General features: G+C 43.2%; 4 protein-coding genes and 1 long non-coding RNA gene across 17 annotated transcripts in view; 1 reads left to right on the forward strand and 4 right to left on the reverse strand.

The window, feature by feature from the left end:
- Positions 1-2,421: 2,421 nt before the first annotated feature.
- On the reverse strand, positions 2,422-10,265 carry LOC135237660 (high affinity immunoglobulin gamma Fc receptor I-like). Of its 2 annotated transcripts, none has more exons than XM_064304987.1 (6): positions 10,184-10,265; positions 9,788-9,823; positions 9,392-9,679; positions 6,626-6,904; positions 6,083-6,382; positions 2,422-3,620 (listed from the first exon to the last, which is right to left on the reverse strand). In XM_064304987.1, the coding sequence occupies exons 1-6, from the start codon at positions 10,230-10,232 to the stop codon at positions 3,508-3,510; spliced, it is 1,065 nt and encodes a 354-aa protein (XP_064161057.1). In that variant the 5' UTR covers positions 10,233-10,265; the 3' UTR covers positions 2,422-3,507. The 2 variants fall into 2 exon arrangements, with proteins under 2 accessions (XP_064161057.1, XP_064161056.1); XM_064304986.1 differs by having other exon boundaries at positions 2,422-3,632.
- A 1,341-nt stretch (positions 10,266-11,606) lies between these two features.
- LOC135237661 (CMRF-35-like molecule 4) lies at positions 11,607-17,040 on the reverse strand. The gene is made up of 6 exons (XM_064304988.1): positions 16,823-17,040; positions 15,928-16,251; positions 15,294-15,450; positions 13,492-13,607; positions 13,022-13,059; positions 11,607-12,678 (listed from the first exon to the last, which is right to left on the reverse strand). The coding sequence occupies exons 1-6, from the start codon at positions 16,854-16,856 to the stop codon at positions 12,517-12,519; spliced, it is 831 nt and encodes a 276-aa protein (XP_064161058.1). The 5' UTR covers positions 16,857-17,040; the 3' UTR covers positions 11,607-12,516.
- A 1,061-nt stretch (positions 17,041-18,101) lies between these two features.
- LOC135237270 (transcriptional enhancer factor TEF-5-like) lies at positions 18,102-54,192 on the reverse strand. 11 transcript variants are annotated; one of them, XM_064304209.1, is made up of 14 exons: positions 54,002-54,192; positions 42,539-42,815; positions 31,990-32,054; positions 31,004-31,066; positions 30,798-30,860; positions 28,740-28,751; positions 25,294-25,422; positions 24,383-24,426; positions 24,132-24,196; positions 23,494-23,630; positions 22,752-22,925; positions 22,185-22,328; positions 21,443-21,595; positions 18,102-20,901 (listed from the first exon to the last, which is right to left on the reverse strand). In XM_064304209.1, the coding sequence occupies exons 2-14, from the start codon at positions 42,660-42,662 to the stop codon at positions 20,788-20,790; spliced, it is 1,287 nt and encodes a 428-aa protein (XP_064160279.1). In that variant the 5' UTR covers positions 42,663-42,815; positions 54,002-54,192; the 3' UTR covers positions 18,102-20,787. The 11 variants fall into 11 exon arrangements, with proteins under 11 accessions (XP_064160279.1, XP_064160276.1, XP_064160277.1 ...); XM_064304206.1 differs by having other exon boundaries at positions 24,132-24,247; XM_064304207.1 differs by lacking the exon at positions 54,002-54,192 and adding an exon at positions 52,213-52,497 and having other exon boundaries at positions 24,132-24,247.
- Positions 54,193-57,096: 2,904 nt separating this feature from the next.
- Positions 57,097-71,281, reverse strand: part of LOC135237269 (tubby-related protein 1-like) — a 15,861-nt gene continuing 1,676 nt past the window's right edge. Inside the window, exons 1-13 of one of the 2 annotated variants that reach the window (XM_064304205.1) lie at positions 71,050-71,244; positions 66,628-66,754; positions 66,130-66,234; positions 65,713-65,835; positions 64,099-64,212; positions 63,416-63,616; positions 62,995-63,077; positions 62,350-62,517; positions 60,965-61,077; positions 60,338-60,446; positions 59,638-59,736; positions 58,783-58,954; positions 57,097-58,259 (exon numbers count right to left, since the gene is read on the reverse strand). In XM_064304205.1, coding sequence (XP_064160275.1) covers positions 58,126-58,259; positions 58,783-58,954; positions 59,638-59,736; positions 60,338-60,446; positions 60,965-61,077; positions 62,350-62,517; positions 62,995-63,077; positions 63,416-63,616; positions 64,099-64,212; positions 65,713-65,835; positions 66,130-66,234; positions 66,628-66,754; positions 71,050-71,064 — 1,563 coding nt within the window. In that variant the 5' untranslated portion in view covers positions 71,065-71,244 and the 3' untranslated portion in view covers positions 57,097-58,125. Of the gene's footprint in view, positions 58,260-58,782; positions 58,955-59,637; positions 59,737-60,337; positions 60,447-60,964; positions 61,078-62,349; positions 62,518-62,994; positions 63,078-63,415; positions 63,617-64,098; positions 64,213-65,712; positions 65,836-66,129; positions 66,235-66,627; positions 66,755-71,049; positions 71,245-71,281 lie in introns of those variants that run through there. The other variant, XM_064304204.1, reaches the window with a different exon arrangement.
- Positions 61,073-63,319, forward strand: LOC135237271 (uncharacterized). Its single transcript, XR_010324789.1, has 2 exons — positions 61,073-61,196; positions 61,799-63,319. It is a non-coding gene; the product is annotated as an uncharacterized LOC135237271 (long non-coding RNA).

Here is a 71,281-nt window from a genome sequence, read left to right on the forward strand (position 1 = left end):
TATGTACACACATCCACACATGCAGGTCTGTCTGGAAAAGCATTACAACAAGTAATACACTGTGTACTACAGCAAAATTACTGAAGGCTAGTAAATGCCACATTATGTTTGGGTTGCAATTAATATGAATACAGACTATGCAACCTGGGTGCCATGGGGGCAGCAGTGTAGCATAATGGGTAAGGAGCTGGTCACAGGTCACAGGTTTGATTCCTGGGTCGGACACTGCCGTTGTACCCTTGAGCAAGGTACTTAACCTGCATTGCTTCAGTATATATCCTGCTGTGTAAATGGATGCAGTGTAAAAATGCTATGTAAAAAGTTGTGTAAGTTGCCCTGGGTAAGAGCGTCTGCTAAATGCCTGTAATGTAATGTAATGGGTGCCAGAACACTCAACTCTGTTGCCCTTACAGCAGTTCCATTTGGCATGTATGTGGTCTTCTTCCATCATTCAGACCTAATGGGTATTGCCATTGAGATTCAGCGGCCAATGTTATATCCTGTTGAAATGTCACCGTTGGGGTGGAGCTAAGGGATTGCAAGCTGCTGTGTGCAGTTCTGAGGAAACGGTGGGTTTCCACCTCCACGGCAGTGCTGGGCTTTACACCAAGTGTACACCTCTCTAGGCGCACAAAGGCGTGTTAAAGTGTTGGGACTTGCAGCAGCGTGATGAGCCAAAACGCTGTCATTCCCTGAGCTTGGCTAACAGAAATTCACAAAAAGATTTCTCTCCTCCCTTTTTCCAATTTACATGCCTGTTTCATGTTAACACACTGGCATTAATACCAGACTAATTCCCCGCCTTTAAAGGGTAAGGGATTCTTATTTCCTGTGTAGAATCGCACTGCAATAGTCAGTTTAGCCAGATGATTATGCTGTATGTTCTATTTAAATCTTGGATTACCTGGAGAAAAAAAACAAAACATTTGAAATATTTGTGAGCTGTGAATGTGGGCATGCCTCTTTAATAACAAGAACTTGATGACAAAAGAAATTGCGATCACACCAAGTACTATCTGAACTATCACTGAACGTGCCAACAGCACAATAAAGCTTGTAAAGGAATAATGCCTAAATCAAAACTGCGGGAAGCATAAAATTATGGAAACTCACAAGTCTTCCACAACAGACTTGCAAATTCACCTACACTGTAGTGTGCTGCAAGGGTAACACCTTGTGGTGTGTATTGGGGTTACATTTCTAAAGTGGGAAACCCAATATTGATTACTAGATCACCTGTTTTCCGTGCTTATGTTTCCCAAGCAATCATTATAATTATTGTCCAATTTGTAAATTATTATGCTTAGAGAAATTTTTTGAATCAACAGCTCAGTGCTTTCCTTGCTAGACACCGTTTTAAACACCAACCAATCTGGTTTTAGGGCTGAACATAGTATCGTCTCTGCTGCCTCCCTGATTGTGAAAAACTTTGTGTCTGCACTGATCTAATCATCAACACTGTGCCTCTCTTTTTGTAGACCTTTCCAAAGCCTTTGACACGGTTGATCATTCAATGCTGGCAACAGAGACTCTTGATTATTGGTTTTTATTCTGCTGCCTGTAGATACTTTATAAATTACCTCCCAGATAGATCTCAAAGTGTTGTACTTGGTGATTCATAATCAGAGTTTCTTGGCATAAATAAAGAGGTTCCCCAAGGTTCAATTTTAGGGCCGTTCTTGTTCACCATTTACATTAATGACATTGTTTCATCCATAGGTACTGGTAATATTCATCTGTATGCTGATGGCACAGTTGTCTGTTGTTCTGCTGAAAACCTGCAGATTGTCTTAATTAGCCTGCAAAATACATTCATCAATCTAAAACTGACTAAATGAATGCTGTTCACCAAAGAAATATTGATCATAGCGACTTGAAAATGGACAAATTAAATGATTTTCATATTGAGAGAGTAAATAAATACAAATATCTTGGAATTTGGATTGATAATGAATTTACTTTTAAGGCACTCTTGAAAAAAGAGGGCTTATTTATTTAAAATGTAACTTTTATTTTACCATGTAAAAGTGACTGAGAACCAAGTCAAGACGGTATGTGTCAAAAATGTTTTTTCATGCAATACATACAAAGGTGTTTTAAAACTAGCATTAGCAAGGATAATAGATAGGACGAAACGAGGGACACATAGAAAAAAAATTGTGTTGCGTCAGAATTTTAGACAAGCAGCATTTACAAAGAGGTGGGGAGCTAACAGGTGCAACGATGAGTAAATGTGTTCTGTAAAATTCTTGTTATGTTTCCAAATACTAAACAAAAGTATGCAATATCCCACCTTGGTTTTTTCCCCTTTTCCTTCCAGATCAAACGAACACAGTCTCATCTGTAAGTTTTACAACACCTGAATGCAAGATTTAATCCCATATAAAAGTTTAAAAAATGGGCAATGTTTTAAAAAAAGAAAAAAGTACCCATTAATGATCTTTAGTTCAAAGGGTGAAATGTAGTATGAAGCACACATAGGCAATACCCACAAAGGAAGGCCTACAAAGACCTTCACCTACAGCAATACCTGAGAGACCGACACCTTCGGAATTTGGAATGTTTGCATCATTAAACTTGTTTTGAAGATTTAAATACAGTGTGTGCATATATCTTACCCCATGTGATATAATTTCTATAAGCTAATGACTTTATATAAACAAATAACAATAACTGATACATCAATGAAATACACAAAGAAGGCTGTAAAAATATGGGAATGGAAAATTGGCTCGACATGTGAGACGGAACAGAAGGCCATACGTGTTCAGGAGGTTAAGCCCAACAGGAGATTCTCAGATTTGGTCCTGAAGACAAACTGGTTTTCGAGCTCATTTACGCAGCAACACTCCCAGACCTTAGGAAGAGTAATGATTCAGTCGTGACAGTAAGTAGTACCTGAGTCATAAGGTTGAGTGCCAGCTCGAATTAATACTTTCCGACATGGTGGCACTAGGACTAAACCACCCTGAACAACATTAAGAAACAGTGAAAGAGTGAATTTGTATCGAAATATATTTGACCAAACGTTGGAATCCATCACCTTTTCACCCAGGACAGTACTATAAAAAATCCAGGGAACAAAATTTATATTGGATGTACAATGCCCCTTAAAAATCCATAAAAATTGTATTTGTGTAAGCTTAGAAAAATAGAAATATTTTCTAGATTTACTTACAAGCACATACAAGCATTCATTTTTTTAAATTACAATACATTTCCAGATGAAAGTACAAGCATTTATTGCAAGCTACACAGTAAACGTTATAGTGTTAATTCAACTCTTACTGTGTTAATTCAACTCTTAACAGATAACATTTGGTCCCACTCTGGAATGTCAAATGTTATCTGTTAAGAGTTGAGTTAACACTGGAACTTATACTGTGTACAAATAATTTCTCTGAGAGTATTTCTGGGTGCTCTTTTAAAATAATCTCTGCACAATAACCGGCTAATTTGCTGTTTTGCAGCCAGGTTTTTTTCTCCATGACAGGGACAATCGTTGGCTCAAATGCAGCACCTCCTCATCTTCCTCGCCCTCCTCCAAAAGCCTTCGTTCACAATGACGGACAGGAAGAGCAAGATGGCCGCCCCCACAGCGACCCGTGCTAGATTCTCCACTGTGCAGGAAACTGGGGGGAAATTTAAAAAAAACCCACAGAGGTGAGACTCAGAGTTAAGGGACTTTCTAAGACTTGCAGCCTGTGAAGCTGTGGCCACCACCAGCCACTGTTAACGGCAACCCGTCGGCTTTTAGTTTAGTTTAGTTTAGTTTAGTTTATTTGACAATTATTAAAATATTATAAACAAACTTATTTCCACTGTGGTCCTTCCTCTCAGCACATAATAGATACATAAACATTATTATCATTAGCCTACATAATTAAAAGTAAAACTAAACAAAATACAACATTGTTAATAAAATATCTTAAAAAATGTACAGATCTTATATACACTAAAACAGGAACCCTCCCTCCGCTATCAGTCTCCTGAATTTAGCTAACTGAGACTGGGGGAGGGGGGTGGTGTGTTTGAGGACCCCTTTGGTGCCTGCCTGCGCCCACCCCCCCCCCCCTCATGGATGGAACCCTAAACATCCACCTACATCACCTACACCTGTTGGAGATTGTGGACCGTGCAGTGCTGGTGCTTGTGGGCATAACCGTGGAAATTGCAAATGTAACCAAAACCAACCGTCCCTGGATGGTTTCATTTGATATGAATCACCTCACGTGAGCCCTGGCTACAGTCATCGCTTCTCTGTTTTTTCGTTTTGGTTTTTCCCCTGGTGTCTGTTTGTCTATTACCATGGTATGTGGTAGCCATGGAGATGAGGGTGTGTCAGTCGATTGGCCCGATCAGAACTGCATTACATTGCCAGCAGACAATATTCAAGGCTTCAACTTGGTCACAAAGGACAGTCGCAACAATCGAACACACAATGATTGTGCTCTCGTTTTTATGCTTTCATAATGAGTTATTTGGATACTCCAACTCCAACTGTATGTGGGGGGAGGGCTCAAAAGTCCTGGACTAAGAACAGTTTGCTTTCATCCACACAGAGACTGCATATGCACAAAGTCCAGAATTGTGTGCATCACCCCTGCCAGCGTGTCATTGCAGACGTGCAAACATACTTCCACATGAAGCATCAGCGCTATCCTGAGAAACTTACAAAACTTTTGCATTTTACATTGAATTCATACAGCAGGATAAGTACCTTGCCCAAAGGGTACAACAGCTTTGGACCACCCCGGGTATCAAACCTGCAACTTGTAAATCACAGGCCCTATTCCCATACCCAATATGCTACACTGCTACCTTTGGAATGTGTACAGCAGCACACTGGTGTTAAAAAAAGCCCCTATACCCCGCCCCCGGAGGAGGACACTAAGACATATGCAATTTGTTCTATTATTTGCAGAGGTGGAAAGTCCAAGGTTCAGAAGGTAAAAGTCCCGCCACATGTTTCTTCCACCCATGGACTCAGCCAGCTGATTTCACTTAGTTCTACCTCCTGGCTGAAGAATTATCCTAATGATCAAATCCAGGTGATTGGGGAGGAAGTTTACTTTCTAAACCTGGATTTTACACCTGTGATGATTTGTTGACAACTTTTAGTTCAGCCTTTTGGTTTCACTGTTTTTGAAATTGTTACTACAATATTTTGTTTCATTACATTATCTTTGATTACATTGTATTTCATAATCTATCGTTATCTACAGACCTGGGTCAAATATGTATTTTTTTTGATTCAAATACTATTTTTCTACACTTTACTGATTTTGCCTGGTGTATTGGAACCAATAAAATACTCTCAAAAAGTGCAAACCCCACTTTCTGGTCATATTGGCATCTGATCAATTACACCAGGCAAGATCAATAGAGCACAGAAAAGTATTTGAATCCAAAACAAGTACGTATTTGACCCAGGTGTGATTATCTACCATCACACATTTCCTTTTATCACATTATCTCATTACCTCTGGGGTGAGTTGAGTATGTGGGTGTAGCTTCTGTCAGTGTAGCTGCGTAGGATGTGGTTGGTAAAAATAAGCTTCACAGCATGGTGCAGACCTAGCTAGGTCTTTCATACCTGCCCTGACCCAGAAGTTTCCTTGTTGTGTAGATGTTGTGTATTTTTTGTATTAAAGGTTGAGATTAATTTTTTTATTTGTGTGATGTGGCATTTATATGCTGTTATTTTTGCTTCCTGGTTGTAATAATTCAGGGGTATTGTTGCTATTGGCTGTAACAACACCACTAAACCTGTCCTCAGCCAAACACACCACACAAGAGCCTTTAGCGTAGTGTGCCGTTTTCAGCAAGGCTGTGTTGTGACAGAAAATCACTTACTTTTGCGTGTGGGCTGCATTAGCTGCATGGATTGGCTTCAACTGCTTATCCTTAAGCTCAAAATAACATGGTGCACTGTGGAGTACTGACTGCGTCTATTGCAAACAAGATAGTGTGATTTCCTTTCACACGCTGTGCTCACCACGAGGGCTTGGAGGATGGTGGAGGAAGTGGTCTTGGGTGAGGCACATTTCATTAATAGCCTGACAAAAGGAGTGGAACTCACCAATGTTGTGTGCTCTAAATCCTTCGCTGAACTCTGTGTAAGACGGTTGGCCTGTTCTGTTTCCTCTGCATTTATATTCACTGCTGTAAGAGTCGTTTCCAGCGGTGAGTGTGAGTCTGTCCCCGCTGGGGTCCAGTGGAAGATGCCGTCCATCTCTGTACCACGTGTAGTTCCACTCAGCAGAGCTCCCCTCAACCTGACACCTCAGAGTCAGACTGTCTGACCTGAAGATCTCTATCCATGCAGTCTCCAAAGTCAGCACAGCCTGAGGACGAGTTAATACGCCAGACAGCTGGGGTCCTAAAAATAAAATAATAATTAAATAAAAAAATTAAAGAATGCAGTGAAAGTAAAAATTAGGTTAAATTAACAAGCAAAAGCAATAAGTAATAAAAGTAAAATCTGAATTATCATTTTGATGGAATCCACATCTTAAAAACTCCATGAAATGGTTGTGATTAAATTCAAATAGTTCAAATAAATTTTTACATTTTTTGCCAGATTTGACTGCATTAATTATCAAAAGTAATAACGAGTAATTACCAGAAACCATGAGTATGACAGAGTTGCTGCTGGCTGTGTACATTGGTTTGATTTTATTTTTTCCCCTGCAGATATATGTTCCGGAGTCTGACTGAACAACAGACTGAATGGTGTATGTGTCCGTAGCCTTGTCCAGAGGAAGTTCCTGTCCGTCTTTGTACCATAGATATCTCCAGCCGGTCCGATTGCTGCGAATCCCACAGCTCAGAGTCACTTGTTCTGTGGTGTAGAATGTCCTCCTGCCACCAGGCTCCATGGTTAGCACCACTAATGCGTGAACTGCAGAAAGTCCAAATCAAACAGAATCGCTCTGAGAGGAATTCATTAAAGTGATTTCACAAGAACAAAACAAATAAGTGGTCCAGTAAACTGTTAAGAGTAAAGACTGTGAAGTGTGTTACCATTATGAAAACATTGAAATTGACCTGGGTGACCCTCTGTAAGCAAATGAAACAACTATTGGCCAAATTCTGTAACCAATAGTTCCTGTAATCTCTGAAGCATTAGGAATTTGATTTCTAATGTTCATCAATTATTCTTAAATGTCTTTGTGCTTTAATTTAAATCCCTCGTTTACCTGGAGCTTACAATTTTCATCTTCGTGACTGCAACATAAATGTTATACATACTGTATATGAAAAATAGTTTACTATGCTGGTGAATGGATGGTTCAAAACACTGTGGAGAGTCGGTCAGAACTCTGGCTTTGCTTCTTGGTGGGGTTCCAATGACCAGGCCGTAGTTGCAATGAAGGGTTTTATTGGCATTGATCAAGGTGAAATAGCTTTGTATATGGGTGTGTGTGGGTGTTTATGTGTGTGTGGTCTCTACAAATATAAACAAAATATAAAATACAGAATTAGTTGTACATAATAGACTCTTTCCAATATACATGTTGCCAATAATATCTACCTAAACATAACATGTATATTCACTATTAATCTACTTAACCTACAGTCTGTAAGATAACCTATAAAATACACTCCCCAGAACCCTCTCTGCCTAGGAAGCGATATTCGCATACGGTACACGAGACTAAAGTATGCACCTCCGCGTGCAAGGCACATGGGCACTAAATGCGCATGCGCAAGTGACCGAAAGTAGGTCAACTCCCCAGATTAACGTACCTTACTTAATTGCACTAGCGATAAACTAACTAATAATACTAATTTCGCTTCCATTATGCATCCACAAACATAAATACCTCACAAAAAGGCGATCCATTTACTATATAAAATCCTAAGCATTATTAATAATCTTTACGCCATCTAGCATTAGTCAATGCACACGGTAAACAGGCTCAAACCGATTACAACGGCACAATGCTTAGTTCCAGAACAGTAAATGCAACGGTCGGGAAACCCGGAAGGCAACTTACGGTTTCATGAACGCACAAAACACCTTAACTAGCCTTATTACAAAAAACAGAACAGAGAACGTTAAGCTAAAGCTAAAAGTTCTTGTGAACTTGCGTTCGGCTATGCTGTACCGGAGCTCCCGTGTTTTCTCCTCTAATTTTCTTCTCGCGCGATTCAGGAGGCACTCCCGCTTCCGGCCAGTGATTGGCTAATCAGTTCCCACCTCTTAAAGGAACAGGACAGCCTTTTTAACAACAGCCTTTTTAACAGTATATGCTGTATATATGTAACTGTTTAACAAATATCTGATTATTAATTATGTGTTTGTTATGATATTGTTCCTATAGTAGCACCCGTGTGCAGAAATATCTCTGATATATTCAACTGAGGGCTGAAAGGAAACTAAATAAAACATTTTTGGAGCGTCCTAGTGAAAGTCCCGACTTGACTTCAAAGGAAATGCTGTGGCAGCGCCTGAAATGAGCAGCTCATGCTCGAAAATGTTTTTTTCTCAAAGCAGTTCCACAGAGCAGAGTGGGCCACAATTACTCAGCAGCAATGTGAAAGACTGATATCAAATTATAGGAAGCTTGTGGCTATTGCTGCTTCAGGTGGTGCAGCCAGTTAAGTTAAAGGGGGTCGTTCTCACACGTTGTGATAAAGGTTATAACTTCTCCATTATATAAATGAAGTAATAATTTTTAAAAAAACAGATTAAAAAAAAAAAAAGTGTTTTGTGTTTACTCAGGTCCCCTTTGTCTTTTTTTACATTTTATCTATAGATCTGAAATCATTCGATGTGACAAACATGCAATACTAGAGGAAAGCAGGAAGAGGGCAAATGCTCATTCACATTCAAATGTTCTACTGTGCTTCCACCAGTCCTCCAATGTCTAATGTGCCTCTTGTTACATGTACAAAAAAAAAAAAAAACGAATAAACTAAAAACAATCCTTGATACAAATGCCATTTTGTGCCCCAAAACACTGATACCTCTGCCATCCTTTAAGCCTCAGCTTTTACCCGTGCTTTAAACTGCCTATGGCTCGGGCATGAAGAGTGAAACAATGTACATGCGTAAATACTGGATCTGCACTCTTCAAAGAATTGTGAATCTGGAACACACTACAGCGAAGCTTAATAAAGCGAGACCCTCCACTGTGCAGGCATGGACAAACCCGTGTTCTGCCATCTCAGACTTTATTTTAAAATAGCTTATTTTAATTGTTTACTATATACTGTACTTTATATATTATTTTGTCCAGAGTATGAAACATGTATTTCAATGTGTGCTGGCGTTGCCCCTCCCCCCAACATTGTTTGTTGTAGTTATTTTTGAAAAAAAAAAAACTATATGTATATATATCAATATAAAAAAAGAGCGAAGCAGAGCTTCGTGCTGACATACCGATGACCGCGCGCGTTGCGCTGACAGCTGAGTGGTTTCCAGCCTTGGCTTCGCACCAGTACTGGGCGCTGTCATCCTCCCGCACATGGCTCAGGGTGTAAGCAGACGACCCTTCTCCCGGAGAGGAGGACAGCGTGGTTCCTTCTGTTCCTCTCAGCTTCTTCCAGCTGTATTCCCATCGGACGGACGGCTCGGAATCCTTCACCTCACAGGTGAGATGCACGGTCTCTTCAGCCGACACGCGTGACCAGGGCGGGTCCGCGGTCAGCACCACCCGGACCCCTGACGCTAGAGCGGAAACAACGAAATCGGTTACCGCGAAAAAAGCACAGCAGGGATTAACAATCACTCTCGTGAAGCAGAAACCAAAAGTACGAAAAAGTATTTTAGGATTACCGGCGTTTTGTGTGAAGCTAATCAGGGTGGGTAGAACTGTGAAGTAAAATGATAAATATAAAGATTAAGCAATCTTTCTTTCAAAATAATGTCCAAAGAGAGCTAAACTGTCACCACAGATCCAAAACAACTATACAATCCAGATAAAAGTATACATATGGTATCCATCGTAAGATTTGATACCTCTGTACTAGTTGCAGAAGTAGTACTACTACTAATACTACTGCTATTACTACTGCTGCTGCTACTACTAATACTACTACTGCTGCTACTGCTACTGCTACTACTGCTACTACTCCTACTACTACTACTACTACTAATAATAATAATAATAATAAATCCATAACCAAAATAAAAAAATAATGCACATAAATGTATTATTTATTTGTTACTTACGGACTGTGTAGAAAAATTTCCAATTGTCCATTGCATTTTTGGTGACCATCTCTCTCAAAGGAAGGCTTGCATATTGTGGTCATCAGTGCTGAGTAGCACTTTATTTTTGAAACCCTCATTGTGAAATCATTGTTTCCGAATTGTGTATTCATAAACTCTCCATAGGCGACAGTGACCTCTTATGCCCACACAGAGCATACATGATGTGGGGATTTTGTGCTGCAGTTTGATTCAATTTTATTTGTATTGCGCTTTTTACAGAGAAAAACCAGACATGAACCCCCAAAACCAGACACGAACCCCCAAAAAGCAAGCAAATGAGGTAAAATAAATTAATAAAAACTCCCCAGTGGGAAGAAAAACACTGAAACGGCTGTGAGAAAACAACTCTGCAATGGAAAGAAATCTCCGGAAGAACCCGGCTGTAGAGGGGGAGCCCATCCTCTGCAGGCCAGCCTGGTGTAATGGCAAATATTCTATGAATAGTAACAGCCAGGCAGGTGTTCATTATAAGCTGCACCTGTTGCAGCACAGAAAATTTTCAGTTGCAAGGTATTTTGAACAAGTGATTTTTCCCATAGATCACAGATCAGCGACTACAGGCGTTGCTGATTGGCTTACAAATATTCACTCTCACACATTCCTCTACATTCATATTTCCGACATGGATCTGGGAGGTTGTGTCATTTCTGTGAGATGAAAGCCTGTCTTCAGTCATTAAAAATTAATATTTTTTAAAATGTTTTTATAGTCTTAATTTAGTGTTTATCTTAGTTGACTTAGTTATTGCACTTGTGCCTACTCAACTATTGCTTGTTTTATTTGCATAGACTGCTTTGTTGCTGTTTTTGTTGTGTTAATCAGATTAACCTACAGGGTTCAAGTTAAACTACGCGGTCGTTCCCTGCACTTGGTACTGTACTTCCCTCTAGGGTTTTCAACACACTTGTTCCTGGTTTTGGTTATACACTTTGTTGTACGTCGCTCTGGATAAGAGCGTCTGCTAAATGCCTGTAATGTAATGTAATGTAATTTACTAAAGGCATCTACTGCATGGACGGCGTCCAACCGAAGGACACAGGCAATGGAAGGAAAGGGAGATTAGAGAAGTTAGCCATGCTCTGGATAATTATAAACACGGGAAACCACACAGGAAGTGCTGCTGCCGACAGCCCTGGAGTTCCTGCAAAAAACCGTTTTGACCTGAAGATCAAATGTCCTAATACAAGGTACAAGCATCAAAGTCGTGCGACAGTTAAATTAACCTCTGCAGATTCCAGCTAAATAAAGGAAATATAGGCAATAAGTGCCAATATAGATAAAGAGGGAGAATCGACGAACTGTTACTTGTATACTCAACAGGAAATTAAAATTCACGGATGAAAACTTGTTCTTCTGTGGCAAAGGACTGGTTCTACAGAGATTCACAGGCTAAATATTTATTTTAGCATTCCACTGAAGATTTCAATCACTCCAAGCAGTAAAGGCTAGTCCTACACAGTTTTTGGACTGATGCAAATGGAGACATGACAAAAAGTAACAATACCGACTTGGAAGAAGTGAAATTGGGTCCAGTGCACTTAACTTGATCATCATTTTACACTTGAGTCAAAGAAGTGTAAGACTACCCAAACGGGCAAAACCAAAGGAGATCATTATCTGCTACTGTATACAGTCTGCTGCTATACACTTTTAAAACAGACAAGGAAGCTTTGATAAAACCATACCATTTAAAAAAAAACACAAACATGAAAACTCTGACCATTGCTTTCCAAACCAAACAAACAGGTTTTGAAACAACTGAGACAGAATCTTAGACATTAAGACAAAAAAGTAAAAAAGAAAAAAGAACAGGAAAAACGAAGGAAGGGCTGGCAGAACCGTTGTGTGACTTCATTTCTAAAGAAACTCAAAAACACGCCCAAAGTCCCGTCAAATTGGCACTGTGCCAAAGCTGATCACACCTGCTTTAAGAGAAACATTTAAAAGTTCATTAGACTGGACTCTAATCAACTGTACTTGGTGAAGATGAGGCCCCCCATCTTCAAACAGAATAAAAATAAATATCAGATATCAGCACCTGTGCCTTCAGTCCTCGGGGCTGTATAATACAGAATAAATATTTTACAAATATAAAAAATACATTTGAAAGATCACATCACTTTTTTTTTCTTGCAGCAAATAAAGGTTATATACATTTTTTAAATGCCACACATTTATGCTTGAAGAACATCACTCCCTCTTTTAGAGAAAATGAAGCATCTTTTCAGCGCTGGAGAAGATTATTCCAGATTCTCTTGCGCTCTTCCTCTTCCACTTATACCGGAGATTCTTCAGCGTTTGACCGCAGCGTACTCAACACTGCCCTCTTGTGACCGATCTTCAGCAATTGTGTGAAAATACAAATTGCCATATATGACGAAGTCACTCAGGGGCTGACTTCTCGTATTGACAGTTACTTCAGCGTACTGTATCTCGGTGGCCTCGGCAAATGACTACAGGAGAGGGAAAAATTAAGTTGGGAAATGTAGTCTTTGCACCCATTTCCTTAGTAATGTCAAATGTGGTGTCTCATGGGGGCTATTGTTGGCGTCGTCTGCTAAAGTTCCCATAGATTGGCATAAACTATGGCTTTATACTCTTATTATTATTGTTATTGTTATTATTATTAATAATAATAATTAAGTAATTGTGGGAAAAATCTGTATTTCCAGGTTTGACAAGCAAACCTGGATTCATAAGCACTCAGCCTTAATCCAGTCAACGGTCAGTCAGTTAATTCAGCAAGTTTTGGCAGCTCAGACAGCAGTTGGACTGAGGAGGGCAGAGAGTGCTTACCTTTGAACTGTCCCCTTTCCCCTCCAGCTCGCCTCTGCCTATGTTCAGAACAAACAGCACTAATAAATAAATATCCCCTTCTCTTTTGCACTTTTACTTTTTTCAGTGCATTTTCAGTGGTGTTCGCGCTGGCGTCGCCCGATTGGACATACTTAATAAAGGGTAAAACAGCGCGTAATAGCAGTAATAATATCAACATAAATTAATAAATGAATGTAATTATGCCACACAGATTGTTCAAAAAGACAGTGATTGAGGAACGGAAAAATCCCATGTTTTTACAAAACCAATGGCACAGTACATGGTGGTTGCTCAAACAGAAGTAGCACATGCTCTACGAGACGGCATAAAGTCAAACTGCAACTCAATAGTTTGAGCAGAGCTTGGTGCTTTGGTACATTTCCTTCTTCTGAGGCTATTGCAGGCACCAAGCACGCTTGTGCAAGAACACACTTTCCGAACACACTCACTTCCAGTACGTCTCCAGACGGTGGCCATGACGCAGGCCAGACACAGGAAGAGGAGCAGGAGACCTGTAGAAATGCTCAGGATGGTTAATGTGCTGGGCTCCTCTGGCCTCTTTGAGCTGAAACACAAGCAGTGTCTTTCGGTCAGCAAACGTCCAGTACCACAGCTCAAACACAGTGTGGTTCTGCTGAGCAAACATCCAGTACCACAGCTCAAACACAGTGTGGTTCCGGTCAGCAAACATCCAGTACCACAGTTCAAACCAGTGACCACAAAACCACAGAGCAGAGTGAAAGTTTTAAAGATGGCGGTGCTGAGCCAAATGCGGTCAATCCAGATGGCTGAAGATTAAGTGGTAGCCATCAAGCCTGAGGTAGTGTACAGTTATGAGTAACAGTTCAGTAATTAGGCACATGCTTTTCGATTTACCAAAGGTGTGTTTCACAAAGATGCCAAAACATTTCTCATTATTATTGTTTTGCTGAAACCTGACAAATTATGCCATACCTGAAACACTGAGGAAGAATCTGGGATCGGTAAAGCAATTAATGAATTAAAAGAAATCAGGCGATCATTGTCATGGTGTTTCTGTCATCAGAACATGGTGTTTTATGAATCATCTAACACAATCAAATTTCTTAGCAGAACAAGCCTATCTATTCAAGGCTTGAATCTGGAAAGTACATTTAATCCCTCCTTTGTTGTGAAGTGAACACTTTCACCCTGAGGAACGGCGTAGGGAACTGGGCTGGCACCTCCAAGGTGGCGTCTTCAGTTCCCAGGTGGGGCCCTGCTGATGCATCTCATATTCAATGAAACATCCAGCTGCACTAATGAACTGTAAACATACACTAAAAACCCATCTATTCAGTCTGGCTTTTATGTAGTGTTTTATAATTTTATGGTCTTAGTATTTACACTTATTTATTATCATCATTATTATTTATTTTATTCTATTTTGTTTTGTCAACACTTTACTGTTGATCATGCATTTTATTTTATTATTAAAAAAAAAAATTATTAACATTTCACTGTTTTTTAATAAGATTTACTTTGTGTAATATCTCATTATTTTATTTCTTGTTATTTTTATTGTTTGTATTATATTTTATGTATCTTTTATTATCTTAACTATCCACCTTTTATTGTTGTCTTATTCCACTGGGTGTGCATTAGTCTCTAAATCCATTTTAACATTTTATGTTTTGTTAATCGCTTGTAAAGCACTTTGAATTGCAATTTGATTTGTCTGAAAGGTGTTATATAAATAAAGTTTGATTGATTGATTGATTGAACTGTCTGTCAATGCAAGCTGTATTGCTTTGAGGGAAAAAAACACCATCTAAATGTCTAAAATGTGAACATAAAATGCAACCTTGGAACTGCTTATAATGTAGTAACTGATTGATAATGTAATAACTGACCAATAATATAATAAAATGTTGCTCTTAGTGCCAACAAAAGTGTAATGAAGTCCAGTAATGTAATAATATCGACCAATAATGTAATAATTACTCAGAACAAGCAGTAACCTTTATCCAACGTTTTTTTTAACCCACAAGCTAATGTAATAAATGACCAATAAATGTAATAATTTGTCTAGTTTTTACAGTATTGATCAAATTATTACATTTAAAAAAATGTATATTACATTTTCATTGGCACTTAGAGCAACAGTTATTACATTATCGGTCAGTTATTCCACTGTTAGCAAACCCCCGTGTGCTGTAACAGGGTATCTTCCCCGATGTAGCTCACATGAGGACTATAGAGTGCGACACAGGAAACAGGCTTAGTACTTCACCCGGTTTCGTTTCTCCGTGACGGCGGGGTGGTTGGGGGCTCCAGAGTCGCCGCGCTAGTCGCCGCGGGGGGGCCCGCAGAGGGGCTGGGTGCGATTGTGGTCGCTGGTTTAGTCGTGGGGCTCGCTGTGCTTGGTTTCGATGGGGTCACTGGTCTCGCTGTTAGGGGACAGAAGGGGGCAGTTTAAATCCCTGAATCTCACGACTGCTGAGATGCGCTTGTCCAGAAAGCACGCGTGAGCGTCACTAAACCCCCCCACCCCCCCCCCCCCCCCCACATTAGCAATAAAGCCAAATACTTTATTTGTGCCTCAGGAATATGTTACGGTGTTTGAAAGTAACAATAATCAGGAACAGACAACTAATGTTTAACCCACTATGGAAATACCTCATCAATCTTTGCATTATCATTGAACTGTCACCTCCTAGCATGCCAAAAACAAAATAATTCAATCTTTGCAGTTTGTGGACTGAAAACCAGGTGTCAGTGCCAGTGGTGGGTCTGAAGAAATGATTCTTCAAATATTGCCAATGTACATCAAAAAAAAAAAAAAGCAATAAAACTGGGCTCTCGTATAATACCGATGACTGTACTACACTTCATCAATACCACAGGTGTGGTGAGCCAGTACTAACCTGCATCGACGCTGAGAGCAACAGCCACGTGACTGTCGGCTATCCATAAGTCCATGGCACACCAGTACGCCCCACTGTCCTGCACTGTGAGGTCTTTTATGGTGACGCAAAACTTTCTGCTACCTCTGTGGTCCTCGAGAGAGGTGCGTCCACTTCGCGGGCCTAAGCTCGTCACCACGGTGCGGCACGAACTAAAGCTCTCCCCTCGGCACCAGTACTTTTCCTTGCGGGTGTAGACTTCGTCGTACCCGCAGCAGAAAGACAGAGACTCGCCCTTGCGGCCCGTGACGACCGCGGGACCCCAGATGTCTTTTCCCTGGATGCCTGAAGGACAGCGTAGCACAGAAAGAAACAGCGCACTGGGGTTCAGTAGGCGACGACAGGGAAGACGCAGAATCACCAAAAAGTAGTCAATAAATACAGTTCCTGTTTGTCTCGTGAGACCCAACGGTCACCTTCCAGGCGGCAATATCCTGCTTCCTTTTAAAATCTTAAAATTTGTTAGTAGACCTGACAAGATACAGTCGCATGACATTTTGGCTTTTCTCTTATCCATAGCAATTTGCACAGCACTGCACTTTCACATGCATCAACCAAAGCATCCTCTGATCGGGAATCAAGCTGACAGCATTTAAATTACCGGCCCAGTTCCCGACCCTTTCTACTGGACTGCCACCTCAAGCAGCATAACATACTGGATAAAAAGGTATTTACATTTTAAGCTTTTAGCACAACAAACTTTAATTTTACGATTTGTTTGACATGTTAGGCATTATCATTATAATCTGTATAACGTTCCAACCTATTGGCACTTTAAAAACTGCAACAGACACTGATATATATCCCCAAACCTGCACAGAGAGTAAATAAAATGAGTTGAAAAGTCCCTCTGTACCTGAAAGAAGAGCCAGAAACAGAATGCGCTCCATTACTGAGGTAAATATTGAAGCTGAATGAAACCTACGAGCGGAATAACTTCTCTCTTTAACACAGGGTCTGTATCTTTTTTTTTTTCAGTGAAAGCTTCCTATTTCTGGTGTTTGTTCTCATCTTCAGATAGTGTATTACTCACAGCCAGCTATTACCATTTCCTCCAGAAATGACAATAGCTGGGTGTGAGAATGCAGAGATCTTCAGCTACTGCTGTGCCTCTCTACTGCACAACACAACACCACACACACACACACACACACAAACACACACAAACATATATGCATGCACAAAAAAAAAAAACTCATCCCCTGATTCAATTGGCTAAAAAAATGTCCTCTCCCTCCAGTGGAGCTGCTCAGTGGCCAACAATAGAGGACTGAAGTTGTACTGGGCAGCTCCCAGGTGTGAATGTGTCTGAGTGTGAAGCAGGGCTTCCTGCAAAACAGCATCAGTGCTCAGCGAACCTACCCTGGGTAAATAAATGTTAAATAAACACACACATACCACAGAGTTGCACACACATACACATTACCTACTTACGGCTGCAAACTCTTATCAAGACTTACACAACTTTACATAGCTTCATGTACCATTAACAGTGGATATATACTACATGCATAAGTACTGCCAAGGTACAACGCAGTCCTACCCGGACACCTACAACTCGTTACAACGATCCTACCACTGTGCACATCCGTCTCCGTCACTACGGGCACAATCACAGACCAGCACACGCACACACAAACATAGCATGCACACACTACCACAAGTGCACAACACACCCACAAGCACATAACACACACACACGCATATGCACGCACACACGCATGTCTCTTAGCTGCTCCTCTTAGCTGTCGATAAAAAAACGATAAAAAACTAAATGTAAAAGGCCGTGCTTTCTGAAAAGCAACAAATAAGATTGTGTAATTTTGTTGTGAACCTACAGTGTAAAGGATGACTTCATTTCAAAAGCCCATTGCTGCAAAAGTAACATTCCATACCCACAATGCATTGCAGACAGGAGAGAAGTGAGAGCTGGTTGGCATGGCAACGGCACGGGAAGTGCTGTGTTAATTCTACATGAGTGAGAACTTTTCACACAAGAAGTGCGTGTTCATATTCTGTCTAAGATGATAATGCAATGGACACATTACACACAACCTGTGAGGTGATAAAACATCCACACTGAGGGTAACACACAGTAAAATTTGAATGAATGAATGCAGTCCATAGGCAGTTGGTGTGTTTTCTGAAAAGTAAAATGGGTTTTAGGGACCCACAGTTTTTTAATGGAAAGATTACACACAGTACACAGGTCATATGATGCAGCCAATCGGATTTTCGGACAACAGACTTTACAAGAGTGCAAAACCCCACAGGAAAACAAGGACTCAACACCCCCTCCCCCCCCCAACCCCCACTCCATTTGATCAGAGTAACACACATGAAACACATCTCACGATTGTCAACGTTAACAAACATGATTTTCAACCGAGATACGTACCTCCAGTTGAGATTCCAAGAAAGGAAAAAATATAAAAAGTGTTTTTTTTTTTTTTTTTTAAATAGACAAATAACAAAGTCAGTAAAGGCCACTGCTGTTACAAGACCGGAAGTACATTGGATGCAGTGCATTCCAAGGGTCATGTGACTACCGGCGTTCTTCTACCCATCATTCCAACTTCAAACCCTCAAACCCAGCTGGATTCTTCCCACATCAAACCCAAGGGATGAGTGTGTTATGTATGTTACTGCTTGTCTCCGAGGGTTTGATCGTAATGAAGACACACAGTAACAGTTTCCCTCCAGTTCTCAGTCTGAAACATTTTATCCCTCGGTTTCCAGAACTCACATTTCCATTAATAAAAACAAAAAACAAACAAACAAAAAAAAAAAAGATTTATTTCATCCTGTCTTCAACTGCAACCCCCCCCCCCCCCCCATTCTCCCATGCAGGTGCAGAAAGGTTTATGCTATGCAGATTTGCAACCGCAGCCGATACAGGACGTGCTGTGAGTGCAGGCTGTCTCTGGCGAACAGCTTGTTCACGGCTTTCTAACGACAAACATTAAAATCGCGAATCCCCGCGAGTTAGAGGTATTCCCCCTCCACTTCAAAGAAATCACCTGGCCAAGGATAATAAATCAAACCGACGAGCACACGGATTCAAACGCACAGCATCACCATGTAAAGAAGAGAGAAACCTTTCTCCCTCTAAACGTTTCTCCCTGCCTAAAAACGGCGCTTCGAGGACTCATACCGTAGAAAAATACCAATTGTAGCTTCAGTCCACAGTTGTACTACTGCTCCCTGTTTTAATTGTGCTCACGCAAGACCGGAGGTAGTCATCAGCAATAAGGCACAGCACAGAGACAAACCCAGTGGCTTGTAGCTACACAATAACCATAGGCCTGGATTCAATCAACATTCGCCCTTAACTTTGACTAAAAATGAATGCCATGTACTCGTACTTCCTTCCCAAACTCAGTTTGACATTTTAGTGATTGCTGAACTCAGCAAACTGTGTTTGTGTAGGAAAACAGAATTATTGCTTTTGGCTGTTAGCAAGAATTAACCGATTTTAGGAACGTTGATTGAATCCCAGCCTCGGACCTGTCAGATGCCTAAAGCCATACAGTAAGTCACATGTCAGGAGCACATGACCAGGCTACTCTTTCCCATTGGCTGGGGCAGGGATATTGAACATTCTCTCTCTCCACTCCTCTCGCTTTACCACCAGAACGATAAAGTTAAAATATTACTTTAAAAAATTGCTATCCCCTAAAAAACAGAAAACCACATTATCCCTGAAAAAACATATTCAAAATATAATGTATGTACATTTGTATGTATGTATATATATATATAAATATATTTGGGCTGTAATGGAATACATTGGTGTCATAGACGAACATTATTTATGCTGAGTTGGCGGATGTAAATGGAGAAGGTAAAGGGGTTTTGGGAGGGGACACTGAGGTGACGGCTAGCAGTGCTACACACCCATGGCTAGCTCTCCTTCAGGGACACGCAGATATTCTGAGCAACATTTTTGGCGAAAAGAACGCGACACACCTATCCACAATAAGGAACCGCAGATTAACAGTCACATCCTCCATTTGGTTTTCATCCATACGAATGCATAGACAGCATTTTTTTCCATTAATCAACGTGCGTGTGGGACTGCTGTACTACCCAGTGAACAGTAGGTGGCGCACCCACGCAAAACACACAGATTCTGTTTTACTGCATGACTGTCCATAGATGCTGAAAGCCAATGTCTGTACGCCACAGTCAAAACTACATGATTGGGAACATGCTAGAACTCCAGCTAACCTGTCAACAGTAACGCTGACAGAAATGAAGACTACCGTACCTCCCATTGTCATGATCCAAAGATTTCTAAAAGCTAAATTCTGTAAAACTATTTAAGGAAAATTTATTTCCGTTTCTCAAGCTATTTACATTCATATGTTTCAATAGCACTGTGATCTAAATGAACCGCACTTCATAAAGTTCAAATTTCGACATGTTTTCAGTTTTTAACTGCAATTTTTATACAGTGTACTGACACGTACCAAACAGTGAATAAGCCATGAACCATAATGCCCCTAATATATAAAAAATAATATATATCTCCAAATGCAATGAATGCAACCTGCTTTGTTTTACACATATACATATGTGGAAAAACTATCGTTAAACAAAGAAGTGCACCATTGTTTCAATCTTTTTAAAACTTCATATATTTCCCATTTTACAAACATGAAAGTAGAGACACTCCACCTTCATATCATAGATATTTGCTATTTTTGCTTTGTTCAACATTTTGGGATCGTGTGTGTGTGCGCGTGTGTGTGTTTTTTCATTTGTAGTCAGGCAGTCCGAGGACAGCTTGTGCTCCAGTCCGCCTTCCCAGTAGGACCCTCAGTCATTGACCAGCCGATAGACGTGATATTGTGTCCCGTGGTCGCTTGTCGACACTTCAAAGACAAATGCAATGCACATCAGAGTCTCCTGAGTCTCCTTATTGGTCACAACCTGAAAGGTGGGAAAGGAAAAAAAAAAAAGTAACAAATTATGATTATAATTATGATTCTTATGACTCTGTTGCTCCACCTACAGGTTGGAAGCTACAAACACCACGCAACAGGTCAAAAAGTTTGAAACTTGACCAAGTTTGAGTTAAACCAGCATTAAATCTGTAATTTTCTGGTTTATTTTAAAACTCCAATACTTCACACTGAAATAGTGAAATTCTTTTCTTTTTTTTGAGGAAATTTGAACTGCTGCTTCCATCGTAGAACAGAAAACGACCTGCAGTTATAATTTCACATGCACACCTCACAGGAATTCCATAGTTCTCATATTCATGAGCAGCTGAGACAGACTACTTAACTGGACCTCACTACAGAGATAAATGAACTATTTATACTGCACATCCATTCTGACACTTTCCTCGTTGTTCATTAAAAAAATAATAATAATTGTTTAAAGAATCACCCATATTGTTCTCTAACCGCTAGGAAAAGTGCTTTAAAGCGCACTGGTGCTGTTGTGATTATTATGCAGGGCCGCTCACCTGCAGGATGGTGAAGTTCTCCAGCACGCTGTTCATCATGTACTTCTCCGGGAGGTGCTTCAGCTTGTGGATGAAGTTGATCATGTACTCGCACATGGGAGAGCGCTGGATTCGGTAAACGTACCGCCCCCCCTCCGACCGAGCGTACTCCGTCTGGGACGGCAAAGATCAGGCGAAACTACACTTTAAAAACGGCCTGAGGTGCCACATGTCTGACTAAAGACCTCTTCGGCTTTAAATCAGTGCTCCTCGCTTATTTAAATCTATGATTCTGTTGAGTATGCATGTTCAGTGTACTTTACACCAGTGGTTCCAAACCCTGTTCCTGGAGATCTAGGTTTTGATTTCAACCATAATTTGGTGCACCTGACTCTACTAATTAACAGCTCAGCAAGATCTCTTGCTGTTGACTGACGTGTACTTTGTGCTTTGTTAAGGTTGGAGTGAAAACCTACAGGACGGTAGATCTCAACCTGTTGAATGAGGTGTGTTTGCTAGGGTTGGAGTGAAATCCTACAGGACGGTAGATCTCTAGCTGTTGTATGAGGTGTGCTTTGTTAGGGTTGGAGTGGAATCCTACAGAAACATGGTTAGGAACCACTGCTTAATACTATAACAAGGAGGACTCTAGATAAAACATCATAATTCATAGTTCATATACTCTTTATAGTCAGTAAGAATGAGGCCATGGGCAATGCCTAAGAGGAGGAAGCAGGAAACAGGAAGGAGGAAGTGAGCTCACCTCAACTTTCTCCACCACCTGCTTGCCAAAGGAGCAGACCTTGGTGGAGACGGTGATGGTCATGTTCTCGTTGCTGCTGTAGAGGCTGTTCACTCCATAGAAGGAGCCAGGACCGTCCTGCAGACCACTGCTGTTCAGGTCAGCCTGAGAGGAGACACAGTGTTAGGCCCAGTGCCCTCCTCTATGTTAGTCACCCAGTGCCCTCCAATGTTAGTCACTAAGCAGCTTATCAACAACTTTTACACAGCTCACATTTCTGCATTCAATTCATTCACATAGCACTGTTTTTAGTGAAGCAATTCAAGTTAAGTACCTTGCTGAAAAGGAATATTGCTGTGCCCCTCCAGCAATTTGAACCCGCAACCTCTATTCTATAAGCACAGTTCCTTTGCCATGGCTCCACATTTTGGAGCGGGACCTGACATACTTTTAGGCAGTTTAGTTAATTCACATGACACATTCCACCAGGACCTGTAATTTCACCTCATATGAGCTGTGAGTTAAGACTGACATGCGAGTTGACTAACCTGTACAGCTTGTCTCTGGTGTTAGAAAGGTAGGACTCACCCAGAACTTGACCAGGAAGAAGGCGTTCTTGGGGCCCTTCTCGTACAGGTCCCTCAGCCCGCCCTTCTTGTCGGGGAACTTGTCGTAGATCTGCCGGATTTCCACGGCCTCCAGGAGAGCCTCGCTGTAGGACGGGCTCGACGGCCCGATGTGCACAAAAAGGTGCTTGCTGTACTGTAGCATGGAGGACAGGGTGAGAGGGGGAGAGGGGGAGAGGGGGAGAGGAGGAGAGGGAGAGGAAAAGAGGGACGGACGGGGGACAGGAAGTCTGCAGTCAGAACAGCCGGCCAAAAATATCTCCGATGTGTTGAGAAGCCGCTTCTAATGTCTGCAAGTCGCTGCTACAGAGAGAAACTGGTTTCTTTGTACAAAGTGTCTTTATTCCTAAATAACAGTTGGCACAAGGTGATGCTCCAGGGAATCCTTTGCTATCACGGTCACACGTGCATCCAGCAACATTCAAAAACGGCTGAATTTAGACTCGCTGCCACATGCGGGACATTCGGAGGAAGTCAGGCATTTGTTTGTCACTGAATGTTATGGTATTGAAACACAGGTACATCACTGTTCTGAGCCATAGAATTTCCCCCATACTATGTACATGGCTGGTACACATCAGATTTCTAAAAGCTACAGTATTTATAAAAATAATACTATTCAAAGTTGGGCATGCCAAAACTAACCCTAAGCCAGGGTTTGGCTCTTTCAGGCAGGCAGTCTGGGTGCCGTTTTAAAAGCTCACCGTGTCCGCGTCCTTGGGGACCTCCAGGAAGGCGCTATACTCCAGCATCCTGAGTTTGGACGAGGCGATGGCCCGGTCCTGCCACATGGGCACCGCCATGGCGGACGGGGCGAGAGGGGGCGCCAGGTGCTCGTATGCTGCCGGAGAAACAAGGATGCATACAACTGAATAAGACATCATTTAAACAACAGAATAAGACGGCATTTAAACAATTGAATAAGACATAATTTAAACAACTGAATAAGACATCATTTAAACAACAGAATAAGACAGCATTTAAACAACTGAATAAGACATAATTTAAACAACTGAATAAGACATCATTTAAACAACAGAATAAGACAGCATTTAAACAACTGAATAAGACATAATTTAAACAACTGAATAAGACATCATTTAAACAACTGAATAAGACATCATTTAAACAACTGAATAAGACATCATTTAAACAACTGAAGAAATGCGCATCGATGTCATGAAATACTCCCAGTGACTATCAGCCAAATTTGATACAACTGAATAAGAAACTATTTAAACAAAGAAAGAAATAAGCATCAATGTTTGCAGTGATTAGCTGCTGTACTGACTAGGAAGCCAAGAATGAATGCAGTTCTTACAGTTTCACATCTGATACTCACATGACATAGAGGAGGGCACTGGGCCTTGCAGATTAGGGTAGTGGGTTTGTGCAAACGGTTTGATGCTAGAAAAGAAGGTTTTGGGTGAGAAGCTTTCAGGTGTGGCCTCAAGCTTTCTGTGTGGGGAATGAATAAGATCTACGGTTAAGCTTTCTTTCACCTGAAATTACACAGAAACTTTGCAATCAGACACTGATTTCCCCAACATTAACCAGGGCCCACTGGAACTGAGCCAAAAACAAGGAACTTACTCCTGAGAGGGTCCAGGCTGTCCTGGGATGTGGGTCGGCCAAAACTGTGGAGGAATACGATTGGACAACGGTCAGAAAAATTCCACCAAACACATCAATCAAAACCTCTTACACAAGCAGCTGTGACCTGCTAAAGATAAAGACAAAATAAATTATTTTGTCTTTATTTTTTGACTAGAGTCAAAACAAATCTTCTAGAGATGAATTTGCACGCATCTACATTTCTCTATCCAATAATCTTCTGAGATTGGTGCGCTAAAATAATACTGCTTTACAATAATGGTACAGCATAATCTGAAAAGATGACATAAGTTGTTGATTACTACAGGTTGTTGATTACTACACGATAGATAAAGATTCTATATTTTCGCATCATGATTACATTTATTAGGCAGATGCTCTTATCCAAGGCGAATTCCTGCCTGATTCTTCCTGCTGTGGACCATGGCAGCTGTGGGACTGGGGCTTAACCTGGTATGGATGTGGCTTAACCAGACAAGGGCGGGGCTTAGCCTGGCAGGGGTGTGGCTTATCCTGACAAGGGCAGGGCTTAAACGTGGAGGGGCAGGGCTTACCCTGGCAGGGGTGGAGCTTATCCTGACAAGGGCATGGCTTACACAGGCAGGGGTGTGGCTTACCCTGGCAGGGGCGGGGCTTATCCTGATTGGGGCAGGGCTTACACTGGTAGGGGCAGGGTTTGCCCTGAAAGGGGTGTGGCTTATCCTGACAGGGGCAGAGCTTACACAGGCAGGGGTGTGCCTTACCCTGGCAGGGGCGGGGCTTATCCTGATTGGGGCAGGGCTTACACTGGTAGGGGCAGGGTTTGCCCTGAAAGGGGTGTGGCTTATCCTGACAGGGGCAGGGCTTAAACGTGGAGGGGCGGGGTGTGCCCTGGCAGGGGTGTGGCTTACCCTGGCAGAGGCGGGGTAGGTTGGCTGGGGCAGCGAGGGCGGGGGGCTCTTCATTAGGCTGGGAGACACGATCTGAGCTGAAGACAGCGCCGCCATGTTCTGCAGAGCCTTGTCTTTGGAGGCCTGATCCTGTGACGAAATGGACAGAACGAGAAAGAGAGAGAGAGGACGAGTCTGGCTGGAGAACAGCCAATCACGCGCTCCAGAGACACAGCCAGTGCTACGGTCTCACCTACGCACACACATACGCTATTCCTGTTTTATAATCCACCACAGATCCACCGGCTAATCTACCACAATCCCACTTTGCTCCTTCAAAACTCTGCCTGCTCATCTCCATAAATGCTTCAGATCAGCTGACGCTAGTATGACATTCCATTAGTGGCATGGACCCAAACATCTGCTGGGAATGGCTTCTGAAATGCCGCACTCAGCAAATATCTCTAACTTGGAATTCATTTTTGCAGATTCGGCAGAAAACACTGCAGGTGGTAACAGGTGTTATCAGCATTAATTAAGTATTAAATATCCAGTCACCTCAAGAGGCACAGCCTTCTGATGGACTTTTTCAATGAAAGGTTTGCAAGGATAGCCATTAGTGGCAATGCTAGTTGCCTGAAGACAGTCTTAGACAAGATGACTTCGCTTTCTGGTAAAATATTTAAAAGCAATAAATGAATGGAATGGCAACAATGAGTTTTGAGCTGCAGGCCATGAGATAAAGGAGGCATTTACAGAGTCATCATCTCTTGCTACAGCGGACAAATATTATTTTTCCTTACATTCTATGACAGAAGTTGGCTTGTGTAGCATGTGGTGATGTTTTAGCATTCGGGCCTGAGTATGATGCCACCAGCCCAAACCTCAGGCCTGAACTCCTGTAATCTCATCTGCGGTTTCCATTGGAAGTGGTTAACCCTCAGATCCCAGATCAGAATGGTGTGGTGACTAAACAAGAGTGCATGCCCACACAGTGTGAACTCTGGCCAAGGCCAGACTTCTGAGAGACATCCACCAATGCCACTGTAGCTCTACACCAGAGCTGCCCAACCCTGTTCCTGGAGATGTACTGTCCTTTTTTAACCCCAACCCTAAACAGAGCACACCTGACTCAACCAGCTAGAGATCCTGTTCAGCTGCTGGTTAGTAGAATCAGGTGTGCCAAATTAGGGTTGAAATGAAAACCTACAGGACGGTACATCTCCAGGAACAGGGTTGGGCGGCCCTGCTCTAAAAGCATATTTTGTGCTTTTCTGACCAGCCTAATACTCAAAGGTTGAACAACAGGTCACAAAATAAAGAAACGGAACACAGGTACCAGGTCAAGTTGGGTCATTGAGGTGGATTTACAGAGTTATTTCAGTCGTTGGCAAACTCCAACTGCACTGATTTTGAAACCGCCTATTTGAGGCAATTCTGCAACCCAACCAAAAACACTCTAAAGAGCCCAAATATGTTTCTGGTGTAATGCAAATGACTCCAAATCTCACCGTGACAGTCGACAATAATAATAATAATAATAATACATTTATTTTATATAGTGCTTTTCAGTCTCAAAGACGCTTTGAGTCGATGCCCGGATTCCAAAATCCATTAGACTGATCAAAGTGCCACTGTGTCCATTTTAAATGATAAAATACAATGCCTTCAAAATAAAATGAGCATAACCTAGAATTCTCTATTTGTTATCTGCATTTTAGCCATTTCTCACTGAGCAATACCACCTTGAGGAGCAAAATGTATTATTATCTAGGTGTGCAGGTGTGCTTTCATACATATTTAATGTACCGATTATACACTCATGATTCAGTCTTTTTGATACCCTCATGTGACTGACAGTAAAGTACAAACACCTTTTCAGCCCATTAGAGGTTGATTGCGCACAAATGAATAGACGAATCAACATGCTGAAAGCCAAGCCTGCTTAAAACGAAGAAAAAAAAATGCAAAAGGAAAGCCCTGCTGGTAAAGAAAACAGAGCCCTCAAGCTGTCTGTCCTCGCTGTTGGTCAGACAGCCAGAAAATAACAGCCATTAAGTGCTATTGCTAACTTGGGAGCTTGGTAATGCTAACGTGGGTGGGAGCTGGGCAATGCCAAAGTGGGTAACGGACAGGGCTAACGTGGGAGCTGGGCAGTGCTAATGTGGGTAACGGACAGGGCTAATGTGGGAGCTGGGCAGTGCTAACGTGGGTAACGGACAGGGCTAATGTGGGAGCTGGGCAGTGCTAACATGGGTGACGGACAGGGCTAATGTGGGAGCTGGGCAGTGCTAATGTGGGTAACGGACAGGGCTAACGTGGGAGCTGGGCAGTGCTAATGTGGGTAACGGACAGGGCTAATGTGGGAGCTGGGCAGTGCTAACGTGGGTAACGGACAGGGCTAATGTGGGAGCTGGGCAGTGCTAATGTGGGTACCAGGCAGGGCTAACATGGGAGCTGGGCAGTGCTAACGTGGGTACCGGGCAGTGCTAACATGGCTACCGGGCAGTGCTAACGTGGGTAACGGGCAGTGCTAACCTGGCTACCGGGCAGTGCTAACGTGGGTAACGGGCAGTGCTAACGTGGGTAACGGGCAGTGCTAACGTGGGTAACGGGCAGTGCTAACGTGGGAGCTGGGCAGTGCTAACGTGGGTAACGGACAGGGCTAACGTGGGAGCTGGGCAGTGCTAATGTGGGTAACGGACAGGGCTAATGTGAGCTGGGTTGATGGCTAAAGTGGGTAACAGGACAGGGCTAAACAGTGGGAACTGGGCAGTGCTAATGTGGTAAGAAACAGGGCTAATGTGGTGCTGGGCAGTGCAATAACGTGGGTAAGACAGGGCTAACGTGTGGGAGCTGGGCAGTGCTAAGTGGGTAACGGACAGGGCTAAGTGGGAGCTGGGCAGTGCTAAGTGGGTAACGGACAGGGCTAATGGGGAGCTGGGCAGTGCTAATGGGTACGGACAGGGCTAATTGGGAGCTGGGCAGTGCTAATGTGGGTAACGGCAGGGCTAATGTGGGAGCTGGGCAGTGCTAATGTGGGTAACGGACAGGGCTAATGTGGGAGCTGGGCAGTGCTAAGTGGGTAATGGACAGGGCTAATGTGGGAGCTGGGCAGTGCTAAGTGGGTACATGGCAGGGCTACATGGGAGCTGGGCAGTGCTAACGTGGGTACCAGGCAGTGCTACATGGGCTCGGGCAGTGCTAACGTGGGTAACGGCAGTGCTAACTGGTACCGGGCAGTGCTAACGTGGGTAACGGGCAGTGCTAACGTGGGTAACGGGCAGTGCTAACGTGGGTAACGGGCAGTGCTAACCTGGGTGACAGGCAGGGCTAACGTGGGTGACGGGCAGGGCTAACCTGGGTGACGGGCAGTGCTAACGTGGGCAACAGGCTGGGAGAAGCAGCGGGTGGCTAAAACGCACAGCTAAGCAGGCGAAGCAGATTGCTAAAGGTCAAACACTTACCAAATTCATGGCCTGAATCAAAGGAAAGAGAGTCCATTAGTGTCCTTCAAAGGAATGTGGTTAACTGCACAATACTGTGTGAAGACATTTGCTTCCTGTCTAAAAAAAAACTGAAATGGGGAAAAAAAACCCAACAAAAATAGCAATTCAGTGGACTGCTTGTTTTTCAGAGCCTTTGATCTCTGGTGATCGATGGTTCAAAAAGTGGACAATTCTCTCACTTCTGCTCTAGGGAAGCATAAGTATTGTCAGTTGGATGATCGTAACCTAAAGTGCACTTCTGTTCAATCACTGACTGAGTTTGCCACCACCCTGTCTATCAATGTCAAAACAGCCAGGATCATTTGTACTTAAACGGTACCCTAACAGTGTTATGATTTAAAAAACAAAAAAAAAAAACAAAAGCAAATGATCACTTAAGATTTGTTGAACACGTGAAATTATTTGCCCCTTTTAGATTTAACACAGACCTAATTACATAAATATGAAAGAAAGAAAATTAAGTACAGTCAGTACTTATTGAGGCAGAAATTAGCAATAAGATGAGGAGTGAAGAATGTGAGCGTTTGAGAAAGCAGGTTTTCAACAAACACCAAAGAAGAGGCCCAGGGAGAAAAAACAACATGCAACAGGTACTTTAGGACGCATCTCAATGGCAGATCGCATGAAATAAGTGTCTGGCCGGCAACAAGGCAGCTAAAATAAAGGTTCCTTTTGGTGCTGAAAAATGTTGCCTGAATGAATAGCATGACAGTGTGAAAATAATAATTAAACCCAGACAAAATCATACAACGAAAGAATGATGGAGAATGAATTCAAAATGGCAGGACCTGATTTATTGCATCAAAAAGCATGAAGCAATTGCCTTTAATATGCTACAAAAATGAAAACTGCTGTGTGATTCTAGTCGCCAGCACTAGGGGGTCAGTGACTACCAGAAGCAGTGCGCACACACGCAGGACGATCGTGCACCGATGCAGCTCCCATGCATTTTCAGCCCAGAGCGCATTACATGTGCACAATCATACACTGCACTGTAAAGCATCTGTGGCTCTGATGGAGACCTAATGCGAGTCAAAACATTATGACGTGGTGTATATTAAAATAAATTCTAAAACGCAGTGAGCAGACTCGACTGCCTTCACAACCTTTTCTGTCCTCCACCTGCATCGCCAGTTGGGATGGATGAAAATGTACATTTCTGTTATGCTAATGCTAACATCTGTAATGATACTGGTCAACTGAGAAAACATTTTGCTACTGTCCTTGCAAACGTAGTCTCTGCTGCCCCCTCCTGGTAGAGCTAGGAAATACTTCACGCTGAAGTCCAATGCCAGCAAACAGCAGTGTCACGGTCAATGTTATTTTATAATGTTATGCTGTCCCCAATTGGGAGCAAAAAATATTAGGAAAACTTTATTCAAACATCCATCCCTGCGCTTCCACACATGATTATTGTTACTGCTCCACTCAATTCCGTTTCCTGTGAAAGACACAGCGGTAAAAGTGCGGCGTAGTCCTGCTTTGGTGCGACGTAACCGCAGGTCTGCAATAATGCAGGCGGTAAAAGCCGATCTGATTCCGTGCTGTTTTCTCCGGACAGCGGTTTCAGTGGCAGAGCCGTGGACACGCTTCCTCTTGTTCAGAGCCCGGACCATAAAATGGCCCCTGGCCTCGGCGCAGAGCTGCACTGTAGCGCAGAGGTTAGAGCACCAGTCCGGTGTCTCACAGCTCTCAGGGTTGAACCCCAGCTGGGATGCTGCCGTTGGACTGTTGAGCGAGGGTCTTATTGTTTCAATAAAAAATCCAGCTGCATATCTAGATTGTTTGTAAAAATGAAGCGTAATGTAAAAGTCAAATGTAATCTTTGTAAAGCCTTTCCAAATAAGATGGCCTGCCAAATGGCAAAATGTAAAAACGTAATCTTAGCTAATCTGTGAGTAAGATCAGAGCAGCTCAGCCCTAGTAAGCCCCGCCCTTCTCAGCTAAGCCCCGCCCAGCTCAGCTAAGCCCCTCCCTGCTCAGCTAAGCCCCTCCCACCCTGCAGGAAGCGCATACCTTCAGCTTTGACTGCATCTCGCGAGTCTTTCTCCGTGCAAGAACCTGCAAGTGGCTAGAAACCTGCAGAGAGGGAGGGAGGGGCACACAGAAAAAGAGAGAGAGAGAGAGAGAGAGAGAGGGGGAAAAATGAAAAGAGAGGAGAAGAAAGCCGTAACCAAGGAGGAAAGCGACGCCCGCCCTAGCAACGCAGACCGCAGACCTACCTTTATGCCCGTATGGTACTCTCGAACCTTCTTCCTGGCTAACACCTGTATGTGACTAGACACCTGGGGAGTGTGAGACGGTTTTAGACACACGCAAAAACACACACTGCACACGGAAACACACAGCACACGCATACACACAGCACACGCAGACACACAGCACACCCAGATACACAGCACACACATACACACAGCACACGCGTACACACAGCACACAGCACACGCAAACACACATACACACGGCACACACATACACACAGCACACGCAAATACATACACACAGCACGCATACACACAGCACACGCATACACACGGCACACAGACACACGGCACACACAGACACACAGCACACGCAAACACACATACACACGGCACACACATACACACAGCACACGCAAACACATACACACAGCACACGCATACACACAGCACACGCATACACATGGCACACACAAACACACAGCACACGCAAACACACATACACACGGCACACGCATACACACGGCACACACAGACACACAGCACACGCAAACACACTGCACACACATACACACGGCACACGCAAACTCACCTGAGGTAGTGCAGCTACACGGTAACGTGTTCAGTGTTAATTTAACTCTAACAGAGTTAATACAAGGCCAACAGGGATGCGCTCTATGAGAGCAAAGTGCACTCTGAGAGAGTTCATGTTCTGTGTCAGCATCTTGCCACTGGAAGACTGAGTTAGACTATGGGACAGGGGTGTTTAAATGTGGCCCTTGAGGCCAATAGTACTGCTGCTTTTCTTTTTAACCTAAAATTTAAGGCGATTAAGGCCACTGACAGGCCAGAGATTACACGCAGCAGCACTACTGACCTCTACTGGCCAAATCTGAGTACCACTCCAATAGGACTTGGCCCCTGAAAAGGTAGATAACTAATCCACAGTTTTGACATTCGTGTCTGCTCTCAGTGGCCTGAAAGGAGGACATGGATGTTTCTCTTACCTGTTTTCTCGTGCGGGTTTTCCCTGTCCGGAGCTTGATGTATCTGGCTATCAGTTCATTGCGACCTGTGACAATTAAATTAAACATAACAATAAAACAATTAAACATAAAAGCATCCAAGAAGAACACTGAACAGACTACGCATCTCTTTAAGAATAAAGACACGGGTCAAATGGACCAAAAAGGAATCAGAAGGGGAACTGAGAGGCAAAACAGAATTAACACACTTCACATCAGCCCCAGTGAAGAAAGTGATTTTTCAGTTGGCATGGACACACATGATTCCAGCACAATGGAAAACATCACACCCCTTCCAGACAACCCATTTTAAGTGCATGTTGACATTTGCTGATAAAATATCCTCTGAGAAATCAGAGAAAAGCATTAGAGTTTCAGTACTCAACACAGAGGCTTCCAATAATAATGGAAACGCTTGGAAGACCTTGGTAAGGTAGCATGCTCTACAGACAGAGAACATTGTGGTGATTAACCTACAAATGCAGTTAGGCATTCCAAAACTGAGGAAAAAATGGTTTTTAAAACAAATGGGCACTGCTGTTGTACCGTTCAGCAAGGTACTTAACCTGCACTGCTTCAGTGAAAAATGAGCAACTGTATAAACGGCTTATATGCAAATAATAATATAATAATAATAATAATATAAGTTGCTCTTGATAAGCGAAGCATGCCGAATACTGATACATGCATGTCATGTGATGTAAATTAGATAAAAACAATGCAGAACAACTTGACAGACAAGTGCATGGCATCTGAGGAACACCCTCACACGCACAGCAGTCAGAAAACAAAGGGCAGGTTGCCTCTGAAAAAAAATCTGCAATCTGTTTCCCATTTGCTAGCTGGGGTTATGAATACCATTTTCCCCATAAAATCATTTTTAGTGTTTGTTTTTTAAGAGTACGCTAATGGTTCAAAATGTATTCAGAAACAAGCATTTCCCCAAAGCCTTCAGAACCAGCCTTAAGGTATTTAGTTATACCTATAAGTTACCACTAGGGGGTGCCCCAACATCACAAATGTGCACTCCAGTGCAACCCAACGCTTTCTTACACGCATTCAGCTTAAACAGAAGTTCACTATAGGAAAGCATTTTAAATTTCCAGAACATAGTCGAAGGACAAAATACTTAATTGAGTTGAAACTGGCTTTAAGTTATATTCCTAAATGGAATTAATGGTTTTATTAATTTATTTTATTATGTTGAAAACACATCCATAGTGGAAACAACTAAACTTCTGTTAAAGTTTTTTGGTAATTTTACCCATATTTATATATGCTTGGATAAAACATGAAAAAATTGTTGGGTGAGGGACCACTGTTGCAGTCAGATTTTATTCAGACAAGTAGGTCTCAGTGTTTAGAGGCAAACTTAAATTAAAATGTTCTTACATAAAGTAAAAATAAAAAGAACAATGCTGAACATCTTTGGAGACATGTCCTGTCATGTTCTTGAGTGTGTGCATGTGTGCACGCGTTCAGAATAACAGTAGTGTGGATGTTCACTGGTGAATGTCCTTGACCTCTGACAACTCTGACAGATTGATCTCACCTGTTTCTGACCACACCCCTCTCTGCAACTCACCTGCCTCTGACCACACCCCTCTCTATACATCACCTGCCTCTGACCACACCCCTCTCTGCACATCACCTGTCTCTGACCACGCCCCTCTCTGCACATCACCTGCCACTGACCACGCCCCCTCGCTGCACATCACCTGTCCCTGACCACCCCCCTCTCTACACATTACCTGCCTCTGACCACGCTCCTCTCTGCACATTACCTGCCTCTGACCACGCTCCTCTCTGCACATTACCTGCCTCTGACCACGCCCCCTCTCTGCACATCACCTGCCTAGAACCACGCCTCTCTCTGCCCCATGCTCTAACTGAGCTCAAATATGGCATCAGAAGCTTTTGGATTTTATATTTCCTGTACAGCTGTACTACATCTCAGACTTATTTTTACTGAGCGCTGTTTCTAAGCCACCCCCCCCCCCCAATCAGCCCCCCACCCCACCCCCAGAGACAGACATGGCCGCTTCACTGTCTGTACGATCCCCACACTGCACAATGCCAATCAGGTCTGCCCAAACCAGTCCCATTGGTTAGGAAACCTCAGACACTGGCTGCACACCCACAGGCACCACACATTCACATACATACACACACCACACATTCACACACCACACACTCACGAGCACGGACTCACACACACACACTCACACACATACCACACACTCATGAGCGCACACACACACACACTCACACACATACACACAAGCGCACCCACTACACACCAATGCACGCACACACACACATGCACACACACTCTCGCACATGCACACACACTTGTGCACACACACTCGACAGCTGTGGTAATAACTTTTCAGAGACACAAAGCCCCCGCTGTCTCTGCCAACAACTGCATGAGCAACACCCCCCCCCACCCCAACCTCCTGCCCCTAACCCCCTGCCAACCACCCCTAACACCCCCCAGTTCATTCCACATCCAGGGTTTAGCCACAGCTGGGAACACCTGCCCTGATCTGTTCTGGAAGTGATCAAGAATAATAAATAGACCCCCCCTCCCCCTCTATACACACACACACACACACTCTCTCTCTCTCTCTCTCTCACACACACACACACACACACCACATGCACTCCATTTTTCTAAAACAAAATAAATCCTGTCATAATTGGGGAACAAAAATTAATCGTACAGTTAAATTTCAAACCCTGTCATCACTGTGCCAGGTCCCCCTTGCAAAAGAGATTTCGATCTCAATGGGGTTTTACTGGTTAAATAACAATTAAATCAATAAACATTTTTCTAGTATTGGTTTTGATAGAACTTTGAGAAACAGAACAGAAGTCACTGATATTGGGATCTAAGACTGCACGTCCTTCTAAAATGAATATGAAATATCCTTTCATACTGAATATCAAATACCCTTCCATTCTGAATATGAAATATCCTTTCATACTGAATATGAGAAATCCTTCCGCACTGAATATGAAATATCCTTTCATACTGAATGAGAAATCCTTTCATACTGAATATGAAATATCCTTTCATACTGAATATGAAATATCCTTTCATACAGAATATGAAATATCCTTTCATACTGAATATGAGATATCCTTTCATACTGAATATGAAATATACTTCCATACTGAATATGAGAAATCCTTTCATAATGAATATGAAATACCCCTCCATATTGAATATGAAATACCCCTCCATACTGAATATGAAATACCCCTCCATACTGAATATGAAATATCCTTTCATACTGCATATGAAATGTCCCTTTGTGTCTGCCTGGCCCCACAGTGACCCCTGTGATGGGGGCCCTGGGTTGAGGGGTGAGAACAGACCGTGGGGTCCATCGCCAGGCCGCCTGAGCGCCTGTAGCAGCTGCGGCACCAAACGGACGCGAGAGACGCTCCTGCACCCCGAGCGCAGCTGCTCGGCCCCGCGCGCGGTCCGGGGCGAGCGCTCGCCTGAAAGCACCCAATCAGCGCTGAGCGGAGAGAGAGAGAGGGGGAGAGAGAGACTGTGTGAGTGAGAGAGAGAGAGAGACAGAGAGAGAGAGAGAGAGAGCGTTCTGACAGCCTGCTGAGACTGACTGGCCAATCGGGGCCCATGTTACTGCAGGAGAAACAACGCACAATATGAGTGAGAGAGAGAGAGAGAGAGGGGGAGAGAGAGAGAGAGAGAGACAGAGAGAGTATGTGTGAGTGAGTGAGTGAGTGAGTGAGTGAGTGAGAGAGAGAGAGAGAGCGGAAGAGATGGAGGGAGGGAGAGTGGGAGAGAGAGAGAGAACGGGAGAGAAAGAGAGAAAGGTCAAGAGAGAGAGGGAAAGAGAGTGGGAGAGAGAGATAGAGAGATTCCAGCTCAGACATGATTTGACAACAAAGCATTTGTTCGTCAGTGTACAGAAATCTTTAAGTGTTAACTCAATGTTTTTATTAACTTCAGTGACTGCAACAATTTTCAGCAACAATTTTTGCATGCGTACAGGCTTTCTTGACATACAAGTTCACAGTAAACAACACTGTCAATAGACTGAATCTGGGCTTGTTGCTGGAAATCAAGGTCTCACCTCCATAGAAGAAGAGATAGGCCTACATAATTTGCTATATAAATATAAGTACAGAAAAGTTAGGAGGAATTTTGCAGGAATATATCCTAACTGCTCTAATTCTACCAGTTTATCCAGCTCAACTGCATGTGTTCAGAAGCCATATCAGGTTACAGCATTGCACAAAGACACAGGGCTGACAATAAATCAGTAATGAGGAGGAAGAGACTTCAGCTCCCTCCCCCATCTCACTCTCCTTCCTATATCTCTACCTCCCTATGTCCTCCCACCTCTCTCTCTCTCTCTCCCTCTCTGTCCTCCCACCTCTCTCTCTTTCTTCCTTTCTCTCTCTCTCACACACACAAATAAATATGCACACACTCACACACCATGAGGCAGGACAGGAAGAGGTTCCCTCCTGCTGAGGCGAATGGAATGTAAACAAAAATCTGACCCTAAAAGCACAATAACAACAGAATCACTGCCAGCACAGCACAGTACAGGAGTGTGAGCGTAGGGGGTGTGGACGAGCAGCATCCTCAGTAAATCAGTCCGGTGTGAGAACGACATTCCGGAACCCAGGTCAGAGCCTTGTAAAGCAGACGGGGAAGAAGAAGACGCCCCCCCTCGCATCGCTTCAGGGGCGGATTAGCACCGATGAGGTCATCGCCTTCGCGAGCAGCTCCTTGAGGGTCGCACCGGATAACCTTGGAAGTGTCCCAGGAACAGACGAGGTGAATAAAACCAGACACGCTCCGTCAGCGCTAGGGTGGGGGGGGGGGGGGACCTCAAAGAGGGTGGAGACTCAGAACTGACTGACCTTTTCCAAAATTTCCCCACAGGCACGTAGCACTTAGACATCAGCCCCACCACCGTCACCATATTGCAAAACCAATTCTCATTATTTATTTTGTAAGACATACATTTGGTTCTACATCAAAAAAAAAAAAAGTTCACTGCTATGCGTGTATGTACTGAAATCCAGGTACAAATAGTTTGGTTTGTGTGTGTGTGTGTGCGTGTGTGTTTGGAATGTGTGTGCATGTGTCTGTGTGTGTGTGTGTGTGTTCAGGAGAGGACTCTTCTCCATGTGGTCAGCTGAAATTCCTGCTGATTGGGTCAGCAAATGTTCCACAGTTGTGGAACCAGCTGCTCGCTCAATCACTACAGAACAGCACACACTGATAGAGCACGGGGCCTACTGTACTCCTGAGTGCTGCACCCATACAGCATGGGGCCTACTCTACTCCTGACTGCTGCATCAATACAGCACAGGGCCTACTTATGCTACTGCCTACTGTACTCCAGTGCTGCATCAATACAGCAGCTACATGGAGCCATATAAGCACGGGCCTACTGTACTCCTGAGTGCTGCACCCATACAGCATGGGGCCTACTCTACTCCTGACTGCTGCATCAATACAGCACAGGGCCTACTCTACTCCTGAATGCTGCATCAATACAGCACAGGGCCTACTCTACTCCTGAGTGCTGCATCCATACAGCACGGGGCCTACTGTACTCCCAAGTGCTGCATCAATACAGCACGGGGCCTACTCTACTCCTGAGTGCTGCATCAATACAGCATGGGGCCTACTCTACTCCTGACTGCTGCATCCATACAGCACGGGGCCTACTCCCTAAATTTAAAAACATATTTTAAAAAATGTAAATCCATTCAGGGGTTCCCAAACTGTTAAAATCTTGAGTTGCTGTTTACATTATTCAGGTATTAACACCCCCTGAATGAATGATAATTACAAAACTGTATGCTAAAAGTCAGTTCACATAACATAAGTATTATGGCAGTTTTATAAATACAGAAACATATCTGTAGAATTTGGACTGAAATCCGTACTCAAATATTCTATAAAGAGTTACTTTCTGGGATTGGTTCAAGGATCAGTATTTAAATATTTCTCAATAATTGTTACTTTCTGATGTATGTATTAATCAATTTGTAAACAACTGTTTCTTTAATTTAAAAAGGTTTAAGAACTTTAATTACCCCAGGATTGCCATATACACCAAATCCAGACACCTCCCTCTACTGAGACATCAGAAGAGCCTTCAGGGTCACAGGCTGGTTGGAGATAATTGAGCTGTACCCCCCAGACATGAAAGCTGAATCCATTTTCATCCCCCCCAACCAACCCTGAAAGCTGGCCTATCAGCTCCCGCCTGACGACCCTTTGATGTGGCCTTGTTGTTGGATGTGTTTGTAATGGTGTCTCCCAGCACACACAGGCTGCGTTAATCATCGCAGCTACGCGCTCTGCCCAGTATTTTCAGCGCGAGAGATACGCACTCTGTCCCGCTTTATTCCAGCGCGAGAGCTACGCTCTCTGCTCAGTTTTATTTCAGCTACGCGAGCTACTCGCTCTGCCCAGTTTTATTTCAGCGCGAGAGCTACTCGTTGTGCCCCCTTTTATTTCTGTGCGAGAGCTACCCGCTCTGCCCAGTATTATTTCAGCGCGAGAGCTACTCGCTCGGTCCAGTTTTATTCCAGCACGCGAGCTATACGCGCTATGCCCAGCTTTATTTCAGCTACGCGCACTGCCCAGTTTTATTTCAGCGCGAGAGCTACTCGCTCGGTCCAGTTTTATTCCAGCACGCGAGCTATACGCGCTATGCCCAGCTTTATTTCAGCTACACGCACTGCCCAGTTTTATTTCAGCGCGAGAGCTACTTGCTGTGCCCCCTTTTATTTCTGCGCGAGCTACACGCTCTGCCCAGCTTTATTTCAGCCACGCACATTGCCTAGCTGTATTTCAGCGCGAGAGCGCGCCATGATTCACACCAGAGACATTCCCGGCAGCGAAGGCGAAGATGAAGGACGAGGCAGAAAGAAAATAAACGAAACGTTCTCCCGACTTTGAGTTTCGAGCGACGGCGCACAAAACGAGGGCCTGTGGAATGTGGGGCGAGTGAAAGTATCAGTGGAAAAGAAAGATAAAAGGAAACGTACGGACACAAGTCTGCACAGGAAAAATGCACTTCATAAAGTGTCAGACGCAAAAATGCATTAAACGATTAAATTCCAATACGGATGTATAGAAATGGCCAACACGTCATCGTGTTTCTTAGATTTTTTTCCCTTGTGGAAACTTTCAGTTTGTGAACTGAACTAAAAGCCAGTCTTGGACTAAGGTCTCATAAGGACGTTAAAATGGCGCAACCCCAAATTAATCTTCTCTGAGCTCTGGGTGAGTCAGCTCCCTTTAGAAAAAAGCCTTCCCGTATTACCTAAATCTGAGTTACTTCTGAAAATTCCGCATTTTAATTCAAAACATCTGCCAAACCAGTCAATGCTTGGTCATAAATTTAAAAAAAGGCAATATCAAAGATGCATTTAGTTATTTTAGTTTTTGTGTGTGTGCGACTGTGAGTGAGCGAGTATGTGCGCGTGTGTGTCAGTGAGTGAGTGTGTGGGTGTGTGTGTCTGTGAGAGAGAGAGAGAGGGAGAGAGTGTGTGTGAGTGTGGGGTGGGGGAGTTGAAAACAGGGTAAACCAGTCAGACTAAGAGGACATGCTCACTCTACAAAAAAAAAACCCATAAAGCTTATTATCACAGGAATCAAAGTGAACATAAGATATAAAATTGATGGCTGCAAGAAGGAAGTGGTTTCATTACATCTTGCTGTTCATTAAACCCCACAACCTTAAAAATTGTGGACTCTGAAATACTCAACTCTTAAACACTCTCGTTTTAATATAACACCACGTGCGCCACCCCCTAAATCTGTCCGTCGATGTGTTCTCCCTACTGAGTAAGAGGTGCACAAAGAGGAGAAGTCCACTGCTTGTAAATTACTGTCAAATGACAGAGCTGTACTTTCAAATTCCCTTCGCACTAGGGCTGGGCGATATGGACAAAATCAAATATCACAATATTTTTGACCAAATACCTCAATATCGATATTGTGATGATATTGTGGGCATGACTACTGGTACTTTCACAAAATTACACAATGAGATTTTTTGATAAATAATCATCAGTAATGTCTATGTAATAACTAAGTGGGTAAAGGCAAATAATAGAACAGCTAGAACAGTCAGGTAAGTTCAGAAAATTACATCACTTTACTGTAATGCTGCCATTAAAACCAGAAAAAGACAACACTTATGCCATATCACGATATTACGATATACAAAATCCCAGACAATATGTAGTCTCATATCACAATATCGATATAATATCGATATATTGCCAAGTCCTACTTCGCACACATTTTCACAAAGTCGGGGCCTAATTAATGAGCCAAGCCTTGAGAAAAAAAAAATGACCGATGTGATCAGCTGCAGACTGAACCCAGGGAGATCACACATTGGGAAGGACATGAATACTGAACACACGCATACTGAACACTGGAAGCATTGCCAGTGAAAAAAGACTGGTCATGCTCTCCAGTGGAACAGGGTTCCCCACACACCCTGTGTACTGAACACTAACGGGCAGCTTAATGTAAAAAAAAAAAGCATAAACATAATATTTTACAGCCAACTTGAGCAAATATGAGAGTTAAGCTGTGAAATTGTTCATTTACTCCTCTCGTGCAGTAGCTCTCAGGCATGCTTTTAATGTTTGACCGTAAGATCTCAAACATGTGTGCGATTAGAATGCTGTTAACTGAACATTCTAATGCTGATGTAACAATCACTACAAAAATGAGTGAAAGCAATTTGCCCCATTCGGATAATAAAGAACTCCAATAACTGACTAATAAGAAGAGCAACTAGAGACAAACCCTTCCCTTCAGTTGTATAGGGAATGTGTGTCAGACAAGCCATGACTCACAATCTGATTAAGATGATGGGAATCTGGGCCTCTCACTACAGGGGTCAAAGGTCAAAATACAGCCCCTCCCACATACTCACACACCCCATATGCCCATGCACAACCAGCACTGGCCCATCACAACATTATTTTCATTGTGCTACACAGTAGTGCCATTATCCAACCCACCCAAACACAGACACGCACACGTGCCCCTACTGCCGGGGCTGCAGTGGCTCTGTCAGTGATGCACGACTGCGTGAGACGAGCAGCAGATGCTTAATTTCTCTGGCCCTCAGTCAGCCTTTTCCTCAGAATCACTTTTAATGAGGAACAGACTTGACTTAATACAACACTCGAACAGACCGTACTGAGTTAGGACATCCCTGGAGCAGACTTTACTTAGTACAACACTTGAACAGACTTTACTTGGTACCGCACGTGGACTGATATGACTTAGTACAACACCGGGACAGACCGTACTGAGTTAGTACAACACTGAAACATACTTAGTACAGCACAGGAACAGACTTGTTTAGTACAACACTGGAACAGACTTTACTTAGTACAGCACTCTTAACAGACTTTACTTACTACAAAATTCACTGTTTCTCTATATAAAATTCATATTCTGGAGCCACTATCCTAAGACTATCCTAAGCATAAGTATTTATCAAGTGAATTATTAGTTCATTTTTAATCTATATCATAATCACCGTGATTAAAAATGTAACAGCATATGAATGCAGCTGTTTGAATGCGTTCACCCATTCAGCTTGTTTTTAGCTTAGCATTTACATTGTATCACATGCAGCATAGAGAGCTGTAGGCCCTGATTTTGGCCCTGTGCTCTGAAACAGGAACACGGGGCTAGAAGCCAGCTCCCCTGCTTCAGATCCTCCTCCTGGGACACAGCCTCAGTGTGCTTAGAAACACAAAAAATGTATTTGACCTCTAACCTTTGACCTTTTGCCCCAATTCTGTGACACCAACCCCACTTCAGTCAGGACTCTCACACATCCTGTGCCAACTGACCTGGTGCAATGAATTCTGGGTAACAAAACCTCAGATAAGAGGAATCGAGACATATTCTAACTACCCCCATTCCCGCGGATGTCCACGAATGCAGGCGGAGTTGGTCCTGATCGACGGACAGACGTGCGAAGGGCGGAGTTTGGGTCCTGATAGGACGGACAGACGTGGCGAAGGGGCGGGAGTTTGGGTCCTGATCAGGACGGACAGGACGGATTGGTCTGATAGGGGCGCAGGGGCGGGAGTTTGGGTCCTGATCAGGACGGCAGACGTGGCGAAGGGGCGGGAGTTTGGGTCCTGATCAGGACGGACAGACGGCGAAGGGGGCGGAGTTTGGGCCTGATCAGGACGGACAGACTGGCGAAGGGCGGGAGTTGGGTCCTGATCAGGACGGACAGACGTGCGAAGGGGGGGGAGTTTGGGTCCTGATCAGGACGGCCAGACGTGGCGAAGGGGGCGGGGAGTTTGGGTCCTGATCAGGACGGACAGACGCGGCGAAGGGGGCGGGGAGTTTGGGTCCTGATCAGGACGGACAGACGTGGCGAAGGGGGCGGGGAGTTTGGGTCCTGATCAGGACGGACAGACGCGGCGGGGGGAGGGGGGTAGGGGGCGGGTCGAGAGGCACACTCACCGTACATCTTGCCCTCGTCGGACAGGATGATCTTGCGGCGGCCGCAGGGCGGGTAGATGGCGAGGGCTTCCTGGAAGCTCTGCTCGATGTCGGGGCTCCAGACGCCCTCGGCGTCGCCGTCCATGGCCTTGTCCAGCTCATCGCTGCCGCCGCCGCCGCCGTCGTCGTCCAGCGCCGGCTCCGGACTGCTGTCCGCGCTCCACTCGTGGGACGCAATGGTGCTCGATCTGCCCGGGCCCCGCGCAGAGGCCACGCCCTCCCGCTGGACTGGGGGATGCTGGGAAAGAGAGGAACCACAGGACACGTCAGCAACAAAGTGGCCAAAACCATACGGTCTATATATCTGAAACGCACTAGTGCTTTACGGTTCAATAAATGCAATGGCGTTGCTGTCCGAGCCTTTTTAAAAATTTTTCCATGGATTTCTTTTTTCTGTAACGAGCGACTGCACTCTCCATTTAATACTATATACCTGCAGTTTTAAATTCAATTGAACTGAAATGCCCTCAAGGTTGAACTTTATTCATCAAAGAAGCAACACATCCTGCATTTATCACAGATTTTTTGGGCCTATCAATATCTGACATCTATGTACTCCGCTAAAATCTAGAGTGAAGGCTACAGTAGTGATAGAATACTGGACTTGTAACCGAGAGGTTTTGGGTTCAATTCCCAGACGGGGCACTGCTGTTGTACCTTTAAGCGAGGCACTTAAGCTGAATTGCATGAGTGAAATATCAAACTCTATGAAAGGGCTGTATGAAAAAAAGCAAGCTGTTAAAGTTTGTTGATGCTGAAATGTAAATGTAATGTAATGAATTCTTGTGTGTGAGGCATGTCATTGGAATGTGACCACTTCACAGCTGAAACCACTCTGGGCACTTGAGTAGTCATCAAGCTGCTTCTCAAACAGGCTACATTTCTGCAATTAAGGCCTCAAAAATAATCTTTTCCTTGGTCTGGATTCTTATTAACCCCCCCCCCCCCCCCCCCCCCCCCCCGTATTCTGTGAACTAACTAAAATACTGCATATAGGGATCCTTTAATTGAAACAGCGTCTGGTAATGAATGCAGAATGCAAGTGCGCATTTCATTGGAATGTGTTTAATTTCGAGGGAAGAAGCCTACTCCCTGAAACTGCGCATCACGTTATTACGAAACACGAAACGCGATGACGCAATCCGCACGCGCTCAGTGAGCGCTCTCAGCCAGTGAGAAACACCTGCCCTCTCCAGGCTAGTACAGCTTCAGCAGGTCAGTACAGCTCCTCCAGCACAGCTAGTACAGCTTCTCCAGGCCAGTACAGCTACAGCAGTACAGCTAGTACAGCTTCACCAGGCCAGTACAGCTACAGCAGTACAGCTAGTACAGCTTCTCCAGGCCAGTACAGCTAGTACAGCTTCTCCAGGCCAGTACAGCTAGTACAGCTTCACCAGGCTAGTACAGCTTTTCAAGGCTAATACAGCTTCTCCAGGCTGGTACAGTTTCACCGGGCTAGTACAGCTTTTCAAGGCTAATACAGCTTCTCCAGGCTAGTACAGCTTCACCGGGCTAGTACAGCTTTTCAAGGCTAATATAGCTTCTCCAGGCTAGTACAGCTTCTCCGGGCTAGTACAGCTTCTCCGGGCTAGTATAGTTTCTCCAGGCTAGTACAGCTTCTCCATGTGATCGCTGAATACTCCAACACTCATTCCTAAATTCCTGATCGTCATCCTCTCCTCACACATGGCTCTAACTCCTTCATTATAGCCAGAGCTCGTGTCCACAAGGTGTACACTTTTTTGCTTTAGTCTCTTTTAAGCATATCGCAGTAAAACAACTCACTATTTTTGCATAACTTGCCTTCTACTGTATGTAACTCGACTCATTTTAATTGCCATGTACTGTCACACCTATCACAAAACACAAGCCACTACATTTTCAACACACATACACTGGTTCATACAGGGGTTCCCTTTAATGTTGTATTTATACAGTCTGAAAATAATTTAAAAGGGGAAAAGTGGGAAAATAAATATTTTTAGCCGTGAATTATCTCACAAAGAAGGAATTAAATTCCAGACGTGTCCTTGTTTAAGGAAATGTGGTGAGCTCTATCTGTTTTTCCTCCCAATTCGGAGTGCTCCCTGGTGTTTCCCCAATTCCTCCCCCCCCCTCCCCTCCCCCCACCCCCAGCTCATAACGTCTCTGCCCAAATAAGGACGGAAGGCCACATGAATCAGTGTGAGGCAGGAATGCGAAAAGGGGCGGGGGGTGGCTTTCCCTATTTAGGCGTCTACCCCGGGGGCCTGTGCAGACTTTAGGCCCTGTCCTGTATTACTGACACCACTGCCTCAGAGAGCAAGAGGCACGCATCACCCCCTTCACAGGCCGGTCAGAGGTGCTGGAAGCTCTGCGCTACTCAGTCCAAAAACTGTGCCGTCTAAATCATTCACCGTTCACTCGTTATTTCTAAATGATCAGGGATCAGTGATTATTATGTTTTTGCCTTAAGCTGTCCTTGGCTTCCGAATAGGGTGTTTGAGTATCGAACACTTTCTTAAAGCTCCACAATGGTTATGAATGCTCCCGGTGGCGTTGTGGACCAAAAAAGGGATCTGAAGATAAATCAAACGATGTGTTTCTCAGCAGGGTGAAAGGGCTCCAAGGCAAATCAAAATAAAAATAAAAAACCAGGTGAAACAGAACCAACAGGACTTTCAGGTGTCTGCACCAGCAGCTCAACAGGAAACTGAATGACTGTTCAAATGTCACAAAGCTCGCTCTCTCTCTCTCTCTCTCCTCTCTCTCTCACTCACACAATCTCTCTCTCTCTCTCACTAACACACACTCTCTCTCTCACTCACACAATCTCTCTCTCTCTCTCTCTCACTCACTCACTCACAATCTCTCTCTCCCTCTGCACACCACAGCCACTGGACATTATTGGTGTCCTTATTACTGCAGAAGTTTGCATTAAAGCACACTGGCCACAGCAGGAGGGGACCTACGTTTCTAACAGCTCAATATCTGCGCTTGCTTCTGTCATCGCTGCTTCCCTGGGCAATGCTTTACCCAATCACAGCATGAGATCACGTGTGCAGTCAGTCTGCACCGCTGCCAGCAAACATGGAGAAAGCCCTCTAATCACACGGACATGAACACACTACTAATCACATTACTCATATGTAAGAACCGCCAGTATGACCATTACAGTCAAGCAAAGAGAAGAATTACAGTGAATGCACTCAGCTATAACATACCATTGGTTTAAACTGGTCTTATAGTGGTGCAATGGATGGCCAAATGCATTCTAAGCTCAACGTCCTCCAGAGAGCCGTAGAAATGGATCGCTGCCGGTCATTTTGACACTTGTGGGAAGCTGACACATGGCTCAAACACAGCGTTTCATTCAGTGGCATGAATAGAGTCAGACAGCAAGGCATTGTTGCCTGGGCACTAAACATCTCCTGGACTGGCAGTGTAACCACATGGGGGAGAAAACAGCTGCTCCATGACAGGTAGAGTTAGGACAAGGTGAAACGCAAACAAATGGACACGTTCATAACAGATTGATAATGCCTGTGTGCATTTTAACCATCCTAAACCTCACCTCTGCCTGCCTACGATGAATGAGAAATGAGAAAACAATAAGGGACCTGTTCCTTTCATCTTCAATTTGGCCAGATATACCACGATTAGAGTTGTGTTTCACCATCTCAAGAAAAACAGATTACGATCAAGATTTCTTGAGACAGACACACACACACACATGCATACACACACAAAGACACATACACACACACACACGCATACACGCACATACACAAACACACGCATATACACACACACATGCACACACATACCAGTGGTCGCAATAGCCAATGGAATGCAATGTCTTCGGAACACACACACACACACACACACACACACACACCCATGCGCTAATGCACACACCCATGCATGCATAAATGCACACACATACATTTAGGTGCAGAAGTCAGGGACTCCTCTTTTGTTTATTAAATTTCCAGTCAAATCAACCATTCGGTGCAATTTTTTTTTTTCAGTGTCAGACAATGACGCAGGGAACAAATATTTAACTGAAAATTACAGAAAAGCCTCCAACACTACATATAGCCTATCTATCAGTAATCATTCCACTCATTCTTGTGTGCACCCTACTACCACTTTAAGTCTTCCATCCTTCCAGTCAACTAACAGGTTACAGCTGTGTCCTCCCAACAAATGTTCTTACCAAAAGTGTCAATGACGTTATGTTAAAATCCTTTGCCGTCAAAAGTGACTCTAACGCTCAAACAAAAAACCACTCAAACACACCTTAGCTGCCTTGTGGATTTCTTTGTCCTGTGCATGTAAAATGACAAAAGGAAACATTTCTGATGAGATGAGATATAAGATCATTCAACTATATAAAGAAGGTGAAAGTAAAAGGAAAATAAGTTAAAAAAAACAGGAGTTTCCAAAACTGGAGTTCAAAAGATTAGTGTTACAGAGAAAATGGCACCCCTAACAACCATGCAACTGGTAAAATACCAAAACTATCACAGAGGCAGTACTTAAAGATTTTACCTTTAAGATAGGGAAAAAAAAATCAAGCACCGCTCTTGCTTCAAATCTAAAGAAATCCACAGGTGTGTCTGTCAGTATTTCCACAGTGAGAAGACAACTCAGTGCTATGGGTCAGAAAGGATTTGTAGCTGTCAAAAAGCCACTACTAAGAAAAGGAAATAGAAGAATGGAAGCTGTAATAAAGGTAAAGGGTGGACACACTAAACACTGAATGTTGAAAAATAAATAACTTTATAACTTAATGGCTGTTTTCACAAAAAAATTAAATGAAAGAAAGGATGGTCTCTGGCTTTTGCACAGTCACAAACAAATACACACATACGCACATGCAAGCACGCACACACATGCACACATATACACACGCATGCACACACATGCACTCTCTCACTCACACACACAGTCTCTCTCACACACACAAATACACAAAAACACAGACACTCTCTCTCACTCACACACACATAATCTCTCTCTCTCTCACTCACACACACACACACTCTCGTACACACACATGCACTCTCTCTCACTCACACACACACGCTCTCTCTCTCTCTCTCACTCACACACGCTCTCTCTCTCACTCACACACACTCTCATACACACACGCACTCTCTCACACACACACACGCTCTCTCTCTCTCTCTCACACACGCACACACACACGCTCTCTCACTGTCTCACACACACACACACTCTCTCTGTCTCACACACGCACACACACACACATAAGCTCTCTCACTGTCTCACACACGCACACACACACACACACACTCTCTCTGTCACACACACACACACACACACACACACACACACTCTCTCTCTGTCTCACACACACACACGCACGCACGAGGTGAAAGGGGCACTTGAAGCACAGAAACAGCTGCTGCCGCTGCTCAGATTACAGATAAGGACGACCCAAACCAGATAAGCGGGTTTCAGCGGCAGCCGTGCCGGCGGGGGCGGTACGCCCCTTCACCATAAAACAGAAATGCGCCGTGTCCTCACGTCACAACCACACCAGCTCCGCGCGCGCATACAGGGCCCAGAGGAGCCCTCTGAGTAGAGCAGGAGGAGCATGACGAGGATGAGGAGGAGCAGCACTGAGGAGCAGCAGCACTGTGGAGCAGCACTGTGGAACGGCACTGGAGAGCAGCACTGAGGAGCAGCAGCACTGTGGAACAGCACTGGAGAGCAGCACTGAGGAGCAGCACTGTGGAACAGCACTGGAGAGCAGCACTGTGGAACAGCAGCACAGTAGAGCAGCACTGAGGACCAGCTCTGAGGAGCAGCACTGTGGAACAGCAGCACAGTAGAGCAGCACTATGGTGCAGCACTGAGGAGCAGCACTGGGGAACAGCAGCACAGTAGAGCAGCACTATGGTGCAGCACTGAGGAGCAGTGTTGTAGAGCAGCACTGTGGAACAGCAGCACTCTAGCGGAGCATTATGGAGCAGCACTGGAGAACAGCAGCACTCTAGAGGAGCACTATGGAGCAGAACAGGGGAACAGCAGCACAGTAGAGCAGCACTATGGAGCAGCACTGTGGAACAGCAGCACAGTAGAGCAGCACCATGGAGCAGCACTGTGGAACAGCAGCACAATGGAGCAGTAGCCCTGTAGAGCAGCACTGTGCAGCAGCACTGAGGAGTAGCATGTTTTTAACTGACAGGAGAGGAGAGGGGACAGCTGTCCTGTCTACTTGCACCTCTGACACTGGCACTGTGTTAAGTCTGTCACGAGGGTGACAGCAGATAGTGGGGGGGGGGGGGGGGTGGAGAGGGGGCCCATGCAGCCAGCCCATATGAGCGCCTTGGTCTATCTGATGCACTCCCAGCTCCACTAATCACTTCCTCCCGTTCCTGCTGGACGCTCCCAGCTCCTCCAATCACGCCCTCCTGTTCCTGCCTGACACTCCCAGCTCCACCAATCACTTCCTCCTGTTCCTGCCTGACACTCCCAGCTCTACCAATCACTTCCTCCTGTTCCTGCCTGACACTCCCAGCTCCTCCAATCACTTCCTCTTGTTCCTGCCTGGGCCTGTCGACATACATACATACATACATACATATGCACATACATACATACATAATTGCAAACCTCCATCCCTCAGTGGCTAAGAACAACACATTCCCTTCCTGTGTATTGTACTTTGACTTTGGTCAAAGAATAGCATCTTACAATTCTGACGTTGATCGGATCGTCTTCAGTTCTGACGATAAGACTACGCTGGCAACACTGACATAAAAGAAACGGGAAAGGCCTATATTCCTTCGTCACTGCATAGCGTAAAGCCCCAACTTGATTAGAAAGATATTAGCATAGGCACATCGGAAAAACAGGATGGTTCGATTATGTCATGGTTTAAATCAGCAGTCTGGAGCCTGACAGCAGGCCAGTATAGTCCAAAATGCATCTGTAAGAACACCCTGTCCAAGTGATCAAATTAGCCTCGAGCAGGCAAATAGCCACCTCTCACACTCCACATGAAAAAAAAAAAAACATTACCAACAAACAGCGAGTGTTTTTAACAGAGTCAGCTCTCCAGAAAGCGGGAATGTAAATTGCGTGGAGGAAGGCCTTTTTTTTTACGTTATCGTTAAAAAGAGGAATCGGGAATGCAGCAGAACGTTAACCTTTCTGGCTGGACCGCAACAGCGGGGCCAGCCCTACAAATGTGAATGTCTGTGACTGAGTGACTGAGTGATGAAGTTACACCATTGGTCGGCCAAGTTATGGAGTTACACCATTGGTCGGCCGGTCCAGCCATATACTAGGTTTTGACCTGGTCTTGTTCCAGTCCAGAACCTCTCAAATGCCATCTGACACTGGGATCCTGACGAGGCCCCGATTCACGGAGAAATACCGCCGTTTTTCTTTTTCTCTCTCTTCCTTTCCCTTTCTCTCGTTTTTCAAAACCACATTTCATTTTGTGATTTTGTACCTTTGTGTGTGTTGTATTTGTATTTGTGTGATTTATATTTCCCTTATATTGCACCTAAGAAAGTTTGATTTTACTCACGTAAGAAGTAGAGGGGCAGACAGGTCAACTTATTAAGCAAACATGCAGCAAACCTTCTTTGCATTACAAAATACTTCAACATGTTTATGTGTTATTATGCATAGAGCATGAGTTGGGAGTCAGTGATTTCGGCTGGCAAAAGCAAAAAATGAAAAATAACAAATAAAAGAGGTTCAGATTACGATGATCAACTACTTAATTTTCAGTAAACCTACAGCATCAGTGATGTATCATACTGGCCATAGCATTAGCATTGGACTGATACTATAGGCTTGTTCTGGGTTAATGTAGACTCATACCAACAGAACCCCGATATTATCCTGTATCCCCAGATGGAAGTATTATTTTTTTCCCCAAATGATTGTGCTGTATATATATATATATACACACACATATATGCATAAAACACAGAGAGGAGATACTAATTTATGAATCAACAAATTTATGATTTGTTGTTGATTAATATGCACTGTCCCTTCTTAAGTAAATAAATAAATAATCACCAGTGATTCAACCTCATCTTGGGTTTCGTTTCCTAAATTCTCATTTTCAATGACCTGACTCAATTACCTGGATCCGTACAGGACCACTGGACTCTTGACATCATAGCTGAGTCACTCAGGATAAATCTTTTAATTTTGCCCCCACTTGCAGCACACTGCCCTGGTTTCCATACTGATATATTTCACTCGCTGTAAATGCCTTATTTTGTGCTGTTTCGGAGGGGAACGTGACAATTTCTGCAGAATGTGTTCAAGGACTGTGGAATATTTTGGCCCTTTCACCATCTTCTCTTTCCAGGGTTAAAATATTTTCAAGGATTGTGGGAATTCTATAATCTGTACCACAACTAGCGAGTAGCCAAACTCCAACCACAACATCACTCTGGATAACGATATTAAAACTGATTATTTAAAGCTTAGAAGACTATGGAAGGTTTCTTTTTCCAGTTGTAAACTGTCGAACTGCGTAAGGGTGATCGGTACTTGTTTTTCTAAATCCTCCCTATGAGTAATTTATGGGACGAAAATATTATTTTTCCCGTAAACATAAGGAACATATTCCCTAAGCTAAATCTTTTCTTTTTTTCTTCCAGGAAGTCACATGACAAATTTTGGAGGGAAAAGTCACATGATAAATGCAAATTTTGGAGAGAAAAGAAGCAAAGAAGAGTCATTTCGCATTACTGCCTTAAAATCACAATGAAGACTGACTGTGCGGAGATGACTCTGAAAGACCACATCACCAGCTCGTGTGATAAATGTCCTTCCCTCTTGGTATTTCTAGTTCTTTCACATGATTATAACATATTTCACAAGAAGAACAAACAATTTACGTGTTGCTCCAGAACTTTGTGAAACTGGAAAAGCCAGTTGGTTCTTGCCTGTCAACCCAAAACGACAGGAGTGTTCTTCAGTGCGAAGGAGTGATTCTTACATTACTTTAAAATATCCACCCACTGAAAATATTCTTTGGCTTATCTGTAATATGAAACTGAAAATGATAAATTAACTCTGATATAGTCCTTTTACTCCGTATGAAGTATATGTGATCCCAGTTGTATTCATAAACAGAGTTAAATTAACTATGAATTTTACTGTACACACACCACACACATAAAGATTAAGGATAGTATAAATCTCACTCTCTCAAAAAGATAACATTATTTAGACATTGTTTATTTATTGTAATGAACTGATTCATATTATAATTATTATTGTTGTTCTTAATAATAATAATAATAATAATAATAATAATATAGTGTTTATAACAGAACAATGCTATACAAGCTGAATCCTGGGGACCTGTGTATGATGTATGATGTTTTTGTTATAGTCAATCTCTCAGATTTAAAACTGAAAGCAAGTGTATCAATTAATTTAATGTTTTCCCATTAAACTAGTCTTAACACACTGAAGCGTTTTAATGTGGTGTTTCAATTACCAGGTGTACATACTTCTATTAATTTAGAATTTATTTCACCTGTGTAGAACGATAATAGGAGCAACTGAAATCTATCCCCTTTCGAAGAAAATGATTTCCCACATAGCAAATTACAGAAAATGAAGAAAAGATATTAACTGACCTCTCTCTGGATCAAAAGACTCCAGATGCAAATAAGGGAACTGGAGTTTTCATCGGATCCATTTCTGACATAGAGTGTCTTAATGGGGTAAAATAATCCGTCCTGACATTAAAAGCGTCACATTAGGAGCAATTAACAGCTCGTTAAAAATTAGGGGTTACAACTGCGATTGGAACGAAACGCCAGAGATCACTCAGGAGTCTGAAAACCCTCGCGCAATAAAATACAGCATATCAATGTGACATCAGTTTCACAAGACACTGTGAAGAATTCTAGCAAAACCATTCTTACTGGTCAAAAGAATCCAGTTAGCAGTTCATATTATAACTGAAAAAGTGTACTGAGTAACTGGGAAGGCCGATTCAATTACGCCCTACTGCGGCCCCGGTGCGTAAGCAGGCTTTCGTTGTCACCAGTCACACTGACCAAATTACCTAATTAGACGAATACACTCTTTACACACGATTGTGCTAATTAAATAATTGAGAGCAGAAGTTGGCATGAAATGGGCCTACAGAAACAGAAAAACCGTCCTCCTTCGACACCCCTGAGGTGGAGTACAACTTTCTCGCGAAAGGGTTAATCCCTCTCGAGCGCGCTTGGGAAATCCGAAACTGTACTTGTGCCTGGCCGATTCCGCGCGTGACTTGACAGGGGTGCTCGGAGGATTTTGGTAAAGTCGCAATATATCGTCGCGATAGGAGTTCGCACCACCTGTTTCAAGTTCGTCGGCGACCCATTTAAATTAGGCTTAAAATCGTTTTGTGGCATAATATGATGAAACAATATTTACAGTTATTGTAACTGATTCAGACACACAGTAGGCCTACATTTTAATGCGCAAGCGCTCGTGTCGTTAAAAGGTAATATACATTTTTAAAATCTATGTCTGAAACTGAATATCGATACATTTTCCCCTTTCGTTAAATTGTCCACGGGCTGACAGTCATTAAAATGATATTAAAACACTATGACGTCATATTCGTGGAAAGCAACAGATTCTTTTACGCCAAAACAAAACGAACAAAAACTTTTTCTGTAACTAACACAGAACTTTCAACAACGCGCGGGTAACCACAGCACGTTAACTGCGGTCTGATAAAATACATGCACGTGCTGGTCGCATGAAATATCTGATGCTGATGTTGAACACAAAAGTAAGTTACGGTTCTGCAAAGATACAACCTCTTTAGCAATAACAGACTATGGCATTTGCGGTTAAGTGCTATAACGTAGATATAAACTTTCCTGGTGTTCATCCTGACGAAGAAAACACGGTCATTATCTGACAAATTTAACTTAGCCTACTCTCTACAACCAAAGGATCCACTTACCTAAAAAAAAACGGGAATTAAAAATCCGCGTTCAAAAATGAAAATTAATCCAGCTGTAGGTGCTTTCCTTCCGTTTGTTTTCCTGGCAAACCCGAGTGGAATACAAATCGATAGGTAACCACTCAAAAGGTTTTTGGAAGTTATACATTTAATTCTAAGTAAATAAAAGAGTCTACTGGACAAGCGATAAATGCTCAGCATTTTGAACTGAAGAAACGTCTTCCGAAATTCCCGGAATTATTCAAAATTATACTTATCCAGTAATTTGGTTACGGCATCAGATACACACAGAGAGGACGGCGTACTCGAAATATCAATCCTAATTTCTTTTCTTCCCTTCAACTTGAGAGAAAAATTCAAAATATGACAAAGATCTGAACACTTCAGCAAGCACGCAGAATGAAAACTTCACCCAAAACCTCGATTAGACAAAGAAAACTTATTTTCAAACTCACCTTTAGTCGATAATTTACTCTCCTACTCCAGGAGCAAGTTAAAATCTAACCGAATTCATACACTATTTTTGAGGAGCCTTTTTTATCTTCAATAAATATTTCTCCCGGTTTGACAGTTAAGGTGGAATGCGAAGTATGAGTTTGGTATGAAATCAACGCACGACGCTGGAAAAGGGGGAAAACGTTTAAGGAGGAGCCATGGGTGAACGTCAATCAACATAACTGGGGGTAGACACTTTCCAGAAAACCCCACCCTCTCTAGTTTTCGTACCACGATACGTAGTCAATCTTCGGAGAACCACACCTCCCAAATGTAACTATAGACCTATAAATGCAATAAAAACGTAACGTCAAACTAGTCGAACAAAAAGCTATTGCGCAACATCGCATGTTTACGGCTAGTTCCATACCGAAGTCAAACAACAATCGAAGAAGGTATGTAAAACATCTCTCAAAACAGTGATTCCCAAACTCGCTTGGCACACGAACGCGCTTCAAGAATAATTACGTTTCCCATTCTAATGAAACTGCCGCGTTCCATATGCTTTCATAAGGTATTTAATTTGACTAGCCTGAATGTCACACTGCAAAGTATTCATTCATTCATTTTAAATGTCTCACGACACATTCCATACTCTCCTTATCCATATTTTGGTACCCATTGTCTAATATTTAATGAGTCGTTTTGCACTTTTAAAATGGAAAATCTATACACGAAGTTGGCAATTATAGTTAAATGTTGCTGTATGTTTGAAATATAACAAGTTGACCTGATCACGAACGTTCTTTTGCATTTGAAATTTGTGAAGTAAGTAGTTTATTGATAAACTGTACATAAATAAAATATTACACATATTGCAGGAAATGTATACACATTTAACATCTATAGGCCTACTACAATTGTGGTTACCACACACAGATGCCATTCTAATATAAATTAATATGAACAATAATTAATAATGATAAGGAGTTTTGTCTTATTATTTTAATAAACTGAGTTATTAATATTCTCTTTTCTCTAAAATCAGGTTAAACTTATGGCCAAGTTTGAGCTTCCTGGCTGAGGGAATAATCGTTTTTGGCCAAAATGCGTAGGAACTGGCAGGAGTCGATGATTCCATTGACCTTAAAAGAGCCCCAGGACCCATAGATGCAAAATATCCCATTGACATTACAGAGCCACTGCCATATTTCGCTGCAAGCGTGAAGATTTTTTTCAAAATAAGAGTCCTCCTTTTTTTGGTGTGAAGTCCACGGCGGGTGCACTTTGCCAAAAGGCCAAATTTCGGTCTTATCTGACCACAACACCTGCTGCCAATCCGAGGCCCAGGGGCATTTAGGCACAATGACGCTTGTTTTTTGTTGATTGCCCCGCAGTGGGGTTTTATTTCTAGCGACGCTTCCAATAAGCCAATTGGCACGGTGGGTCTGTGTGACCAAAAGATGCCGCCAAGATTCGCACACCTCCAGCTGGGGCCCCTGGATTTTATTTTCTCCGCTTCCTGAACCGTCAGCCTCACTGTGTGTGGTTGTGAGACACGTCTGCCTGCTCTACCAGGCACATTTACCTCTGAAGAGCACTGTGTGTGTGTGTGTATGCGCATGTGCATGTGAGTGTGCGTGTGTGTGTGTGTGCATGTGTGTGTGTGTGGAGAGAGGGGGGTGGAGGGGTGTGTGTGTGTGTACGTGTGTGTGCGCGTGTGCATGTGAGTGTGCGTGTGTGTGTGTGTGTGGAGAGAGGGGGGGTGGAGGGGTGTGTGTGTGCGCGTGTGAGTGTGCGTGTGAATGTGCATGCATGCATATGTGCACATGTGTTTGTTTGTCAGTGTAGTATATCCAGTGTAATATATCCAGTATTGCAGCTGTTCTTCTTTAATGTGAAGCACATTTTAATTTGGGATGATACTCTTCAGGAATTCTGCAGGAATTTGCATGCATTCCAAAATATTACTGGTCTGTCTCCTGTGCCCCATAAGTCAAACTAGATGATGATGTAATTATGATTCTACTCTTGGTGAGCCCAACTAGGGAAACAACCTGGCAAATGTGGCCTCTTCACGGCCATGAACAGGCCCATGGCTCTGTGGCAACAGCACCGTCTGTAGGAAAAACACCTTACTGCACAACGTGCACCCATTAATGTGTGACTCATTTTAACCATTCAAACTGTTTGGTGTTCTCAAAGTGCTTGTAAAACAATTTTTTAAATATTACACAATTTACATTAATTTTTGGGCACGCACAAGGTTTAGGACCATAAATCAGGACAAATCAGAAAGAGTATGTTTTCTTATAGTTTCTGGCACAGATTTAGACCAAGACACCTTGCCTATCTTGTTTAAGCTAGGCCAAAAGTAAGTCTCTAGCTGACTTATCAGCTTGCACTTGATGTTCACAATGACCTCTTTATCCTTCAGAGTCGAGTTCATGATGTAACAATATGTCTGATAAATGTTCTAGTAATATCTGTCTAGGGGCTGAAGGTATGCAAAGTCCTGAGGGTTGTGGCTTCATGAACCCCAAAACTCCAAACCTAGACTCGAAGATGCAGCCTTACAGTTGTGAAAATGTGTAGTACTTCACGCCTAGGCTTAATAATTCCCTCCCTTTGCACCTCAGCTGATGTGGTGAGTGTTCCGGTACAAAATGGCCGCCTCTTGTTGCCCAGGAAGAAGCTACACACTGAAGGTGTCTGAGATGAGCTTCTCCGATTCACAATGAGACTGGGCACAGAGATCACTACCACAGTATTTTTTTACTGATGACTTTATTTTGGTTTGATAGTTTGATTTTTTCTGAGCGCAAACCCTTGTATCTCATGGTGTAAAGTAGCCAGAATATCATAGACACCGGCACTGTAAATTTTCAGTTAGAAAGAAAGATCACAGTTTTACTATTACAAGGAATATTTCAAAACATTCAAAAGAAACAATGAGTTATTGGGTACATAAATGTTTCATAAAACAGTGTGATCGTTAAAGAAAGGCTAAATAAAGAACATTAAGAAAGGCATGATGTACCCATATAAGCATTGAAAAAACATTCACAAAACATAGACTCTAGGCCATAACTACACTAGAAAAAAGCAATGCTGATTTGTTTTCACTAAAACATTTTTTACAACAAATGATCTCCATAACAAAAAGCAATGAATGATAGATTCACAAGGATGACCATTTCAACTGCAGCCACGATACATTTTCATGTATTTCACAAACAAAAACATTGTCACCAAACAAACATACAAACTCCACAAATTTATATAGAGATGCACAACAATATGTATTTGTGTATTATTTTGAAAATCTAAATGTTGCACTATTGTTCTGAGAAACAGAGCACTGTCTAACTAATGCATATCTGAAGCTACTCAATGGAAACTTCATTTTCCTGAATTTATTCAAATTGCCAGGCAAAGGATCTTGCCAATGCATTTGGGGACAGAGAATTCGGGCAGTGTGTCAGTATCTAGATATGATATAATTTCTCCAGATTGTCTCCAGATATACAAATTTGGTGTATAATTAAATCATTATAATAAATAGGTTATACATATATATTATCCTGAGTTGTTTTCATTTAAACATCAGTACAAAAACCATGAGGTTTTAATCCTGAACATATGCGTGAATATTGCTATATGAGGAAAGCAGAAATGCAACTCCACGCATGAACAGCAGAGGGCGCCCAGCAGAAACAGTTTTTGCTGCTTTTGCAGTGGACCAAACCATCTGCGTTTCCCCCTGCAGATCTTCCACAGGCATAAGCCTTTTTTTTTGACTCCAAATCCCAGAATTCCCTTCGGATTATCCTTCACATCCCACATTGAGCCTCTCTTCCGGGAAACGGCCGGAGAAAGTAAAACTGATGCTAATTAAAGTAGCCAGGAAAGATTTATTTGAAACCCTGGTGACACTGAAACCGCACATTGTTGAGGGCAGGTCTGGATGGCAGTCTCTTTTAGCGTAGATAACAGGCCAGTCCTGGCAGTGGAGGTGGTTTCGCCTCACTTCCTGCGGCTGGCTGAAGGAGGAGGGTTCGCCATGGGGGTTTATGCATCCCTGCCTGTGTGCCAGGCGTGTATCTCAGAGACGCCCCACGTCCGCGGGTCGGTCGCCACTCCTTCACTCGCAGGCTAATTTTCCGTCGAAGCTGGACAGGGCGATGGCAAAGGCTTGCACCGCACACAGCGGGTAGCTGTAGTCCAGCGTGAAGGCGTCGTCCGCCACGCGCCCGAACTGCATCACGATGTAGTCCTCTGGGAACGGGAAATAAGGGGGGGGTGGAAACACGGACAAAAAGGGTTAATACCTAGCCTTCCACTGTTAAAGTACGATATAATCTACAGCTCCTCAAATCCGCATTTCACTACAAAGTCACAGTCTGTGACTTCGATGTGTGTTAGATGTTGGTGAATTCCATGATGGGAACTGCACTGCAGTGCCAGTCATGCTGAGCAACAACAGAATTTTAAAAAGGTTCCATTGGTCAAATTGTATTTGATATAGGTTGCAGCCGCAATAAACACAAGTAACAGCATTCAGGTTGTGTGATTCATCTCTTTTATGCCATTATTTTACTACTTCTATATTATACGAAGCTCAAATTACAATTCTTCATATTTTGGATGACAAAACCGATTTAGTCGAAACTATGCATGTGAGTCGTATCAGGGATTGACCTGGATTCGCTGCGCTTGTCTGGCATTAAAAGCCGGTTTAAGGCGAGGCCCTGCAACCGGGGTTGGCTGGAACCAGTCTGGGCGGTGCCGCGGCGCTTACCGTCTTTGCTGTGGACGATCTGGAAGTTCTTGATGGAGGCCTGGGTGACGCGCCCGGCGAAGTTGAGCACGTGGGAGGCGGTCTCCTCATTCCAGACGGGCGTCTTGTTGTGCAGCTCGATCAGGTTCTCCGTCTTGCGGTTCTGGTAGCGGGTCAGCAGGCCGTCGGTGTCCTGACGGCAGAGAGACATGTCCCCCCCCCGTTCACTTCCCATCACGGTAATACACTTACTATTACACTACTCATAGTAATACCTCAGTCATTAATTAAAATATGTGGTGGTTGTTAGTTAGAACATAGCATTAATTTAAATGCAATAATAATTACATTACATTACATTACAGGCATTTGGCAGACGCTCTTATCCAGAGCGACGAACAACCACAATATAACCACAACCAGGAACAAGTATGACGAAACCCCTAGAGAGAAGTACCGGTCCAAGTGCAGGGAACAACCGCATAGTTCAACTTGGGCCCTGAAGGTTAAACTAACTAACACAAACGAGAACAGCAACAACGCAGTCTATGGAAAAAATACAAGCGGTAGTTAAGACAGGTGAATTAACTAAGTCACCTACAAAACAGCTACCTAGTTACAACCCTAAGCTTACAGTCATTTACAGATAATAACAACAATAATAATAAATTATCACTCCACACACAAACCGTAACTTACAAATAGTGTTACAAAACAAATAATACTGTGTCTTCAAGTAATTGTTTCTAGCCCTTGTAATATTTTATAAAAACGGCCGTGTTCGTGATGCGGCGCTGATCGCGCGCATATCGCGCTCCGTCGCTGGAGCACGTCGGTGAAACCGAGAGCGCGGACACTGAGCGCAGCTCCGCTTACGTTGCGCGGTCGGATCGGCACGCGCTCGCTGTCCTCGCTCATCCCCGGGATCAGCACCGTCATCCGCCTCGGGCCCTTCATCCCCAGGACGTTGGTCTCCTGGAAGAGAGCGGCCAATCGGGGCAGTTATGACGGGGCGACACAGCTCAGGAGGTATAAGAGCGGTCGGTCTGGCAGTCGGAGGGTTGCCGGTTCGATCCCCCCGCCCTGGGCGTGTCGAAGTGTCCCCGAGCAAGACACCTAACCCCTAATTGCTCTGGGGAACGAGAGGCATCAATTGTAAGGCGCTTTGGATAAAAGCGCTATACAAATGCAGTTCATTCGCCAATTATATATAGCGCTTTTTTTTTTTTGGTGGTGGTGGAATGCCTGCGTTACTACAGCAACCTGACAGGCGCTGTATCGGTTCAGACGCCTTGCCGGGCGGCGCCTCCATCCGGCCAATCAGACATTACATTACATTACAGGCATTTAGCAGACGCTCTTATCCAGAGCGACTTACACAACTTTTACATAGCATTTTACATTGTATCCATTTATACAGCTGGATATATACTGAAGCAATTTCGGTTAAGTACCTTGCTCAAGGTTACAACGGAAGTGTCTTACCCGGGAATCGAACCTGCGACCTTTCGGTTACAAGCCCAGTTCCTTACCCACTGTGATACACTCAGACGGAGTCCTGCGGCTGATCACTCACGTAAATGATGGCGGCGAGCTCCTGGCGGGCGTTGGACATGTCGGGCAGAGCCCGGTCTGGGTTCAGCGCGTTGTCGAACACGGTGAACCTGGTGCCCATCAGATTCGACCTGCGGAACGGAAAAAACCCCACGTACGCTCAGCACGCTGGGGGCCAAGGCCCCAGTCTGCATCGCAAAAAGGCTTAAACCACGTTTGGAATACTGTCTGAGAACAAATAATGCATCTCGTGCTGAATCCGCCTTAAATGCACTGCATGAAAGAGATTTAAATGAGGAGGAGAGATTTAAACAAAGGGGGAATAAACTCCGTTAGTGTCGTAGAGCTGTGACGTAAGGCTAAACTTCAGTTGCTTACTTCCTGCCCTATGTTACATCCAAATCCCTTCACCAAAATAGCATATTGCATACAGATATATACTTTGTGCTATAAATTGCTAAGTGCTATAAATTCTCAATAAGGCAGCTTATTGTGGCAATAATGTTGATGTAATGTGATGTTAATATTAATCTTTTAAACATTCACATAATATTACCTTCAGGAAGATTTTAATCTGGATTTAAATTTCCATAACATTGATATTAAACTACACAAATTCTGTCAATCAAAATTGTTCAAGTGACTTTACCTTAATTTTCCAATGAAATTCTCTCCACCTCTAGACATGTCTGTGGGATCTATGGAAATCAGGTAGTTAGAGGTAGTGCTCTTCTTTCGCTTCCTGCCAGCCAGAAGAAAGACCTGGAAGTAAAGGATAAAGATGTCATGGGCGGGACTGACACGACCTTCTGACCCTCTGCTAATCCCTCTATCAAGCTCCATTCCAAAATTATTCCTAATTTTCCGATGGGTAACTATAGGTACCGTATTTCTTACAGCATGTTGAAAGACACAATCCACTCAAAAAATGGCCCTACTTTCAGAAAAATGTTTTTTAAAAACCTTGTGTAATCACTTTTGTACACTTTAAAAGTGTTAAATCATAAAGATGTGTTTACTTTTTCTATGTAAAAAGGTGAAATAATACAATTTGTTTTTAATGTTACATGTTTACGAACAGGAAAGCTGGTGCTTCTTCTGTAGGAAAATTAACATTCACAAGTTTGCTGCCAAATGGAGTCACAATAGTTAATAGTTAAGGTCAGCAAGCTAGCAAAAACATGGAGAACTACATTGAAAATGACAGACTCTGATTTAATTCACTTTGTTGATGATGTCTAAAAGACCAATACCAAACTCACCAGCAGAGGGCAGCATAGGATTTTTTTCTTCCAGTATTAAAAAAAAACTTCATAAAAACTCAACATAGCATTCATTGTCTTAGGTTCTTTCTTTAAACATAGCCAATAAAAATGATACTTTTGATTGCACACGGTCTTTAAAATGTGGTAATTACTTTACAGTATTATTAACTTTGAAATTCAAAGACAATGCATTTTTGAAGTATACTAAAATTTTACAGTATGCCCTGATGGAAATTCCAACTACCAGCCTACGATGGAGTCTAGCTGGATCCAGCTCCTGCTCCAGTTGGATACCATCTGGAATTTGGGGATGATCTGTTGTCTGTACCAAGGTGGACCCCCCAACTGGCCATGGTCTTACCAGCACGGTTGCAATCTTAACCCAGAGGTACCACCAGGGATTTTGGGCCCCATGAAAAGATCTCACACTGGGTTCCACCACCCCAGAAAATCCTATGTTCTAATATTTTTTGGGGCCACTGGAGTCTCTGTTCAACCATCTTGTTGGCAGCTTGACCATCTCCAAACCAGCTTTAAACCAGGCTGAAACCAGCTTAAAACTAGGCTAGATCCAGTTTAAAACCAGGCTGAAACCAGCTTAAAACAAGGCCAGATCCAGTTTAAAACCAGACTGAAACCAGCTTCAAACCGGGCCAGATGCAGTTTAAAACCAGACTGAAACCAGCTTCAAACCCAGGCTGGATCCTGGCTGGAATTTGCCCTCCTCTCCCCCCAGCCGTAGCCCTGGGTCAGCCGGCTCTTCCGTTACCTTCTTCTCGTTGTCCAGGTGCAGGAAGTAGGTGGGGTAGAGGCCGCGGTCCATCCCTCGCTTGTCCCGGGTAACTTTGCACTTGACCGTGACGCCCTGCTGGGCCGGCTGCAGCACAAACTCCTCCAGGCTGTTGAACTCGATCACGGGCGAGGGGGCCCTCTCCTCCTAAACACAAACCACGCAGGTCAGTACCGCCACATCAGCAGAGAGAGGAGCCACAGCTCCCCCTAGAGGTGCTGTTCATCCTTTCGCATAAGTCAGTCCTGATGCAGAGGCTGGTTATTGGTTTAAATAAAAAAAAACATCAACGTCAGAAAAACTAGCCAGTGTGTTTATCAATTAATATGTGTTCGTGATGACTCACATTGCTGAAGGTCAGTCATAAATCATAAATCATTTCTGCTGCATAAATTGATATTAAACTCCAGCCAACCAACACTGTGCAGTGTCATTAACTTGCCAACTAATTTAAGCAAGTGATTAATTTAATTTAATGCCATAACATGGCAAGTTATTTTGCAAGGTGGATCGATATAGATAGTGACTGATATCACTGCATATCTCTGCACTGACGATTTTGTAGTTCGTAATCCCAGGCGATTGAGGGCGGAGGGTTTCTGTTGGAGGTGGATATAGACCCACCTTCTTTCCCTTCTTCCCTTTCCCCTTTTTCTTCTTCACTTCTGAGTCATCATCTTCATCACTCTCTTCGGCCTTTGAAGATCCTGAGAGAAGAGGAGGAAGGGGTGAAAGAATATTGGCTCCCTTTCTCCGTTGTCCTAAACACCTTTGGCTTGCAAAATATGACAAAACTGTCCATTGAGACTGTCCATTATCTCCACACACATACGGGGAGTTCAGCCATCAGCAGTAAAAGGTTGCTACAAGCCCGGGCGTGCACAGAAATCACCTACATTTACTCTCCAAACCATCTCTGTGAATAAAGCTAACTTACATTTATTTGTAAATCAAGGTAAAGGTTAAATGTTTATTGAATCCATGGCCAGAATTTCTGAACACAGCTTTTTCTAGAAAGCTCAATAACTAGGGTGGCACAACATACCTTTCTTTTTCATTTTCTTGTCTTTATCTTTGTCTTTTTCTTTTTCTTTTTCTTTGTCCTTCTCTTTGTCTTTCTCTTTGTCCTTCTCCTTGTCCTTCTCTGCTCCGGCCTGGAACATGGAGGCCGGGTCAGCATTGCTCTTCTTCTTCGTCTTGCTGGACTTGGTCTCCGGTTCGCTCTCCTCGCTCTCAGATTTGGACGCTGTTTAACGAGTCGAATGCAGGGTTTAAATTCGAATAAAGGTGTCTCTGTTACCCCTTACATTTCTGCTAAACTCATCTACTAAACTCCCGCAGGGCCACTGCACCAGCTACGGCCGAGAAAACGCTGCTCTCATTTTTTAGAAATTTGTAAACATATTCATTTCAGCATACTTGGGGCTTTTTCATGAAGGATTAATAGTTTTCTTTAGTTAGCATTCACTATGTGTATCTAAAGTAATGTTTAAAAATCTGTTGATGAATATTTTCTGGTAATGATGGATATGCAGGAGAAATATGACCCCTGGAGGATGAGATGTGGCTTCTTAAGGGGCTTATCCTGCTAGTAAATGCATTTCAAACTGGAGGCAGTGAAATGTTCAGTATAAATGCAGCACACCGTGTTAATGGCACCTGTGACGCTTTCTCACTCAGAAATATTTTGTCTCCTAAAAATAAATAATTAAAAAATGAAATGGTCACCTTTCTTCTTGCTTTTCTCTGGCTTTTCCCCGTTTATGATGAACAGAGAGGCCGGCTCCTTCTTTTTGGGTTTAGATGATTTTCCTTTTCCATCTGATGATTCACTTTTGTCCTCTGAACGAGACACAGCAGAGAACGAAAGAGTTTATTTTTTTTATTTTTACAAAAGCACCTCAGAGCAACATCATCATTTTTACCATGTTGTTTTGGTTACATTACATTACAGGCATTTAGCAGACACTCTTATCCAGAGCGACTTACACAACATTTTAGTCAGTTCAAGCCCTCTTCTGATCGTGAATGCAGCTTTAAACGGGCAACATGGCGCTAAAAAACAGATCGTTTTTTAAAATTCTTATTTATTAAATATTTTTACCCGTTAATATTAGCAATATGAAATTATGTACATTTCAATAAATTTCCATCAGAAAATGAAAGATGTAAAAAACGTCCGACCCGTGTGCACTAGGTTCTTTAAAAAGGTTTCCTCTTCTCGCTGCACAATCAAATCTTCTCTGTAAGCCTCTTAGCACACCAAGAGAAAAACAGATTTAACCTCCACACTAATCGTGAATAAAAGGAAACTGCTAGCACGCAAAATTAGGCTCCTTTCCCTAGCTTGATTTTTTCCCCTTCCATAAGAGCATTTGCCTAACCTGTAAAAATGTGAAATAACTTCAGGTTGAAGACTGTAACTCTGTCCATCCCAGAGTTTCTGTTATATTTAGCCATCATGACTGTGTTGCTGTACTTTTCCAAAGTTATGTGTTTACTGACTCCCCACCTGTACTGGAGTCATACAAAATATGCAGTGTAGCATACAGGTATACTAGTGATGTGAATGAGGTGTCATTTCACCAAAAATGGATTGAGTCGTCGTATGGCATCGGAGTGTGGCACAGTGGGTAAGGAACTGCGCTTGTAACCGAAAGGTCGCAGGTTCGATTCCCGTAGGACACGCCGTTGTACCCTTGAGCAGTACTTAGCCTGCATTGCTTCAGTATATATCCAGCTGTATAAATGGATACAATGTAAAGTGCTATGTAAAAAGTTGTGTAAGTCGCTCTGGATAAGAGCGTCTGCTAAATGCCTGTAATGTAATGTAATGCATCGGTCACCTATAATCTGGTTTTGCTGTGGAAATAAATAACAAAGTGAGCCGAAAGAGATTCTTCAGTTTGAGCTCTGTCACTCAAATGAGGAGGTATAAATGGAAATTAGCAAAAGGTCAATTCTGCACAGACATCAGGAAGTATGTTTTTTACACAGAGAGTATAGTCGCTGTGTGGAAGAGCCTGCCAGGTCATGTACTAGAGGCAGAAACTCTGGGGGTTTTCAAGACCAGGCTTGACACGGTGTTAGATGCCATCTAGTTTGTAGGTAACCTGAGCATCAAGTACACTTTAGTGGTAGGAAAATGGCAAGCGTGGTTGGGCTGAATGGCCTGTTCTCATCATTATGTTTTGTTATGTTATCTTTTGATTGGTTAAGGCAAGACCTTGATTGACAGGTCTATGTAGCTCCACCCATTAGAATGTTGGTGAAAGCCTCACTACCTGTATGCTGAGTGTAGACTGACTGTGACATGTGGACTGACAGGTCACGCACACTGACCTTTGGATTTAGACTTCTTGTCTTTGGTGTCTGTTGTTGTGCTGTCCTTTGAGGTCTTCTTCTTTGTCTTCTTTTGGGGAGTTTCGTCCTCTTCGTCATCGTTGTCATCCTCATCATCTGAATCTGATCCAGTTTAAAAGGAAGATTAAGATCAGACCAAGGAAACTGTAGCTGAACTGGGGTTTGTGTAGCGTGCGCAAAAAACTGAAAATACAGGCCTGTAGACAGTATGGTAACAGGGCCTACAGGTTTTAGGTTTTAATCCCAGGAAAAAACTGCTTGATTTGAATTTTTTTGGCATTAATCTCTGTAACTGGACAATGCATAAGAAATGTTTGTTAATGGGGATATAAAGAGAGTGAAATTGGTCCGTTGTGATTATTAAAGCACAGCACTGAGCATAGATTTGATCCTTACTCTTTTTCTTCTTTGGAGCACTTTTTGTCTTCTTCTTTGGCTCGGCCTTTGTCCCCGATTCTTCCTTTTCCTTTTCCGCTTTCTTTTTTTTCACCGTCTTTCCATCTTTTGAAGGGATTGAAAGAATGGGATGGGATGGGGGTGGGGGTGGTGGTGGTTACATCACCATTGTTAAAACCACATTTCAAAATCATTGCAAACTCCTCTAGCTAGTAGCACTAACTGTAACTTGTAGGTTAAGAAAAATTACACATTATTAAAATAATAAATATCTTATTTAATATTTGACAACTGCCTAGTTTTACAGAAGCATAGCTACAGGTGTATCTCATCATAATGCACAAAAACTACAGTATGTGAGTAAGACAGTTCTGGATGATAATATATTGGGCATTACTATTCTATCAGTGGGGCATTAGTCCATAACAGTGGGGCACTAGTACTCGATGGGGCATTAGTACGCTATCAGTGGGGCAATTAGGGTATACGTGTGCATACTCTGTGCGGGTGCGCTCTCCTCCTCTCCAGAGGGGTCCTCGCTCTTTTTGCTCTTGGTCTTTTTGGGTTTGGCCTCAGAACCATTGGTCAGGGTCACGACTAGGTCCTGCTTCTTTTTCCTGGGCTTCTAACGGGTCCATCCTGCAGGAGACAGAGAACTGCTGTCACAGGTTCCCACAGTCAGGAGCTCCCAGCAGGCAATGGGGCATGGAACTCCATCTCCCAGCACTCATGCAGGCAATGAGAGCTCCAGCTTAGGGAACAGGGAACTCCATCTCCCAGCACTCATGCAGGCAATGAGAGCTCCAGCTTAGGGAGCAGGGAACTCCATCCCCCAGCATTCATGCAGGCAATGAGAGCTCCAGCTTAGGGAGCAGGGAACTCCATCTCCCAGCACTCATGCAGGCAATGAGAGCTCCAGCTTAGGGAGCAGGGAACTCCATCTCCCAGCACTCATGCAGGCAATGAGAGCTCCAGCTTAGGGAACAGGGAACTCTGTCTCCGTACATACAGAAAACACTATACACAGATTTACACAAGCATCTGCCTCACTGCAAAATCATTTTCACAGGTTTGACACACTGTCGTTGCAAAGGAGACTGTAAATGCAATAAAATTTCTTCTATATGCTAGGTATAATACACTATACACATTTCTATAGCTGCTACATATGTCGTTTTCTTTTTTTAATTTTAAGATCATAAAATGTGAATGATACTTAAGAAGACAGAGAGAACAGGTGAGGAACAGTGTGAGACGAAGTGTCAGTGACTCACCGTGAATGCACACGGCAGCAGGGAGAAGCCAGAATGGGAAAGATGAAGTTAGAAATACAGTTTCAATGGAACAGCTAATTAACCCACCCCCAACCCCCCAATCCGTGGCTTCCCCTTGTGGGCGCTGTAGCCAATCCGTGGCTTCCCCTTGTGGGTGCTGTAGCCAATCCGTGGCTTCCCCTTGTGGGCGCTGTGCCAAGCCGTTGGCTTCCCCTTGTGCCCTGCTGCTAGGCACCATTTCCCCTTGAGCCATGAAACCATCGCCACCTGTGAGATGCATCGCTCATACGCTGGAACTTCTTCAGCCGGTCATGTCAGGCTTTTGTGTCTGAATGGTCAAAAACTTTTCATCAGAGAATGACACATAAACATTTCAAAGCAAAGCACATGAGACAAAGCAAATAACTCAGTCTAATCGCTGGGAAATCATCTGAAGGCTCGAGCTGAATTTTGATTTGGCTGCTGGATATCTGATTCGCAATAGGAACTTGGTGCATCAAGAGACCTTGGTCGCAGAATCAGATCTTTTTCGAGCTAAAAGCAAAACCTGCACCTACGCACCTAAATGAATTACATTGCATACACGGTTGCAACTCCTATCTGAAGACGTCCATTGTTCTTAGCAGCTTTATTGTATCTTTAGCCACACATGATATCTGAATGCTTAAGTACTTGCAATCGTGGTCACGCATAACGACCCGGATCGAACTCAACCTTGCTGGCTAAAACAGAACCCTGTGCCTTTCGCTAAGATTGGACAGCCAGTCTCATCTCATTTCTCACATTAGGGAATGATGTAAAATCCCTGTGTTAGAAGTGGTGGATGCTTTTGCCATTTTGGAGTTCTTACACAAAAACAAAATAAAAAATAAAAATAGGCCTAATTCACCTTACTCAACAGTACACTGGCAGTGCCCCATATGGGATGCAAACATATAACCACAGGGTTATAAGTCTACACTTCTGCCCATACATAGCTACGCCATGGATGCTTTCTAACACTGGATACACGTGTGACAAATTGCCGATGTACCGACCATCGGAACAGCTCCTGATATGGACCAGACACAGGGCTAAATGAAGAACACAGAGAGCTGCCTCTTGAAGACTCTGTGTTGTGTGTGTGTGTGTGTGTGTGTGCGTGCTTGCGTGTGTGCGTGTGTGTGTGCATGCTTGTGTTCAGTGACTCTGCATGAGTGGTTTTGGGTACCTGTGTGAACTTTTGAGCTTCTGGGTGAGGTGACCCATTTCACCTGAGCAAATGGCCTGGGCATGACTCAATTACACAACCTTCCCTTCTTAATCACCCCCTGAATTGCCTGCCAGATCTGAGCCAAAGCTTTGCTGTCACTTCCAATCATAGCAGAACACAAGAACACAGTGCTGCACAGTCACACCGGGCCAGAGAAAGGACAGCTTTTGAAAAGCATTGTGGGTAAACAGGAGAAAAGTGGCTCAAGTTATCATCCACCTCACTTGTCTCCAGAAATATAAAACACATACATGATTTCAGAAAAAAGCATGACATAATCTTTTATTACTGATTTCAGTGACTAGTGAGCCAATTGCCTCTATTACAGAATAATTTATTTCTGACTTGAGTAACTATTGACCCTGATGGCCTTCATTACTTGCATATTTTCATGTGCTATGTCAAGAAAGGAAATGAAAAGATGACAAAATGCGGTGTATTTCAAACTCCTCTGCAACTCTTCAATAGAGAACAACAGAAGCCAATTAATTTAGTTTCATTGCATGTCTAACAGGTCACCCCACTAAAAAGTGTGCATTATTGGCCCTTAAGTTCAGCTTCACAAATAACTGCAATTTTCTTACTGTTATACAAAATGACTCACTGTGTGTTGTTAGTGCTGTTACTATTTGACATTTGTGTTCATAGATGAAAATGTTCTTGTTCACAAATCAAACTGTTCGCATTCATCAATTTTATAATTGATTCCAGCAACATCCAACTGCAGATTCATGTGAATAAATAAATAAAAAAACATATACTGATAAGTTAAAACTTTTAGTGCGATTGATCCATCAATCAGGAATTACAGTGGAACACTGTGGAGCCAGAACTGGCCTTGAGTCTGTTTTTGCAAGAAGATTAAGTAGAAGACAAGGGAAATATAAGTAAGGGTAGCGTAATTTCCTGGTACTTTAGTGTGACCGCATGCATAATCTACTTAAGACGCCATTTTGCGTGGCTATTTATAACCTTACCTCAGACAATCCTCACCCACCTGATAACTGTGATTCAGCCCTCAGGGCTTCCATTATAAATTGGGTTCACTGGGAGGTGGCCTCACTAGTGTTCACGGCGTCTGCCGAAAAAGTACTGAATCCGTTTTAGATTAAAGCTTCCGATAATCCTTTTCTCATGTCTCCTTTTCTACCACTCTGAGTTTTCGCTGTTGCGGAAACGCACCGGCCGCACGATTACAACGAAAACGGCGTAAATTAAATAGCCTACACTGTTAGCCGCGGTTAGCGGCTCTGTCCCTGTTAGCCGAAGTTCTCGATGGAATGAACGCATATGGCTCACATTTGGACTGAGATGCTTCTTTATAGTGTGGCTGTTTGTCTCGCCCGAGTGAGGCAGGCTGCTTCCCTTTAAGGCCTATCTGACTGGCACTACACCCGCAACCCCAACATGGTGTCAGAGGGACAGGACACGCACAGTTAAAACTTGTGATAGGTACCACTAATATGCGTAAAACCATTTATGTTCAGGAGCCAAGTTTAAACACAGCAGTCAGGGAAGGACTAGTTTCACCTGCATTAAAAAGTTCATAAGCAATCAAAATATTTTCAATGGCAAGTAAATACATATGCATATTATTTTATTATTTTAGGTTTGTCACTAAAAATGACCCAAAACCATGTACTTAAGCAGATAAACAAATGTTTCACTTAAAAGTAAAGATCAGAGAAGGTTTCTTAGAACTGTCAGTCCCTCCAACACTACTTTCCTGGCCTATCCACCTGTTGTGTGCTTGATACTAAAAGGTAAATATTTCCAGGTAATAACAGGCAAATGTTTGCAGGTAATAGTAAGTAAATGCCTTCAGGTACTAACAGGTAAATGCCTCCAAGCACTAAGAGGTAAACATGGACCAGTTAGATATTATGTTTAATGCGGCCACGGATAAAATCACGGATACTTCATTAGAAAACAATGCAGATATGAGTTTAATCCGTTCAGTACTGCTTTAGAACAAAATCAAATTTGTAACCTGCCAACACGGAATGTTCTCACAACGTTTCATAATGTCAAAGCAGCATTTGAAGAAAAAAAAAACAACAACAGCAAGATGCTAAACACGCTCGCCCAACAGCTAATGCCCTTATAATCATCAGACGTAGGCTAATGGAAAAGGAATTAGCTCACAGGAAAGCAAGCGCGGAAGCTACGTTGGCATTGTTATTGTGCACTCATATCTTTTAAAAGAAAATAAATACGGCAAAAAAAAAAAAAAATCCACAGGTCACATGATTGCTATGCGAGGGGAAAACATGCTTAAGCCATCCACAGTAATGCACCGTCCATCAGAAAAAAAAAACCCCAACTACTAATAATGTACATCTATCGCTCTTATTCACAAGAAGAGGAGACGAGCGGTTCGCCCCAAGTTTTTACCTTTTCTTCAGACATAATCAGCCGGGGGACATCTGGTAAACAGACGGATCAGTAAAACCGCGCTGAAATAAATCCCGCCGGTGGAAAATGTAGAAGGGTAGCTGCCCGGGTTAGCCGTCAGAATGACCGGAGAAAGCTTTTCTCAATGACGCTCCATCAGCAAGTTGCTAAGAGGATTTTTTCTCTCTCTAACCCCATCTGGCATGAAGAGACACATGGACGCCGGGTCTCT

Source organism: Anguilla rostrata, chromosome 13, assembly GCF_018555375.3.
Source record: "Anguilla rostrata isolate EN2019 chromosome 13, ASM1855537v3, whole genome shotgun sequence".
Classification (NCBI taxonomy): domain Eukaryota; kingdom Metazoa; phylum Chordata; class Actinopteri; order Anguilliformes; family Anguillidae; genus Anguilla; species Anguilla rostrata.

What these genes read in the sequence shown, in the direction of transcription:
- LOC135237660 (XM_064304986.1), bottom strand. Translation starts at nt 10,232, where the DNA reads ATGGTCACCAAAAATGCAATGGACAATTGGAAATTTTTCTACACAGTC. An exon ending in TAGCTTCACACAAAACGCCG is followed by an intron (nt 9,680 to 9,787) that starts GTAATCCTAAAA and finishes TTTCCGCTCTAG; the next exon opens with CGTCAGGGGTCCGGGTGGTG. An exon ending in ATTTAGAGCACACAACATTG is followed by an intron (nt 3,633 to 6,082) that starts GTGAGTTCCACT and finishes ATTTCCCCCCAG; the next exon opens with TTTCCTGCACAGTGGAGAAT.
- LOC135237661 (XM_064304988.1), bottom strand. Translation starts at nt 16,856, where the DNA reads ATGGAGCGCATTCTGTTTCTGGCTCTTCTTTCAG. An exon ending in CGTCTGGAGACGTACTGGAA is followed by an intron (nt 13,060 to 13,491) that starts GTGAGTGTGTTC and finishes TTCTGAACATAG; the next exon opens with GCAGAGGCGAGCTGGAGGGG. An exon ending in GGAAAGGGGACAGTTCAAAG is followed by an intron (nt 12,679 to 13,021) that starts GTAAGCACTCTC and finishes CCTCTCCTGTAG; the next exon opens with TCATTTGCCGAGGCCACCGA.
- LOC135237270 (XM_064304206.1), bottom strand. Translation starts at nt 42,662, where the DNA reads ATGGACGGCGACGCCGAGGGCGTCTGGAGCCCCGACATCGAGCAGAGC. An exon ending in CAGCCTGGACCCTCTCAGGA is followed by an intron (nt 24,248 to 24,382) that starts GTAAGTTCCTTG and finishes TTCCCCACACAG; the next exon opens with AAAGCTTGAGGCCACACCTG. An exon ending in AGAACTTCACCATCCTGCAG is followed by an intron (nt 20,902 to 21,442) that starts GTGAGCGGCCCT and finishes CCCACCTTTCAG; the next exon opens with GTTGTGACCAATAAGGAGAC.